General features: G+C 35.0%; 1 long non-coding RNA gene across 1 annotated transcript; it reads left to right on the top strand.

The window, feature by feature from the left end:
- Positions 1-22,329: 22,329 nt before the first annotated feature.
- LOC147584047 (uncharacterized) lies at positions 22,330-55,108 on the top strand. Its single transcript, XR_015255123.1, has 3 exons — positions 22,330-22,381; positions 50,731-50,763; positions 54,968-55,108. It is a non-coding gene; the product is annotated as an uncharacterized LOC147584047 (long non-coding RNA).
- Positions 55,109-72,089: the final 16,981 nt, after the last annotated feature.

Here is a 72,089-nt window from a genome sequence, read left to right as displayed (position 1 = left end):
GGCTGCGATTGCACCAAACTGAAGGACACTCTCCCTGTGTTGTCTCTGAGAGGCTTTTGTTGGTGGAAAGGTCCTACAGTCAGACCAGATACCTGCCCCTGGTATATCTGTTGGGGTTGCAGTGCCTGCAAATGATAGGGCTCTCTCTTCATGCTTCCTCCTGTGAGTTTTTACTCACAGGTGGGTAGAGCCAGTAGCAAGATCAGATAACTGTCTGTAGGTTTCTGTTGGGGCTCCAATCAAACTGGTGAATGTGGTCATCTTCCTCTCTCCCCAGGCAGGAGTCACTTTGGAATGGTCACTGTTGTGACTGCTTGTAGAATGAGACATGTGAGAGCCATTTTGGAGAGACCTCTGCTAAGTAGTTTAGGATAGATGGGGCGAATCCCCCAGAGAATGTGAGGGCAGGGCACTCAGTGTTAGCAAGCTAGTTGGAGAGTGTTCCCGCTGGTTCCCACAGGTGTCTGGCTACCTAGGATGGGACGCATGGGGTGGAAGGTAGAGAAATGGTGCCTAACAACTCATTTGTTTTTGGAGAATCCTCCTAAAGTTCCCTCCCCTTCAGCACATATACTGAAAATAATAAATAAGTCTCCTTTCCATATAACCCAGATGCTTTTCAAATTTCTGCTTCTACACTGTATCTCTGTGGCTGTTGGTTATGCTCTTTATGGTGGGAATTCATTTCCTATCAGCCCTTCCAGAGCTAAGTCCTAATTTTTAAAGTACCCACAGTTAAGTCCAGCTAGTTTTACAAACTCTTGAAGTTAAGCCCATTGGATTTCAAAGCCAAATGTCAAGGGGACTCATCTTCTCAGTGCAGGTCTCTCGTTTTAGGGGTTCCTAGTGTGGAGTGTTCCTCTTCCTTCTCATGCTTGTGATGTTCCTTCTATTTGTGGTTAGTCTCCATGAGAGTTTGGTTCTCTGTCCCTGGTACCCTTTTCCATATAGCCTCGCTATGATTAATCCTAGAAAGTCCATTCTGCCACTCTTTGGGTCATTTTCTGAATTAGTTGCACAGATGTGGCTCTCATCTCAGTTTATCCATGGACAAATGACGTTTAGGATGTTCCTACACCACCATCTTTCCAGGCTCTGATGAAAGCATACTCTTAACCATAAAGTCAACTTTGATATAAAATATCTAAAGTTTAAAATGCTAGAGCTCTTTTCCACTTATTTTTGAATATGTGTTTACTTCCTGATTTTATACTCTCAAGCTAGGTAAAGTTGACACCAACACAAGAATTGAAATAAAGCTGCCAAGAGTTGAATAAATTGCCATTCAATTAGTAATTATGTTTCCATTCAATTAATAATTATTTTTTTTAAATAAACACAGATAGAGGCACCGGAGTGGCTCAGTCGATTAAGCCTCTGACTTTGACTCGGGTCATGGTCTCATGGTTCCTGGGTTCGAGCCCCACTGCAGGCTCTGTGCTGACAGCTCAGAGCCTGGAGCCTGCTTCAGATTCTTTGTCTCCCTCTTTCTCTGCCCCTCCCCTGAGTGCACTCTGTCTGTCTCAAAACTAAATAATTTTTTTAATTAAAAAATAAAAATAAAAACACAGATATAGTATGGCAGAGTGGTATGGTTTGCAAATTTCAAGCTCAAATGAAGAATATCATCTCCAATATGACTGTGATTTAGTTTATTTTCCTATGGGCACAGTTTGAATCAGATGTCAAGCTAAAGAGGAAAGTCTGTCTTTTGACTAAATTAAGATGAAAAATTTTGTGCGTAGGTTTGTGTGTGGATGTGCTGGGTGTGGGGCGCCATTAATAGCCTCACTGTACTTCTTCTGTCTTCTGTCTTTACTAATCCTGGTTATTTCTAAACCTAGTATTTCCATTTGGATTTATTGTAGAAAGAAAATATGCCCCTTTCTCTAGAATTTTTTTCCCAAATTCTGACTTTTTTTTTCTTTTTGTGAATCTCCTGGAAAATGGTCTCTTTACACTCCGATCTGTGCCTTCAATGCCTTCAAAAGGCCCCTCTACCCATTCTGTAGACAAGAATTCCATCAGTGATTTAAAGGTGACTACTCTGTTAAGGAGTGACCAATATTTTGCAATCCTTTTTGTTAAAGTCTTAAAGAACATTATAATATCTGGTAGGGTATTTTATCACTACTGTTGAATAATCCGTTTCTTCCCTTAATGAACATCTCTTTGTCCAGTAGTGCTATTATTTTAATATATTTCTAAATATCATTTGGTAAAATAATATTTAGGAATTTGACTCACTAATTATAGGTATAATTGGTATGAATTTTTCTTTTCCTGCACTATTTCTGATAGATTTGAATGTCTATTGATGATGAATATGAATACACATACACATTTATATATATACCAAATAAATTTCAGATTAATACAAATACAGACACAAAATTTACTGGTCTTTAGAAAATTTTAATGTAATTCAAATAATTTTTTCCTTAATGGTCTCAGTGGACTTATCTTGCCATTTCATTGCTAGATTCCTCTTTTGTAATTTTATTACCCACCCGTCTCAACCCGCCATTTCTATTTTGCTTGTTTTTTTATATATGCTATATATTAGCTACATATTCTATTGACATAATATTGTTTCTATATAATTACATACATATAATTACATACATATTTTTATATATTTGTAGATTTTTGGACTTTTTAATAAACTCATAGTTAGCAGTTTTATGGTTATTCTATATTATTTAACTTTGTTACTTTTAATATTTTTATTGATTTATTTATTCAATGGACTCTTTTTTTAAAATCTTATGCTTAGAACTGAAACTGAATTTTTTTATAAAGCAGGTGCTAATGTTCATTCTCATTAATAATTCCTTAAAAATATTTTAGCTGTATTTGAAATACGTTACTGTATGTTTCCTGTGTCTGCTGTATCAAATTGCCACAGACTTGGTGTCTTAAAACAAGAATGTATTCTCTTATGATTCTGGGGGGCAGAAGTCAAAAATCATTATCAAGTCTGATGGAATCAAGATGACAGCAGGGTTATGCTCTCTCTGGAAGCTCTAGGGGAGAATCTCTTTATTCAGGTTTTCTCCACGAATATTGACTCCCGTTTCTTTTGTAATCTTGCTGAAGTTAAGTGCCAGCATCTATTACTATATATTCAAGTTTGATATTTTGTTTGTTTTCCTCTTTGGTTTCAAGAAATTACAAAGCAGCATTATACTCTATTTTAACATAGAGATGCAATAGAAACTGAATTTTATTTAAAAAAATTTTTTTTTCAATGTTTATTTATTTTTGGGACAGAGCATGAACGGGGGAGGGGCAGAGAGAGAGGGAGACACAGAATCGGACACAGGCTCCAGGCTCCGAGCCATCAGCCCAGAGCCTGACGCGGGGCTTGAACTCACGGACCGTGAGATCGTGACCTGGCTGAAGTCGGATGCTTAACCGACTGCGCCACCCAGGCGCCCCTAGAAACTGAATTTTAGAAACAAAAGATCACCATAAAGTTATTTATAAAGCAAAGAATGGAAATATGTGCATTTTAATACTATAGAAATTGTTTAATGTGTTGTATTAATTCCATATGATAGCTAATTCTATAATTCTAAAAATATATTTGGGGAAGAGTATTTAATTGCATTTAATTACAAAAGTGGTGACAATGTGGTGACAAAGAATAAAGTAAGCTATAAAGGAGCAAAAACACAATAATTTAATTTTTAAAAGTACGTATTTTGAGATAATTTTGGGTTATAGAAGAATTGTAATAGTCAAGTGTTACATATGTCCTTCCCACAGCTTATATTTCCTCTTACATGACCATGGTATAATTATAGCAACTAAGAAATGATCATTTACACATTCTAGGAAGTAAAAAAAAAAAAAAAAAAAAAAAAAAAAAGACAGTTTTGATATCACTGGTTTTCCCCACAACATTCTTTTTCTTTTCTAGGTCCAATCTAGGAGACCATGTTGCATTTAGCCTTGGTGTCTCCTTAGCTTTTTCCAATACATTATAATGTCTCATGTTTCCTTAGTCACAACCTTGACACTTTTGATACAATAGCAGGTATTTTTTTAAATGTTTTTTTGCTTGGTTTTTGTTTTTGTTTTTTGAGAGAGAGAGAGACAGAGCATGAGCCAAGGAGGGGGAGGGAGACACAGAATCCAGTGCAGGTTCCAGGCTCTGAGCTGTCAGCACAGAGCTCCAGCTGGGGATTGAACTCATGAGTCCTGAGAGATCATGACCTGAGCCGAAGTAGGACACTTAACAGACTGAACCACCCAGTTGCCCCTACAGTAGCAGGTATTTTAAAGAATGTTTCTTGATTTGGGTCTGTTTGATGCGTTCTCCTGAGCAGTGAGGCTGTGGCTGCTTAGGAAGAATACTACAGAAGTGATAGCCCTGATTATTGCATCATATCAAGGGGCATGAAATCAATACAATTTAGTGGTGATGCTAACTTTGAACACTTGGTTGGTTAGAGTGGTGTCTCCCAGGTTTCTGCACTCCAAAGTTATTTTTACCTTTCCACTCATTTTTTTTCAGTTAGTTATGCACATCGTGTGATTTGCATTATTTTAAATGGGTTAAAATTTGAGTTATGTCCCAGCATATGGTCCTTCTTTGTGAATGCTCCATGTACACTGAAGAAGAATGTACATTCTGTTGTTGTTGGGTGGAATGTTCTACAGATGTTAATTAGATCAAGTTGGTTGGTAGTGCTTTCCTGGTCATCTATATCTGAAGTGATTTGCTGTCTAATTGGTCTATTAATTACTAGGGAAGGAGGAGTTTTGAAGTCTCTAATTGTATTTGTGGATTTATGCATTTCTCTTTTCATTATCCATCTTTTTTTCTCATATATTTAAAAATTCTACTGCATAGTACATACATAATTAGGATTGTTATGTTCTTAAGAATTGACCATCAGGGCGCCTGGGTGGCTCAGTCGGTTAAGTGTCCGACTTCAGCTCAGGTCACGATTTCACGGTCCGTGAGTTCGAGCCCCGAGTCGGGCTCTGGGCTGATGATGGCCCAGAGCCTGGAGCCTGCTTCCGATTCTGTGTCTCCCTCTCTCTCTGACCCTCCCCCATTCATGCTCTGTCTATCTCTGTCTCAAAAATAAATAAACGTTAAAAAAAATTAAAAGAAAAAGAATTGACCATCACGCAAAGACTATCTTTAACCCTGAGAGTATATCCATATTTATTTCCCCAAGTTTTTAAATGATTATCATGGATTTAGAGCATACATTTTTAAATAATCCGTATCCACCCCTAAGTAATATTGTATGTCTTTGCTTATTGTTTAAGAGACTTATAACATTATATTCCCAATTAATCCCTCCCATCCTTTGTGCCATTATAGTCAAACATGTAACTTATTCAAATGTTATTACTTTTGCTGCAAGAGTCAGTTTTCTTTTAGAGAAATTAAAATTCAAAGATTATATTTTATCTTCACTGAGTCCATTTCTGAAGCTCACCATCTCTTTGTAGGAATCCAAGTTTGTACTAAACTTTGCTTTATCTGGCTAAATAAAGTATCTCCTTTCTTCTCTGTGGACACCTGGTGGTAATCATGTTCGGAAAACTCACAAGAGGTTGCAAACCCCATATGTTTGCAGACCTCTGAGTTTTCACACATTTATACTATCTAAGGCTTGATCTTTAGCAATCTGTTAAACATTCTTAGCTTAATCATTTTACTGGTTTATATGGCATCCACAGCATTTGTCCCAAGAAAGCAAATGCTGGGATTTTGTTTCTCCCAGCAAATTCCTGTCTCTCCCCAGATTTAGGGTTACTCGTCCTATGGTGTCTGTTTTCTTAAGGCCCCCCATAAAAGGTAATTTGCAATCTTCCCAGTACATACAAGGATGTGAACAACACATTCCATCTTTCCACCTTTCATCTGAAAGTCCAATAATTTAGTTTTGTAAGAAAATATACAGCTTGATATAAAAGAAAGTCAATTCACTTCAAAATTAACAATGTCTGTTCTGTTTGAATATAGGTTCATATTTTGAGCCTTTCTATATTTCCGAATATAGTAAAATTCCCCTGTATTATATAATCTCAAAAATATTATTAAGATCATAGAATTATGAGCACAGTATAGTGAATGTATAAGAATTAAAACGGATTTGTGAGGGAAAATACTACATTTGAGAAAAAAGTAGTTAAACAGAAAGTATAGTTAAATATGTAGTTATTTCTAGTTCTTGCTACTTCAAAATTTATTCGTATAAACTGAAAAGAGTATATTTTTCATAAATAGTATCTGCTTTTTTTTCCTTTGTTCCTGGCAGAGAAACAAGAGAAATCTGGACTTCATTGACAGCTGATTTGAATTCTGTTTATGTTGTTATTCCACAGTCCCATCTCATACTTGTGGATATGGGTCTCAAGGGAGCTTAAAACCCTTCTTGATTTTGCCAGGGACTTCATGAAATGATCTAGGGGAAAAATCACTTAGACTTCCCTTCAATTTTCTTTTTTATCTGCAAAAGGGGTGTGGCGATGACTTTTTGTGTCTTCCACGTCTATTTTGATGGCTGATGAAGTGGCATTCTGTATACCTTGGAACAAAAGTGATAGATAAAAATGTGTGTGTAATAGAGAGAGTGAGATTATAAGTAAAGTTTGGAAACAAATAAAATTGGAAATGTATAAATACATTTCAAAATGAGTGCCTCCATCCACTATTTGAATTCACTTTGATTTCATTCTGTAAATTGGCTTTCATCTTCCTCACCTATGACAATTACACTTCTTACAACCACAGCTTGTCTCACCTTAAATGTATCTCAGAGGGGCTGCTTTGGCTGGTCTATCCACTGTCACAAGCTGACTGAGCGTTGACACTCCCACCTGCTGTGGAACAGCAAGCTCCCAGGTCCAACTGCCAGGGTGAAAAAAACCTACTGACACTGAACTGCACCAAGGAGACCCTTTCTCCACCTAATTGCTTCCCAGAACTGTTGAGGAGGTCTGGGTTGGCACCTCTTCAGAGAGACAAATAGAAAATGAGGCATGTTTAATATCAATTCAATCAATTCTATCTTCCCGATGTTATAGGGAACTATACTATGCTGCATTTTATAATTTAATTATTGACTCTTGTGATATGGACTCTAACACTTTGTGCTGTGTGAAACCCCACTCTGTCTCTATTATCTAAGGGCAGTGCTTGTTCAACTCTACAGCAATTGGGGAAATCCACCTTCCTGCAATTTTTTTTTTTTAACACAGAAGGCAACTTGGGCCTAGAAAGTGGACAGAGATATATGATGACAAAAGCTGTTTTTATTTTTTTTTAATATTTAATTTTCTCTGTCTTTGTGTTGAATTTAGTCGGTAGGACCACATTGGTTGTTAATGTTTGACATCTCATGGGGAATATAAGAGTAAAGAAAAAGCAGTTAATGAAATGTAAGGAAAAGAAACTGGAAGCAATGCTAAAGTCTGACATTAAGGAAAAGTATACAGGAAAAAAAGCCATATAATAAAATCTCTGTCATGGAAGAAAAATGGTACTATGAGGAGACTATTTAAAAGATAATCATGTTTAATCATTGTACATTAATTAGAGTGTGTATAAATAGCCAATTTATTTTAAGCCAGGTCTTCAAATATCAAACATAAGAAAATTATATTTTCATATGGATCCTTTTAGGCAATGTTGATCATATACGTTATCCGCAATTACACTTTTATTTGGTAGAAAATAGCAAGAAAAGCAAATATACATGTGAGAAATGAATTTGTATAGAAAATATTTTTAAAAGGAAAGTAATAAGTTTGCATAATTTTTAAATAAAGCTTTAGGGATACACTGTTTAAAACATAAAAGATCAGTCGTATGCTAGGTTTCCACCTCCCTTCAAATCTCTTTCCCAAGAAAGGACTTGCAGATTTTTAGTTGTTTCTTCTGATAGGACACATTCCAATTTTCACTCTAACATTATATGTCCCTTCTCAAATACTTTGCTGCCTTCAACTCCTTTTAACAGCTTTTCAATGTTAGAAAGCTCTCGAGTTACCTTAATATATCTTGAAAATCCCTGTGTATTTGTTTGGGTTCTTCAGAGAAAGAGAGTCAATGGGGAAGATAATATAATGTAATATAATAATAATAATAATATAATAAATATAATATAATACAACATAATGTATAGTTATATAGCTATATAGTTATATATAGTTATAATATATATGATATATAATATATATAATACAGAGGGGATTTCATAGAAGAATTGGCCCACATGATTATGGAGGCCGAGTCCCACAATCTGCTGTCTGCAAGCTGGAGAACGAAGAAAGCCAGTGGCGTCAGAGTCCTAAGAACCAGGACAGCCAGTACTGCAAGTTTCAGTTTAAGTACAAAGGCCCAAGAACCACGAGAAGATACATATGCTAGCTCAAGCAAAAAGAGCAAATTTTTGCTTTTTCTGCACTTTTGTTCTATGCAAGCCCTCAAAAGTTTGGATGATATCTATCACATTAGTCAAGGTGATCTCCATTAGTTAGTCTACCGATTTAAATGCTATTCTCTTTTGAAAACACGCTCACCAACACACTCAAAAATGATGTTTTACCCAATATCTGGGCATCTTTTAGCCCAGTCACATTGACACATGAAAGTAACCATTCACACTCTGCATTATAGAACCAAACTCTAGGTCATTTGCCATGTGACAATGATTCCTTGTTCTGGCAAAAGAGGTTCATGATATTTTGTAACCTGTCTTTCTAGAGATTCATGGGATTCCAAGCCCTAGGACTTTCTTTTCCGTCTCTTAATGTCTGATATGCAATGTGAAATTATTTGTGCATAACATCACAGTCACTTACGTTAGCACCAAAAGCAGTAGTAAAACTATTTATCCTTGAGAAGCAAAAATCAGTTCACATTGACAAATCACTCTTTTCGTTTTCCCCCTTTCCTTGATCTAGGAAATATACAATGTTAGTATTGTTATTAAAGAGTCAGCAGGATAATATAAGATTGGAGACTGACTTCTCTGACGTGTAGCACTTTGATTTTTATATCCCTGTTTTCATAATTAAATGTGTCTTGGAAAACTCAATCGTGTAGAACACATATAACTCAACTTTGGTTGAGACACTCTGAAATCCTATTGGTTAATTTGTCTTGTGTTTTTGTATCAAATTATACAATCTGAATCTATTTCACTGACAAATGATAAGAGAAAAATACAGGCACAAAATATTGCCTACCTTCTTCTTCCAGCTGCTTAATGACCAAAGAGAATAACAATGAAAGGGGTAGGAAAAGAAAATAGATGATCGCCCTCTGGACTGATTCTATAAGATAAAGCAACTTAACAGGGAAAAAAGGGATTACATTAAGGCGAAGATGAACTTCTTCTAGCAAGTTTGATAAATTGTTATCATTCCAGACAATTTGAGATAATGCAATCTCCAAGGCTGAATGACATAATTACTAGATATGTTGTGAGTTGTCAGGAAATCCAAAGATCAATCACCGGAAGACTTGACTGGATCTGCATCTATTTATTTGCACCCAGGGCGAAAAATCACAACCACAGTAAAAAACAATGAAGATTAAACAACAGCAACAACAACAACAACAATGATAAAAAAGAAAAGAAAAGAAAAGAAAGGAGGTTAAATAATAAATATAGATGTGCAATTTCTGGCTTTTCACCAGCAAAATGTTCAAATCCATGAATATAAATAAAAATCATTGCGAGGTTTACCTTTACATAAATCTAGGATATAAAATCAGAAGGTAAAAAATATATATGCCTGCTATTTTATAACTTAAAATACAAAGTAACTTCAAGTTTTTATAATTTTTATGCAAGTTAATTTGAATATATATATATATATATATATATATACACATTATATCAAAATTAGGAATCTTTGAGAACATGGAATTTATACCTAAGGTGTGTATTTTTCTATACTCTTAGGAGGTGAATAGACAAAGATAAGGTATAAAAGATTTAGTTATCTCTGGATATAGACACTCTACGAAAGAGTGGCACAAATCACTATATTACTCGGGTTATAATGGTTAAACTAGGAAATGTACAAAGAACCACAAAGAAGTGTCATTTCACTACTCAAAGATATTTTCCATATGCGGTAAATGAAAAACAAAAACAAAACAAAACAAAAAACCATCATCCATTGCAAATGGAAACCCTAAATACTGCATTATGACTTTATTTCACATGCATAACTTTCTCTAATGGTTTAGGAAATTTTTAGAGGAAAGATACTATGCTCATAAAGAATCTGTTTCACTGGCTGAACAGACTCAATCTTCTCCTTACACAGGGCGACCAAGTTTAAATGTTTCATCAGCAATTCAATCTAATTCAACAAAAACTAAATTCATCATCATCCTCCCAGTAGTCCTGACCCATCTTCATGCTTTCTGTTTTGTTTAACGATATCATCATTCACCCAATCAACAATTTCAAAATCTTGAACTCTTCATTAATTTTCCTTCTCTCTCATCATGTCAGCAATTCTATTGGTTTCATCTTGACCAAGCATTTAACTTCCCTTCTTTTTCCAAAACGCAATGTCTCCGCCAATGTTAAAACCTGCTTTTATTGTTACAGTGTTTTCTTACAGAACCATTTATTTTAAAATACCCCTTTTTTCTTAATCTACCTGAGGCATCGCTGCCTCAGCAAAAATTTTCCATTTCATCTCTAAATGTGACTGTATTAGTTAAGATAGAAATTCAGCTGTGTGCTGTAGAACTCTATGACAATATTTATTGAATGGGTATAGGCATTTCTTTTTTCTTATCATGGTTGGTGTTTTGGCATTCCTCCATTATCCAGGGACCCTGGTTTCTCCTATCTCCTTTGTCCTCGGTCCGTTGAATCATTTGAGATGACATGCTACTGTGAACATGGTGCAAGCTGAGGGTGGAGGAAGAATGTAAAGGTAGGAATAAGAATTGCATACTTTAGCTTATATCTCATTGAATTCGATCTTAGTTATATGGACATACTTCGCATTCACAGACGACTGACTAGTTGTACCAGCCTAGACAGTACACCACTCGAATTTCCCTTCAAGGGAAAAAGGTACTTAGCTGATGGCCTCCACTTGCCACACATTTGGGAACCACCAGTGTTCAAACTGAGGCTATACTCCCTTGCAGCCGTATCCAGCTAATGACTTAGTATGAGGGTATACTGGAGCCAGGCCATTCCTTCCCAACATATGAGAACATTTCTAACCGTCTTTCTTCTGGAGCTCTCTGTAACCCTAGGTAAATATTTCTTAGAACTGCTCTGCGGTCTGAAACTTTCTCACTCGATCCTACTTCCTTCCTTCTCTCAGTTCACAGATGTCAAACCTAAGTCTCTGTCTCAAGACCATCCCTGCCTCCACATGTTTCTTCTCTCCTTTATCCTTTACAGGCATTTCCTTCAATACATGTTTTGAGTGGAAAATTCATCTTGTTATCTGCCTTCTAGAGGATCAAATTCGGCCAGCAATAGTCCAACTTAAATCAAGAGTGCTAATATTTTGATAATGAAGGAGAGATCCATGCTGGGGAGCCATCAGCTGTCTCTGCTGTAAGTAAGATGTCTGCAGTAGTTTTCTAGAACCTACAATAAAGTTTTAAAAAGTAGCTGCAGATGAATACTAATTATCAGAGTGGTAGTAGTTCGCATATAAGAAAAAATATTCTCATTAATGCTGTAAAATATTAGCATGTAAAGAGCTCTGCTTTGAGAACATCTTGAGTATGTATGGCACAAAATGTTTTTAACTTCTCTAGTGGATTCTGATATTAAATAAGCATTAGTTCAAAAGCAAATCTGCAATTGGCAACATGTGAGATGTTGAGTAGGTCACTAAATCTCCCCAAATCTCTGCTTCTGGATTCATTAAAAGTGGGTATGAATTGTTTTCCATTAATGTTATTATAATATACAGTGAGACACTGAAGAATACAAAAGACTTAGCAAAGTGCCTACACAAAGAGAGAATTTCTCCTTCCTCCTCCTCCTCTTTGCTATTACTATTGTATTATTGCTGCTATTATTATTATTATTATTATTATTATTATTTTGTCTGCAACATCCTGAGCTATTTCTTTATTTTGAAAATCCCAGTGTCTGGGGGAATTGCCTCTCATACATTTGGCCTCTATATAATTAGTGTTTACAGCATGATGGAATAAAATTATGTTTGAACCTTTGTGAGACGTTTATGAGATTTTCCAGATATACCTGGAAACACAGCTTTCTGGAGGCGACTGAAGTTGTTCATTATGAAGTGTGAACAAGAACTGACGAAATGTGAATGGCCATTTTTCATGTGCAATCACCTCTCATTTGTTTTATCGATTGTTGCAGTCTTTGAGTGCTTAAATTACTTTTTTTGATGTTGTACCTTAGGCTGCTGTGAATTTGGTTGAAACTCAGTTTTTTATCTCATTATTGGCACTCTTGAATAAAACCAGGAGGGCATGCCGCCTCAGAAGAAAACCTGCTAGTTAGATGGGACCATGGGCGGGCAGACCTGATCTTTGTAATACCAACATGAAATACAAAAGACAGGACATTATTGATTCTTTGGGAAGTGACCTAATATCTTTGTGCCCCAGTCTTCTTTTGTTAAACGAGGCTAATACTAAATCATAGATGTCATGTGATGGTTAAATTATACACAAAAACTGCTTTCACCATGCCTGTTATATAGTAAGTTGCATCTAGTGTCTGCTGCTCGGGTATTATTCTGGGCAAAATTTGCAAGACAATGAGCTCTATAAAATTTTATGTGTTGTTTAAGCTAATAAGATGATCAAAAATTCTCCTGACAATTTCTTGACAAGCAAGTGCTCTGGAAATTATCATTGAGGAATAAATCTCCCTTTCTCTCTAACCTCTGGGGGGACTAGCCATGCTTGGATTGAACAATAGTCCTTGTCTTCTTACAGGTAGCAACTTAGAAATGCCTCAACAACTAAGCTCATGCTCTGGGAAAGGCAATTCAGGGAGCAATAAAACTCATGAAAGAAGCCACATATTATCAATAAATTCAATTGTTTTCTAAATATGTGTTGCTAAACTCTGAAGAGGAGGGTTTTAATGGGGGCTAGACCAAGGCACTGTGATGTTACAACTGTGGTGGTTCCTTGAAGCAGAAAAACAGGACAGATAATAGCAATTTTCCAGGGCCTTGAATTCAATCCATCTGTGTCTTCAAACTGAAAAGAAGGGAAAGTTCATTAAAAATGGAGTTGGAAAGCCCTGGAGAGGGAGCTTTCATTCTCTACCCCTCATGGTAAGAAGGCACCTCGCCTTCCCCAACAGGAAGAAGCTTACTTTATAAACCCCAGCAGAAGGAAGGAAGAATTTCTCCCAGTCCAGCAACAGCCCAGCCAATGAGAAACTACCACACTCCAGCAATTGAGAAACTGTAACAGAACCTCACAGTTTCAGCTTTTCCCCTATAAAAGCAAGCCCCTCTCAGCTCTTCTCCAGACTTGCTGATGGTTAGGCATAGTTTGCTTGTTCTGAATTGCAATTCTTTGTTATTCTCAAGTAAGGTTTTTTTTTGTTTTGTTTTGTTTTGTTTGTAAAATAGCTGGCTCTTATTTTCTCAAAGTCAACATTATGTGGTGATCAGAGAAGGATCCAGAAATGATGAACCCTTAAGAAACTAAACCCAGTAAACTGTGAAGTACCCACCTGAGCCCTTTGTGCTCTCTGCTTTTGCAAGTTGTTTTTCCTTTAGGTTTGGGAAGTCTCTCAGATCTGAGCTCCCTCCTTTTGTTGGAACTCTGACTTTACTTGGGATCTGTTTAAAAGTTTTTGTCTTTACTGGTGAGTATTCCATTGTTTTTGTTTTTAACGAAACTCTGATTTGTAATACTGGGATTTCAATCTGCCAGACTCTCTTAGGAGTATCGTTTTTGGGGACCCCAGCCAGTTTTGTGTTTAAAAACTGTGGTCTCTCCTCATGTGAATTCTTAACTAATTGTATTAACTTAACCAAGTTACTTTCATAATTTCAGTGGCCATTAGGGGAACTTCCTTCCCAAACTTACTCTTCTCAGAACTATATTAGAAGACCATACCTCTACAATAAAACTGAATGGCACACTTATTTCAATTGGTATTTGTGAGGTTTCCAAGTATATTCAGAACTCTAAAATTTCTTTTTTACAAAATACCCTTTCTAAATTGACCAAAGCAAAAAAAAAAAAAAAAGTAAAAAGGCATCAAAGTCCTCTTTGCTCCCTCCTCCCATGCTTCATTCTCTTCCCCTGTGGCACCTCTGAATACCCTTCACCTCTTCATGTAACCCTCTCAATGAACTTAGAAACTGCACCTTTAAAATCAGACCCACTGAGGATTCTTATACTAAGGCCCTAATTCTTTATGTCCCTTGGACTGAGGCTTAATTGTGAACCATTCTTCCCAAAGTAACTGAGGATCCCCACAAATTTGCTGAGGAATTTAATATAGTCTTTCAAATTTAGTTTTCTCCAATGTGTACCAATTAGTTCACATGCTCACTGGCGAAGGCCAGGCCAGACACTGAATGACAACAACTAATTGGGATCCTGAAAATCTCTAGAACTTCAGGTAAGAGACCAACTCCCTGACATGTTATATGATTGGACCTTGTTATGTGATCTGGCAGTCGCTAAGTAATGTCACCTGGCAATCTTTAGGGTTTTCCCAAAACTTGTCGACTGGAATAAATTTCAGGCTTGTACTTAGAAACTCAGGAAACCTGTGCATGGTTCCAAATTGTTTTTTAGGAAAATTCTGGCCTTCCTCTGGATGTTGAATCCACTCATGTGGCCTTTAACTCTATAGTAATTAATAGACTGAACTGGGATCTTTCTCTACTATTTAAGAGGATCAGGGTAGAATAAAAAATCTATGTCTGCTCCTCTTTAGTTACCAAATAAGTTCCCCCATACCATAGATGATTGAACTAAAAAGACTGCTAAAATCCTCCAATTCTTTTTTTTTTTTTTTTTCAACGTTTATTTATTTTTGGGACAGAGAGAGACAGAGCATGAACGGGGGAGGGGCAGAGAGAGAGGGAGACACAGAATCAGAAACAGGCTCCAGGCTCTGAGCCATCAGCCCAGAGCCCGACGCGGGGCTCGAACTCACGGACCGCGAGATCGTGACCTGGCTGAAGTCGGACGCTTGACCGACTGCACCACCCAGGCGCCCCAAAAATCCTCCAATTCTTAACTCCAACAAATGGAGGCCCTTAAGCAAAACACTCCCCACCCAACCCGTTCTCTGCCACCATTGCAAAAGCCAGGACACTGGGTCATAGATTGTTGCAAACTTAGTGCTGTAGGAATCTTCAGTCCTCTAAACCAGCCTTAGCTTAGTTACTGGCTTCAAAGACCTACAGGGGCTGTTTCCACTACTCCCTCTTCTCTGGCTCTGAAAAGCAATTCTCCACCCTGGGAATGAATAGCTAAACAGCTCTTGCCTCAGAGCACTGCAAGTCTTAGTTCCTCCACTCCTGTTTGTTTATCAGGTAGAGATTTCTTGGAGAAATATGCCAGAATTCCTTTCTCCCAAAAGGGAGCGATAACTCTAGAATCTAACAGCAGAACCAAAGTAGCCAACCAGAATCAAGTGACCCTTCGAAATCTTTTATTTGCTTCATCTCGGATGACATTAAGGCTAATTTTAAGGATATTGACCATTTGTCCCTATTGGATGAGCTGTAAGGTATCCAACCATAATATAAGATTGTAAGGCTCTGGGCCTCACTATCTCTTGGATAGCATCCTTCATCACCCATAGGTGCTTTTGTCCCCAGTTACCCAAAATTCAGTGCTAAAGAGCAATTGGATATACCTATTTGGTAACATGGAGAGTAAAAAGAAATAACATCCATTTAAAAACATCAGAAAATGATTAACATTTTTTACGTTAGTAAAATTAGTGGCAGTACAAAAATTGTCAGTGTGCAGCTCAATGAATGTTCACTGAATAAATGAAATTTCACTGAGTGAAATTCGAATATCTCAAACACTATTCAGATGAAGAGAGAGAACATTACTAAAGCCCCTGAGGTATAATGTCTCTTTTGTGATCACTGTCTCTGATAGGCAATGCCATCCTGCCTCTAATTCTAGAATTACCTCAGCCTGACTCTAATTCTAAAATTACCTCAAACAGTTAAAATAGTACCTGGCGGGGGCACCTGGGTGGCTCAGTCGGTTGAGGATCCGTCTTCAGCTCAGGTCATGATCTCGCAGTCTGTGAGTTCGGGCCCTGCGTCGGGCTCTGCACTGACAGCTTGGATTCTGGAGCCTGCTTCAAATTCTGGGTCTCCCTCTCTCTCTCTGCCCTTACCCCACTCATGCTCTGTCTTTCTCTCTCTCTGTGTCAAAAATAAATAAACATTAAAAAAAATTTTAATGTTGTACTTGTCAGGTAATTTAAAAAGAAGAAAAATATTATAAACAACAACAACAACAACAACAACCCTCAAACCTGAAGTCAGATATTAGTGATGAAGTAGATTGTGACCTACTAACAGAGCAGTTTATCAGGGCAATCAAATAAAATAGTAATCTACATATGCCTGACTATATAACATCAAAATAAATAACAAATTTTGATATAATCATCAATAAATTGACAAAGCCACAACTATATAATTTCTTGTATTTAACTTCCTATTTTGGAAGTAAATGATATTTGATCATTTATTTCACACACACATACACTTATACTCTTATTTTTTATTTATTTAGTTTTTTTCTGGTAAGGGGAAGCACTCTGGCTCCTAAACTACTAGCATAAAATGTATATGACTTGAAGATAGACAGTTCAACTGTAAAAGTTGTGATTTGATATTTTTACGGAGCATTTTTAAAAAATTATTTTAGAGAGTACACATGCAGGGGAGAGAAAGAGACTCTTTTTTTCTTTTTTAAGTTTAATATGAGAGAGACAGAACATAAGCAGGGGAGGGGCAGAGAGAGAGAATCCCAAGCAGGCTCTATAGGGGCTGCACAGGAGCCAGAAGTGGGGCTTGAACTCAATGAAACTGTGAGATCATGACCTGAGCTGAAATCAAGAGTCCAATACTTAACTGACTGAGCCACCCAGGCTCCCTTGGGAGAGAGAATCTTAAGCAGGCTCCATGCTCAGTGCAGAGCCTGACACAGGACTCGATCCCATGACCCTTGGATCATGACACTTGGATCAAAGTCAAGAGTCAGAGGCTCAACTGACTGAGCCACTCAGGTGCCCCTTATAGAGCATTTTAAATAATTAAACTTTACTAATATTAATTCATCATGAGTAGGAAAAATAAACATCTCTCATTCTACATAACCTATTGTCTATAGTTATGGTTCAAGAACAGATTATTCTGAATATCACAGCCATGGAAACAATACCTATCCAGACACAATTCAGTAAGACTGTTCCTCAGCAAATGTGTGACCTAGTCAATTCCCATAAGTTTTCTTAAAACCCTTCAAAGATATTCCTGTAATGTGGAACTTTATAAAGAACTGCATATAATTTGAGAATTTTGGAACACATTTTAATTAGATTACCTTGTCCTGTGTCTATCATCAATCTATCTTTAATCTATCATTATTCTGTTTAGTTATTTAATCTCCTAAAGCCTCAATAACTGCAACTATAGCTACGGCTTGGTATTTATTCATTCATCCATCAAATATTTATTGATGTTACTATGTGTATGGAATTCTAGGCACTGATGAGAAATAGTGGGCTTACATTTTCATGTTACAGGTTTCTGATAAAATATAAAATTTTGAGTTTATTTTGGTTCATGTATAGATTCTTTTGGTTCAGAATATGTTTTATGGTTCTCCATGTTTTTATGTGGCTTGCTGATCTATTACCAAGTATGGCCTGGAGTTTTTCTTGATGCACTTATGCCTGGAAAATTTCCCTTGAGTATATTATGGTAAATAATTGTCAGAAAGTTTCTGGCACTTGACAAAAATAACACACCAGTATATACAAAATGAAAATTGGGCCCAAACCATAACATTTTTATTATTCCTTTTTTTCTGTTGTTATATTTATTATTGCTGAAAATCATTTATTTACTATCAAACACCTTTTATTTCCATTGCTATATATGAAAATGAAAGCTCAGAATTTTGCTGTCTACCTATAAACGCCATATTTATTCAATCAGTACACTGGAGATTCAGTGCCATATTAACACAGTCAACATAAGATATTTTTACAAATTTACTGAGAAGTGTTTACTAAATATATTGAAAGGAAAGAGACAAAAATCGCTAAACAGGTCTATGAAGAAATTATTTTGATTAAACGTTATATTTTATGTATTTTCCATTTTAATTGAGCATTTTTTTTAGTAGTAAACTACACCTTATTTAATAAAACTTAAGATAAACAAAGGTGTCTGGACTGTTATGTCTCCTTGGGGAATAATTTTGTTACTTTGCACAATTTCCAACTTTTGTAAATATTATCAAGACACTTAGATTTTACAAATCTAACTACATATAGGATTTTATGAATAAAATAAATTTGTGCATTATTAAAACTAATTCTTAAAAGCATTTCATAATAAGGAAGGCTAGATTTTAATTCTTAATGGAGAGAGAGGGGCAGCAACTATTTTCATTAGACATGAGAATATAATTTGATATATTCTACATAGCTTCTAAATTATGAATAGATTTAAATAAAATTATGTATAAAATAAGTATAGAGTGAGGACAGTAATGTTTATTATGGAATATGCTGAAATATAAAATGATTGTGAAACAGAATGAAATAATTTTTCTGTAAACACTCAAAATACATGTAAAATTATATTTATTTTCCCATTTTCCCATTTTTCCATTTCAAATTATTTACACTAACTTCCACAATTTCACAAGTTAGTAAGATATAATAAATATGCAACAAGAGTGGAGTTAGAATTCAGAATGGGAAATTAGAAAGGTGCCAGAATATAGTTAAAACTTTAAAAGTTTAAAAAGAATTGATAACCCCAGGGGAAAAAGGACAAACAATATACAAAAGTAAATCAAATGAATTAGAAACAGGAATTTTGATAAATACATATAAAATAAAGCTGAAACTGGCAAATACAATCAAAAAATTTAAAAAAGGAGGCAGAGCGGGGCATCTGGGTGGCTCAGTTGGTTAAGCGTGCGACTTCAGCTCAGGTCATGATCTAAAGGTTCGTGGGTTCGAGCCCCAGTCTGGCTCTGTGCTGTCAGTTCAGAGCCTGGGGTTTGCTTCGGATTCTCTCTCTCTCTCTCTCTCTCTCTCTCTCTCTCTCTCTCTGTCTCTCCCCCACTCATGCTCTGTCTCTATCAAAAAATGAATAAACGTTAAAAAATTAAAAAGAAATTAAAAAAAAAGAAAAAGGCAGAGGGACACAAAAAGAAGTAATGAGTTCAAGGATATCACAATCTTGTACTCAAAACCCTTGGCTCCAGATATATTTTGATATCAGAACTTTAGAGAATTTAGAACTGTAGTGAGGACATATATTATTACATTTCCAACAAGAATAAAATGATTTGTATTATAAAATGTTGTCCATATTCTTCCATTTCAAGGACCTGTTATAATTTTGACACAAATGATGCACATAAAGAAAACTCTTGCCAAATCCCACCGCTAAAAGTAAAATTCAAAATAACAATCAATTTCAGTTCCGTATAGTGTAATTACACTCATGGTTAAGTAAATATATTTTAGGAGTGCAAATACACTTCAATATTAGAACGTACAACAGATTCAGTAAGAAAAAATTTGGCAATCAGTCTATGACAAAATATTTCTTACAAAGTCACTAAGTTTATAAAAATCTTGTTAATGACATCGTTGGTATGGTGGGGAGTATAAAACTGAAGTTTCTACAAGAGAGGGACACAGGAGAGGCTCTCTCATTAAAGAACAAAGCGGTATGACCTGTGACTCTCCGGCTTTCCTTAAAGACTGTTTGAATATTTAAGCCATAGTGGTAACAGGAATAGAAATAGAAGTGCTAAGGAAAGAGAAGTCAAGTATTATTTCCTACATTTTTTGGTGGTATCTAAAAACTTGAGATGATCAGTTAGGAGAAAAGAATGCAGTTATTCTTACAAATCAGAGTTCAGGGAATTGCTTATTATAATCGTCAAGAGCTTCTTTAATACCACCGTGACCAGTTAAAGAATATATCAGATAAACCTAATCCATTCATAAGCTTAACAAAAATATAAAACCCTTAAGAATTAGCAACGAGCATAAAGGATATTTAATGCTTTTTCATCAAATTGATTGATGTTTTGAAGCTTGATTTTTAAACTTCATGAAGATGTAGTTTAAATTATTCACATTATAGCCTTATTTGAAACTGTGAAAAATCCCATTCACTTCATCTTTTTTTAACTTATTTATTTTTTAACAATTATTTTTTGAGAGACAGAGACAGACCATGAATGGGGGAGGGGCAGAGAGCGAGGGAGTCACAGATTCCGAAGCAGACTCCAGGCTCTGAATTGTCAGCACAGAGCCCAATGGTGGCTTGAACTCAGGAACTGCTCTATCATGACCTGAGCCGAAGTCGGATGCTTAACCAACTGAGCCACCCAGGCACCCCTCCATTTACTTTATTTATTTATTTATTTTTTTAACGTTTATTTATTATTTTTGGGACAGAGAGAAACAGAGCATGAACGGGGGAGGGGCAGAGAGAGAGGGAGACACAGAATCGGAAACAGGCTCCAGGCGCTGAGCCATCAGCCCAGAGCCCGACGCGGGGCTCGAACTCACGGACTGCGAGATCGTGACCTGGCTGAAGTCGGACGCTTAACCGACTGTGCCACCCAGGCGCCCCCCCTCCATTTACTTTAAGTACACAATAACTCAGGAGGAATTATACCAAACTTATAATAGTAAAAAAATATGTTAGTGGAAACAAGAAAAAAGTTAATTGCAAAGTTAAAAAAAGAACAAAACCTCAGGGTACACAAAAAATATATGTAATGATAGCAACTTTCTGAAAATGTGTATGTTTTTATGTTTCTTATATATGTTTGTGTATATGCAACATATGAATGTGATATTTAGTAGGCTTGTGGATATACACATTTAATAGTAAATATACACTACCCAAATTAAAGGCAAATAAAACAACATATCAATATACTTGCCTTTGTTAGGATTATACATTTCAAACTTTTTTCTTACTCTTGATAGAATACAAATTTTTCTATAATAATCATAATTGCTTATGTAATTAAAGTACATAAAAGTTAATGCACAAAGTCAGGGCCATGAAAAAACGCATACTAAAATCTTTCATCTTATTAAATATTATTCTTCTGCATAACTCTAACATTTATAAAAAATATGTGAGTAAGTAATAATAACCAGTTGCTAGTAACCACATCCATAAGGTTTTATTCAGGAGAAATCTATCTATCAGTGATGTTCAAATTAGAAAAATGTTTCTTCCTAGTAAACTCCTAGAAAGATTTCCATTAATTTCATTAATAGCATTCTTGCAAATCTTTATGTTAAAAAGTGACAATTTCCGTGTGAGTTTTAAAAATACTGTTCCAGGGGCGCCTGGGTGGCTCAGTTGGTTGAGCGTCCGACTTCAGCTCAGGTCACGATCTCGCGGTCCGTGAGTTCAAGCCCTGCGTCAGGCTCTGGGCTGATGGCTCAGAGCCTGGAGCCTCCTTCCGATTCTGTGTCTCCCTCTCTCTCTGCTCCTCCCCCGTTCATGCTCTGTCTATCTCTGTCTCAAAAATAAATAAATGTTAAAAAAAATTAAAAAAAATACTGTTCCAATAATTATTGTCCAAAATAGTGCACTGTCATCTTCCAATGTTAATTCAGGAAGCTTGGCCAATCGAGCTAGGTCCAAATCCTAGTTAATTGATGGTTAGAGTTAATCCAAGGATAGATTCATAACAAAACAAAATCCAGATTCACAGACACAGAGATTAGAGCAGTGGTTGTTAGAGAGGAAGGGGAGTGACAGGTGGGCAAAATGGATGAATGTGATCAAGAAGGTACACATCTCCAGTTATAAAATAAATAAATCATGATGACGGAAGTACAGTCAATAATATTGTATTTCCTTTGTATGGTGATAGATGGTAACTACACTTAGGTGGTGAGCAGTTCTCATGACATACAAATGTCGAATCACTGCACTGCACACATGAAACCAATAGAATATTGCAGGTCAATTATACATCAATAAAATGTAATTAGTGTATAAATATCGCTTTATTGTAAATATACTGATAATGCAAAAGTAGATAAATTAGAATATCCTGCATACTTTTTTCCAGGGGTAACCCGTCTTCATGGTTTGCTTGGTGTCATTCCTGACATTTTCTATGGTAAGGACACTAAATATATATGACATATATAGTCCACTTGTTACATTAATATAATTAAATTATATGGAATGTTTTTTTTATTTCAAACTTGCTCTTATGTCTTGAAGATATCATATCAGAATATATGAAACTATTACTGTATTTTCAACCATATTTAACTGTTCCCATATTCATAGATAAGGTTGATTCTCCTTTTGGTCTTTGGAAAAACAATTTTTTTAATGTTTATTTCTTTTTGAGAGAGAGACAGAGTGCAAGCAGGAGGAGGGGCAAAGAGAGAGGGAGGTACAGAATCTAAAGCAGGCTCCAGACCCTGAGCTGTCAGCACAGAGCCTGACGCGGGGCTGGAACTCATGAACTGCGAGATCATATCTGAGCCGAAGTCAGAGGTTTAATTGACTATGCCACCCAGGTGTGCCCCTTCTTTTAGTCATTTTAAAATAAAACTGCATGACCCAGCAATAACACTGCTAGGAATTTACCCAAGGGATAGAGGAGTGCTGATGCATAGGGCCACTTGTACCCCAATGTTTATAGCAGCACTTTCAACAATAGCCAAATTATAAAAGCCTAAATGTCCATCAACTGATAAATAGATAAAGAAGATGTGGTTTATATATATAATGGAATACTACTTGGCAATGAGAAAGAATGAAATCTGGCCATTTGCAGCAACGTGGATAGAACTGGAGGGTATTATGCTAAGTGAAATAAGTCAGTCAGAGAAAGACAGATACCACATGTTTTCACTCATATGTAGATCTTGAGTAACTTAACAGAAGACCATGGAGGAAGGGAAGCAGAAAAAAAAAGTTACAGAGACGGAGAGGGAGGGAGGCAAACCATTAGAGACTCTTAAATACTGAGAACAAACTTAGGGTTGATAGATGGTGGAGGAAAGGGGAAAGTGAGTGATGGGCATTGAGGAGGGTGCTTGTTGGGATGAGCACTGGGTGTTGCATGGAAGCCAATTTGACAATAAATTATATTAAAAAATAAATAAAATTGCAATAGACATACTGTTTATATCTTTTTTCATATGCATACTCATGTAACAGGTTTTTAGCACTGAAATTATACTGAACGATAAATGCATTTTAAATTTCAGAAAATATAATTATTCCACATCAAGAGTTTGTGCCTATTTATAACATTATCTGTTGATAACCATTCCCTCATATATTCTGCCCTATCCCACTCCTCTTGGGGAAAATTATTTTTATTTACTCTGCATTTCTTTTGACCTTATCATTTGTTCATTTTAATGGGAGAGTTTACTCAACAATAGCCAAATTATGGAAAGAGCCTAAATGTCCATCAACTGATGAATGGATAAAGAAATTGTGGTTTATATACACAATGGAATACTACGTGGCAATGAGAAAAAATGAAATATGGCCTTTTGTAGCAACGTGGATGGAACTGGAGAGTGTGACGCTAAGTGAAATAAGCCATACAGAGAAAGACAGATACCATATGGTTTCACTCTTATGTGGACCCTGAGAAACTTAACAGAAACCCATGGGGGAGGGGAAGGAAAAAAAAAAAAAAGAGGTTAGAGTGGGAGAGAGCCAAAGCATAAGAGACTGTTGAGAACTGAGAACAAACTAAGGGTTGATGGGGGGTGGGAGGGAGGAGAGGGTGGGTGATGGGTATTGAGGAGGGCACCTTTTGGGATGAGCACTGGGTGTTGTATGGAAACCAATTTGACAATAAATTTCATATATAAAAAAAAAATGGGAGAGTTTAATCTTTTGTATTAATATTCTAAAATACTTTATTCTAGTTTTTAAGATTATGCCTATTATACATTGTCTTATCTATTTTCAATACTTTATGGTATCATATATATTAATTAATAACATGGATTTTCTGTTTTGCTTTGGAAAGACTTCCTTACCCTGACTCAAAATATATGGTGCCAATTGATGTTTACCTTTACATGATGCTACTTACTTGAATTGTATTATCCATGTAAAATTAGTTTTTCTGATTCTTATTGACATATTACATCGAAAATTATTTCTGTTTTGTTTTTTCAATGGTTAGCCATTGTTTTTAAATATTTTATTGACTATTACATCTTTCCCTATTCTTCTGAATTCCAAATATTCATTAAATGTGTCTAGACTATATACTGTTCTAACAAGTACTGTATTATTCACATCAATTTACCTTACTACTTTATTTTTCATCTAATGTTGAAATTTTCAACATTTTCTTTTATTTTTGTCATATTTTTAGTTTTTTAAATGTCTATTTGTTTTGAGACAGAGCAAGAGCGAGTGAGTGGGGTAGGGAGAAAGGGAGAGGGACAGTCACAAGCAGGCTGCATGCTGTCAGCTCAGTCTCAGTCTTATGAACAGTGAGATCATGACCTGAGCCAAATCAAGAATCAAATCAAGAGAAATGACTGAGCCACCCAAGTGCCCCAATTTTTGTCATGTTTTTAATAAAGAATATTTCCTCATCATTTTTGCCTCCAAAGGAAATTTATTATCCAGTTGATTAATTACAAAATCTTTAACAATTTCAATTATATTGAATATTTTTCTAAAACTTTTTGTTACCTGGGGTGCCTGGGTGGCTCAGTCATTTGGGCATCTGACTTTAGCTCAGGTCATGATCTCATGGCTCATGAGTTCAAGCCGCATGTCAGGTTCTGTTCTGACAGTTTAGAGCCTGGACCCTGCTTCAAATTCTTTCTCCTTCTCTCTCTGCCCTTTCCCCACTCATGCTCTGTCTCTGTCTCTGTCTCTCTCTCAAAAATAAACAAACACACACACAAAATAAAACTTTTTGTTATTTGTATAATTGTTATTTGTTTAATATTGATTTGTTCAATACAGGAACATTTTATGTCTCTGTGTATTTTTATGTGTGTCTTTTGGTATTTAATGCACCAATACTATTTTATTATTCCTATTTTATAATTGTTGATCACATGCAATATGCACTTTAAAAATATTTTCATTGGAATAGATTTTGCTGGTATATAGGCAAACTAAGAATTCTAAATTTTCATCTTGAATATGTTATCATGATGAACTTTAAATCTAATTTGGTGTAGTTTTTTTTTTTTTTTTCTTTTTTCTTTTTTGGTAGTTGATAACATAGGACAAGCATAACTCTGCAAGTAATATCATTAAATGTCTCTATATATTGTACTATTTTTGTTGTTACTTTTCTTATTCTTCCAACTAGGACTTTAAATTTAAAAAAAGTTTTAACTGTTAAGTGCAATGTTTCTACTGGAAATAGATACATTTTATTAAAATTAATATATACTTCAAGCCCTATTTACTGATTTTATTTTGTAAAGAATTGCTAGCATATTTTGCAAATGTTTTTGTGTTATCTTTTAAGGTTGCTTGGTGATTTTATGTTTTAATCTGTTAATCTGTAGAATTGTATTAATACTAATTAGCCTCAGATTCCTAAGATTAACCCTACTTAGTTCTATTGAATTAATTTTTTTAAATACTGTTGGAATTTATTTTTTAATGTTTTATGTAGACTCTTTCAATCTGTTTTTACAAGAGAAATTGACCTGCAAGATGTGTGTGTAATTTTGTCTTGTTTGGGTATCATGCATATGATATCCTCATAAGATGAGCTGGCAAACATATTGTATTTCCCATGTTCTGAAATAGTTTATATGATATGCACTTATTTTTTCTCTAAATATTTGTTAAAACCTCTTTCATATGTAAATTTTTAAAGGGTGATGATTTTATTAATATTTATCATAATTATTATAATATAATAAGAAAAAAAGAGGCTTTGAGTCCCGAAATGATTGACTTTCTGTAATCTTTCTGCCCTATACATACAAACCATCTTAACTCTTTTTTTTTTTTTTTTAATTTTTTTTTTTTTCAACGTTTATTTATTTTTGGGACAGAGAGAGACAGAGCATGAACGGGGGAGGGGCAGAGAGAGAGGGAGACACAGAATCGGAAACAGGCTCCAGGCTCTGAGCCATCAGCCCAGAGCCCGATGCGGGGCTCGAACTCACGGACCGCGAGATCGTGACCTGGCTGAAGTCGGACGCTTAACCGACTGCGCCACCCAGGCGCCCCCCATCTTAACTCCTTAAGAAGACAGAAAGAGGGGCATCTGGGTGGCTCAGTCAGTTAAGCATCTGACTCTTGATCTCGGTTCAGGTCACGATCTCATGGTTTGTGTGTTTGAGCCCCGTGTCCATCATTGGGTTCTGCGCTGACAGCATGGAGCTTGCTTGGGATTCTGGCTCTCCCTCTCTCTGCCCCTCCCCTGCTCACTCTATCATTCTCTATCTCAAAAATCAACAAATAAAAAATAAGAGGTTAAAAGGCAAAATATTACACACACACACACACACACACACACACACACACACACTAAGGTAAGACTAGTAAGGGATAGTATTTTTACCTCAGGGCTGCATTATATTTAAAAGTAAATAAAAGTAACCATTTTCATGACTTAGATATCAGCTGTTTAGACCTGTCTTACTATATTCCAGCTATCACTGCCTGTCAGGCTTTCATTGGTCCAGGAACTATCTATAACTATTTATTCATGTATTTGTTATGCACTAAGTAACTGAAGATAAACATTTGACATGATTTCTTTTTTTATGGATGCATTCTTGTTTAATAAAAAAAAATAGGAGATTCTTGAGCATTCATGGACTAAATCCAAATGATAGTTTGATCAACCATGAAAACTTTATTAAATCAAGGGGAACATTTGCTTCATTATTTCCTTTCTATAAAATGTTCACAAATGTAAAGAAAGGGCAAAACTAAAACTTGATCAATGAACAAAGGCTTTATCAATTTCACAATATCTATTTATGTATCTATCATGACCGTAGATAAATTCTCATAAAACTTCACATTCTGATTATTGCCAATACCGTAATTAAAGAGACAAAGGAGTCTTTTGTTTTCCCCTGAATTCCATAGTCAACGACAACACTAATAGCTTAGTTGATTATAGCACACTTTGTATTTTGTAAAAGCTCAAATCATGGCTGTTCTTTCTCCATTTGTTTTATCAAATTATTTATAAAGATAGTTTTAAGCAAGTATATATTTTACTCAATATATGCAGGAAAGAAAATTCAGGTCCCTCAGTCTTCCAAAGCTGATATTTTATATATTTAAATCTTTGTCAAAAGTACTTATTGTCAATGATATATGTTACAAGTAATGCTGTGACCTAACTTGATGATGTTTGACTAACATTAAATTTATAATCAGAATCTTTTTGTATTATAAACAAAAACGATGACTCATACTTGATTTTAGCACATTGCTCTACAGTTGGTATGTTGGTTATTAGTGGAAAATATGCTTGGGCAATTGTTTAGTTGAAAGGTGCATTTGTATTTTGTTTAATTAGAAAATAAGACATTTCTGTAAAATTATAAAAAAAAGTATACATTCAGTATTATATGAATAATTTGGAGGCTCACTGACATGCAGAAGTCATTGGATATAGTGGATTTCAAACTTCTAGAGAAACACAAAATTTCTCTTACATTATAATATGCAATGAGCATTTATAATCCAAATCCCATGCTGGAATTGTGGAAATAACACATTGGCATTAAAACTTGATATCAGATATTATAGAAGGGAATAAAGAAAAATTTATGGGTTTTTAAAAGTTTATTGATTATTTATTTTTTTAGTAATTTTTACACCCATGTGGGGCTCAAACTCCTGACCCGACCCCAAAATCAAGAGTCACATGCTCTTCTGACTGAGCCAGCCAGGTACCCCTTCATATTCTTAACAGAATTCTGCGTTTACTTCATCTGAATATGTTATCAAATAACTAAAAGAAACAGAAATACAACTGTTTCACCCAACAGGGAATTGTATTCTGAATAGTTTAAACATAATTCTAACCAACCTATGTCTTAATATAGGGGTAAATATTATCAAATACCATTCTATTTTATAATGGTCAATGTAGGCTTATTCATATACCAATGCATGCAAAATTCAGTGGGGAAAATTGTTAATTTAAGACACCCAAACTTCCAAATATAAACAGAAAACAATGCTAAAGGACTTGAATTTTACTTAAATTGACTAGCATTGCCGATAGTATAAAATTAGTAATAATTGGTTATTAACCTTGAAGACTGGGTGAATAGAGGATTGACTGAACAAAACATAGTGCTACTGAACTGCAAAGTGTTACTGATGACCTTTGTTCTTCTTAGTGAAATTTAAAGTATAGATTTTTATTTCTAAACTCTGATATGGTTTGGGATTTAGTTACCTTGGAGACTGCCTCTCTACCCTTGCCAGAAAAAGGATCATTTGAAGGTTCCTGTTGTTTCCAGCTCAAAACAATTGAGAAAATAACAGTTTCTTTTGAAATATACTCATAGTTCAAAATTTCTACAGTAAAATGCATCAGGAATATAAATTTCACGTTATCAATAGCTGTGTACCACTGTTAATATAATAACCTACCTTTCTTGAATGCACATTTTGTGACCAGCACTATCATAAGACTTTATAGATAATACCACTTGAAACTCATAAGAAAAACAAACCTGTATGTTAAGACTATGCCCCTCCCCCCTTAAATAGGAAAACATTGAGCTTGTTGAACATATATGTTCAGGGTAGAGCTTCCAGGCTATTCCAGAGCATGTGTTCTCCTTACTCTCTTTCCTGATTCTCATGTCTGTGTACTTCAAAAAGAGTTTACCTTAGTTGTTATAAAATACAGTGTGATTGAGCACAAGTGTAACAGGGACACTATTTCTACAATCACCTGAATTTATTGGGGAATATGCAAAAGGCTGTCTTCAGTCACATCCTGATCAGGAGTGAAGTTTTGCATGCCATTACCCTCCAAACACACCCCTAAAGATTTCGAAATGTTTTACCCACAGTTCAGAGTCTTAGGACCATCCAGGACTGTTAAATAAGTACATAAATAGGCCATTGTGAAGTGGAGATATGAATGACATTTCAAGAATACTGAATGTTCAAGAAATTTTACACTTTATCCACTAAATGTTAACAGTGCTAATGGAAACAAAAATTCTATAGCATTAATATGTCCATATATTAAAAATGTAAGTCTTACATTACATTTAACTCTCACATTTGTTTGCAATTTTTTGAAATTATCTAGGGTGAGGCATTTAAGCAAAAGGCATTCTATTATTTTTTTGAAAGGTTTTCCATTAAATGAGTATGAGATGAAGTATTGTAGACTGTAAATATTTATAATTAGGATACTCAGCAAGAAATGATCTATAATAAATTCTCTTTCCTTTTCTTTCCCTTTCCTTGCTCCATTTCTTCCATCCTTCCTTTCTTCCTACCTTCCTTTTTAGCTTTCTTCCTCCCTTCCTCTACTATCCCATTTCTTTTTCCTTAACTTTCTCCTCCTTCTCTCCCTTTCTCCTTCTTCCTTTTCTCTCATTCTTTTCTCCCTCCCTCTATCTCCCCCCTTCCTTTTTTCCTTTCTCCCTTTCTCCCCATTTCTTTTTCTATCATCTGTCCGTCTGTAATCACTATCTATCTACTACACGAGCTGTAATTGTGATTTAAAATGTAGCCTTTAAAAATGAGATAAACTAGCACAAAGAAAAAAATAGTTCCCTAAGTTATTGTGTAACTGTACTGCTTTACCCCTAGACATAGACTTTCAGGTCTTATGAAAAATATGAAAACTCAAATTTACATCATTTATTGATGAATGATCACAGTGTTGTTCTGTCTTCAAAAGAAAAAAAATGCACTATATTGTACACCTGGAGCTACTATTACACTGTATGTTAACTGGAATTTAAATAAAAACTTAAATGAAAATAAAAAACAAAAAAGTACATCCATATCATAAAAAATATTTAAATAGTATTTTAATTAATCTCAGAATAAATAATAAACCTGGTATTCACTATGAAATATGTCAATCCATCAGTAAGTTTCATGTCATACATTTTATTTTAATAAAGGTATAAAAAATACCTTGATGTAAGAGCTATTTGTTGGGGTTTCTGGGTGGCTCGGTCAGTTAAGTGTCTGAATCTTGATTTTAGCTCAGGTTATGATCTCAAGATCATAACCTGTGAGATTGAGCCCCTCATTAGGCTCCACACTGACCATGGAGCCTGTTTGAGATTCTCTCTCTCCCTCTGCCCCTCCTCCACTCTTTTTTGCTCACTCTCTTAAAAAAAAAGATGTTTAATAATTTATTATTATTATTTATAATTTAGAGAGAGTGTGTGAGTGGATGAGAGGGGCAGAGAGAGAGAGAGAGAGAGAGAGAGAGAGAGAGAATCCCAAGCAGGCTCCATGCTCAATGCAGAGCCCAATGTGGGGCTTCATCCCACGACCCTTGGATCATGACCTGAGCCCAGAAGGATTGTAATAACAAATAATACTCTAGGAGAAGACTCCAAATGAAGAGGATATTAAAAAGACTAGGCTGAATTGCTCTAAGAAGATGAAGGAAAAAAGGTGATAAAATAGAAGCATATTAAGTAAAGAATAGAATAAGAAAGATATGCAGAAATTCAAGGTCAGTGGATAAAACCAAAGTGCCTGAAAGATGAAAGCAGAGGACTTCTCTTTTGGAATAAATTGTCAAGAAATAGTTTTAGCATTTTCTGTCTGCCCCATTCCGAACTGGAAAACTAAATTGACATTCCCATGCCTCCATTCCCCAATATTTATATAATAGAATGTTAGATATTAAAAGGACTATCAAGAACCTAAATTAGACTAGAATCTAACAGCTTCAAAGAAAGAAAGAAAGAAAGAGAAGGAAAGAGAAGAAAATAAAAAGTAAAAGAAAACCACTCCTGTGACAAATCAGGAACTTTCTGTATCCCTGTCTAAAAAGGAAAGTATATTGTAGACAACCACACATTTTTCCATTGCCCACCATAGCAAAAGATAGTTTTCTATTAAGTGTTTTGTTTTAATTCTAATATAGTTAACGTGCAGTGCTATATTAGTTCCAGGTGCACAAGATAGTGATTTAACAATTCTGTACATTACTCAGTGCTCATCCTGATAAGTGTATTCTTAATCCTCGCCATTTCACACCCCCCCCACCACCACCCATTTACCCTGGTAACCATCCTTTTGTTCTCTATAGACGAGTCTGGTTTTGGTTTATTTTTTCCTTGTTCATTTGTTTTGTTTCTTAAATTTCACATATGAGTGAAATCAAATGGTATTACTCTTTCTCTGACTTATTTTGCTTTGCATTATACTCTCTAGCTCCATCCATGTTGTAGCAAATGGTATGAATTTATTTTTTAAGGCTGAATAATATTCTATTATATATCTATATCTATATCTATATATCTATATATATGTATATATATATTACATCATATTGTATTAGCTGTGGCTAATATATATATATATATATATATATATATATATATATATATATATTACACATTCTTTATCCATTCATCAATGGATGCATGGGCTGCTTCCATAATTTGACTATGGTAAATACTACTGCAATAAACATAAGGGTGAATATAATCCTTTTGAATTTGTATTTTCATATTTTTGGATAAATCCCCAATAGTGTGGTTACTAAATTGTATGTAAATTCTATTTTGATTTTTTGAAGAGCCTCCACACTATTTTCCAAAGTGACTGAACCAATTTGCATTTTCACCAAAAGTCCATGAGGGTTCTTTATCCTCCACATCCTCACTAACATTTGTTTTGTATGTTTTTGATTTTAGCCATTCATACAGGTGTGAGGTGATATCTTATTGAAGTTTTGATTTGCATTTACTTAATGCTGAGTGATGAGCGTCTTTTCATGTGCTTATTGGCCATTTTATGTCCTCTTTGGAGAGATGTCTGTTCATCTCTCATGCCTTCTGCCCATTTTTTAGATTATTTGTTTTGTGTGTGTGTGTTGAGTTGTATCAGTTATTTATATATTTTAGATACTAATCCTTTATTGGATATGGCATTTGTAAATATCTTCTCCCATTCAGTAGGTTTTCTTTTAGTTTTGCTGATTTTTTCCTTTGATTTTTATTTTGATGTAGTCCCAAAAGTTTGTTTTTGCTTTTATTTCTCTTGGCTTAGGAGATATATCTAGAAAAATGTTGTTATGGTTGATGTCATAGCAATTACCAATTGTGATCTTCTAGGATTTTTATGGTTTCTGGTCTCACATTTGAGTTCTTAATCCATTTTGAGTTTGTTTTTGTTTATGGTATAAGAAAGAGTTCTAGTTTCATTCTTTTGCACATAGCTGTCTAGTTTACCCAACACAATTTGTTGAAGAGACTCTCTTTTCCCATTGCATATTCTTCCCTATTTTGTCAAAGATTAATAGACCACACAGTTTTGGGGTTTTTTTTCTGTGCTATCTATCCTGTTTCATTAATCTCTGTGTCTATATTTGTGCCAGTACCATACTGTTTTGATTACTATAGCTTTTTATTGTAACTTGAAACCTGAAATTGTGATAGCTCTAGTTTTGTTTTTTCTTTTCAAGATTGTTTTGGCTATTCAGGGTCTTTGGTGCTTCTATGCAAATTTTAGGATGGCTTGTTCTAGTTCTGTGAAGAATGCTATTGGTATTTTGATAGAGATTGCATTAAATCTATAGATTGCTTTGGGTAGTATGAGCATTTTAACAATATTTGTTCTTCCAATCCAGGAGCATGGAGTATCTTTCCATTTTTTTGTGTTGTCTTCAATTTCTTTCATCAACTTTTATAGTTTTCAGAGAACAGGTCTTTCACCTCCTTGGTTAAGTTTATTCCTAGGTATTTTATTGTTTTTGGTGCAGTTATAAATGAGATTGTTTTCTTAATTTTTCTTTCTGTTGCTTCATTATTGGTTTATAGAAATTCAATAGATTTCTTTACATTGATTTTATACCCTGCTGCCTTACTGAATTCATTTTATTAGTTCTAGTAGTTTTTTGGTGGAGTCTTTAGGGTTTTCTATATATAGTATCATGTCATCTGCAAATAGTGAAAGTTTTACTTCTTCCTTACCAATTTGGATGCCTTTTATTTCTTTCTGTTTTCTGATTGCTGTGGCTAATATTTCCAGTACTATGTTGAATACAAGTGGTGAAAGCAGACATTCTTGTCTTGTTCCTGATCTTAGTGAGAAAAGTTTCAATTTTTCACCAGTTAATATGATATTAGCTGTGGGCTTTTTATATAAGGCCTTTATTATGTTGAGGTATGTTTCCTGTAAACCTACTTTGTTAAGGATTTTCATCATGAATGGATGTTGTACTTTGTTACATGCTTCTTCTGAGTCTATTGAAATTATCATATGGTTTTAATCCTTTCTCTTATTGATGTGATGCATCATATTGATTAATTTGTGAATACTGAACCATGCTTGCATCTCTGGAATAAATCCCCCTTGATTGTGAATGATCTTTTTAAAATGTATTGTTGGATTGAGTTTGCTCATTTTTTTAAGAATTTTGCATCTATGGACATCAGAGTTATTGGCCCATTGTTGTGTGTGTGTGTGTGTGTGTGTGTGTGTGTGTGTGTGTCTGTGTCTGTGTGTGTCTGTGTGTCTGTGTGTCTATCTATCTTTATTAGATTTTGGTATCAGGGTAATACTAGCCTTATAGAACAAATTTGGAAGTTTTCTTTCCTCTTCTATTTTTTGGAATAATTTGAAAGGAATAGGTATTAACTTTTCTTTAAATGTTTGGTGGAATTCACCTGTGAAGCCATCTGGTCTTGGAGTTTTGTTTGTTGGGAGGTTGTTGATTACTGATTCAATTTCACCTCTGTTAATTGGTCTGTTCAATTTTTCTATTTCTTCCTCATTTAGTTTTAGGAGGTTATATGTTTCTAGGAATGTATCCATTTCTTCTTGGTAGTCCAATTTGTTAGCATGTAATTTTTAATAATATTCTCTTACAATTCTTTTAATTGCAGTGACATCATTTATGATTTCTCCTCATTCATTTCCGTTATGTTTGTTCTCTCTCTCCCTCTCTCTTTTTATTTTGATGAGTCTGACTAAAGGTTTATTGATTTTGTTGATGTTTTCAAAGAATCAGCTCCTGTTTTCATTGATCATTTCTGTTGTGTTTTTTGTTTGTTTTTAGTTTCTATTTTATTTATTTCTGTTCCAATTTTTATTATCTCCTTCCTTCCACTGGAATATCCTTCCTTCTACTGTTTGATTAAGATTTTTCTTGCTTTGAAGTAGGTCTGTAGTGCTATAAACTTCCCTCTTAAAACAGCTTTTGCTGCATCCTGAATATTTTAGACTGTTGTGTTTTTATTTTCATGTGTCTCTGTGTATTTTTTTATTTCTGCTTTGATTTCTTGGTTGACCCATTCATTTTTTACTAGCATGTTATTTAACCTCCATGTATTTATGCTATTTCTGGAGTTTTTCTTCTGGTTAATTTCTAGTTTCATAGTATTGTAGTTCAGAAAAGATGCATGGTATGACTTTGATCTTTTTAAATTGGTTAAAACTTATTTTGTGGCCTAATATGTGGTCTGTTCTTAAGAATCTCCTATGTAGACTTGAAAAAAATGCATATTATGCTGTTTTAATATAGAATATTTTGAATATATCTATTAAATCTGTCTGGTTCAACGTGTCATTTATTTTATTTTTTTTTTCAACGTTTATTTATTTTTGGGACAGAGAGAGACAGAGCATGAACGGGGGAGGGGCAGAGAGAGAGGGAGACACAGAATCGGAAACAGGCTCCAGGCTCTGAGCCATCAGCCCAGAGCCTGACGTGGGGCTCGAACTCACGGACCGCGAGATCGTGACCTGGTTGAAGTCGGACGCTTAACCGACTGCGCCACCCAGGTGCCCCCAACGTGTCATTTAAAGACACTGTTTCTTTGTTGATTTTCTGTTTGGATGATATATCCATTGAGGTAAGTTGGGTGTTAAAATCCTAAGCTATTATGGCATTGCTATTGATTACTTCCTTTATGATTGTTATTAACTGCTTTAAGTATTTGGGTGTTCTCATATTGCTGAATAAATATTTACAACGATTTTATCTTCTTGTTGGATTTTTCCCCTATTATTATATAGTGTCCTTCTTTATCTCTTGTTATCATCTTTGTTTTAAAGTATTTTGTGCCTTATAAGTATTGCTATCCTGGCTTTCTTTTCACATCCATTTCCATGGTAAATATTCTCTATTCCTTCACTTTCAATCTGTATGCTTCTTTAGGTCTGAAATGAGTCTTTTGTAGGCAGCATATAGATGGGTCATGTTTTTTAATCAATTCCTTCACCTTATGTCTTTTGATTGGAACATTTTTTTCCATTTACATCCATAGTAATTGTTGATAGGTATGTATTTATTGCCATTTTTAAAATCTGGTTTGTGGTGATTTTTGAAGTTTTTCTCTGTTTTTTTCTCTTGTTCTCTTCTCTCATGATTAGTTGGCTTTGCTTAGTGATTTAATTGGATTCCTTTCTCAAATTATATTTGCATATCTATTACTGATTTCTGAATTATGGTTACCATTCTGTTTGTATATAACATCTTTTTCACATAGCAGTCTATATTAAGTTGATGGTTGCTTAAGTTTTTACTCCTCTCATCCCCAAGTTTTAGGTATACTATATATCCTTAATTTTGTGGGTCACTTGACTGATTTTTACAGATATACTTATGTTTACTGCTTTTGTGCTTCCTACTTTCCTTACTCTTAGTCTTTCCTTTCCACTCAAAAAGTCCCCTAAAAAAGGAAGTTTTGATAGTAATTATCATTTTATCCACTTTGCATTTGTGTGCTTTTAAGGAAAACAATTCATCCTGTAGTATGATATCATTGAACCATTTGGAGCTACATCTAGACATGATGAAGAGGACTGAACACCAACCAAAGATGTTATACTAGAGGTTAAATAGAGTAATTAACTTTTGATTCTATCTATTTGAGGAGGAATTGATACATATTTTATGTGAGCATGAATATTTTAAAAATATATTTGTAAAATAAGTTCTTGGATAGCCAAAGAGCTTGTAATATGGGATAGTTGTTCGTCTATCCATATTCCATATCCCCCCTTTCCATTTCCCTACTAAAAACTGAACCCATTTACCCCAAATATCCAATGCTTTCTATGAAGCTTATATAACTCAGTAGAGACTTAATAGGCTGAATTTAGCCTAAATCAGTCACAATATGTATCTTCCTACTTGTCAGTGATTGGTTGGAATACAGACATGGGATTTATTCAGAATTACAATTGAGAAATCTGCTGAGGACTTCTGAGAAAGTTCTTTCTTGCTCTTCTGGAAAGAACCTAAGAATAGGAGTTAGCCTGTAACAGTGATTGCTACTGACAGTCACCTTATAACCCTGGGGGCAACCAGTCTTAGCATGAAGCCAACCCTGAGGACAAGAGTCAAAAGGCAGATAAAATTAATGACTCTGATGACCTCATTAAGTCATGTATTCAATAAGTTTAGAAATCTGCTATAACTTCCAGTACTGAGACAATAAATGTTCTCATTATTTTAGGAAGTTTATACAAGACTTCCATTAATTAAGCCCAAAACACCCTAAATAATGTAATCATGTTCCCCATTTATTCCCATCAGGAAAGCTAGAGGGTGCTTGTAAAGAGATTCTACCTAGAACAATTTTCCAGTAGTATCCACAGTTATGCCACACATCAAGCTCTCTGTGGTCCATTATTCCAGAAAAACAGGTGGTTTTACTTTATTCTATTCTCTTTGCTGATGATCCCCAATGAACAGGATTGTATGTACATGTCTAAATCCATTTCGAAACTATTCAAATACTTAGCCATGTGACTTTAGGTTTCCTTGGAGAGCAAAACATTACACTGGGAATTTATTTCATTGACTGGACAACTTATGAGAGAATTTCTCATTTATTTTGGTTTTGTCAATAGGGAGGGCAGTGTACTCAGCAAAAAAGAACCAAAACAATATAACATTTTCACTTGGTTGATAATAGTAATGTTTTTAAATATTTCCTCTAAAACATTATACGTAATGAATAACTGGAATTCAACCCTATGTGTGAACTTTACCTTTCCCTAATTTTTCACTTGGGTTTTATAATTGGCTTTTGCTATTGTAAGCAATGCCTCTGTGATTATTTTACACAAAATAAGTATTATTTAATAAAAATATTATTCAAATGACTATTTTGAGCAACATGCTTATGTAGTTCAGGTTTAGTATTGGGTATTCATTAAGGAATTTGTCTTCTGTCCTCATGGAGACTACACAATAGTGAGAAGAGAAACATGAAATGAAATCTCACAATGACATATTTTTGTGATAAAAAACAGTATTTAACAAGAGAACAAAAGCTGGAGAGTAAATGTATTTTGCATTAAGAAGAAAAACTCATTTCTGATGAACTAATGCTTATACTGAAGTTTGACTGAATTGTAGAGGAGACTGGGCCTTTGAGGGAGAAGATACATCTTCCATGAATGTCTAAATGTGGAAAAGAGCTTTCTGTACTAGTGAAACTGAAAGAAAACTATTGTTCTTAGAAGAAGCAAGAAAACACACAAGATGAAGAAGTAAGGAGGAACTGGAATGTGCAAAATCTTGGATTATATAATGAATGTAATGGTGTGCCGGTTAGAGTTTGGCTAGGAATATAATAACCATTTAACCTACTGAAAAATATTTGATATAAAGAATTAGAGTTTTACACAATATTATTCTTAGTCACCAAAATATACTGTGACTCAATGTAATTTGTTTAATAAATTCATAAGTAATAGACTGGCTGGAATATGTAGAAGGAGAATGTACCCAGAAGGGCATCGAGGTTTCTGATGTATGTAATTGGATTGGAAAGATGAAGGGATAGTTTTAATAAAGAAATCAAGTGTTTAATTTAGAAAAAAAAACTGAAATAAGGTATAATAGAGAATGAAATAAATAATCATATGTAGTGATACAATTACTTGTTCAGATTACCAGACAATTTCAAGCTAAGATAAATGCAATAAACTAATAATAATTGAATTTTCTATGTATTCCTTTATAACAGAGGTCATCAAACATTTTCTGTAAATGGCCAGACAGTAAATATTTTAGGCTTTGGGGCCATGTGGTCTCTATCACAACTGGCAGAAATCTGCCATTGTAGAATGAAAATAGGCATAATTCATAGGTAAATGTATGAGGTGAAACTCCACAGATTAATTAAACTTTTATTATAAAGTATTTTCTGTTACTCAATTTCAATAAATTAGAAAACATAATAAATAATTTCCTTGAAAATTAATAATCTTGATTTATTGATTGATATACAACCAGGAAGCTTGAATAAATAAATCATCATAGCAAAGAAATAAAATATCTACTATCAAAAGTAACACCACGAAATTAATTTATGAAATCATATCACCATGATAATAAAGCCAGACAGATACCACAAGAAAAAAAAAAGCCTATAGACCAATATACCTGATTAATATAGATTAAAAAAAAAATCTCTCAATAAAATACTAGCAAATTGAATTCAACAGCACACTAAAAGTATCTTACATAATGACCAAATGGAATTTATTCTCGGGATGAAAAGATTGTTCAATGTAAACAAATCAGTCAATGATCAGTCAACACATTAACAGAACAAGAGAAAATATTATCATCTCAATAGATAGAGAAAAAAGATTTGCATATTTTCCAACATTCATCCATAATAACTCTCAATAAAGTAAGTATAAAAGAAACTTGTCTCAACACAATAAAGGTTATATATGAGAAGCCCATAGCTAAAATCATAACCAATGGAGGAAAACAGAAGTCTTTACTCTAAGATCTGGTACTGGGCAAGGATGCACATTCTTGACTATTCCATTCAACATAGTACTGAGATTTTAGCCAGAGAAAATAAATAAGAAAAAGAAAGAAAAAACATTTAAATAAGAAAGAAAAAAGTAAATCATATCTGTTTTCAGATGATTATATCTGCTTTCAGATGATATAATCACATACATAGAAAAATTTAAAGATTAAAAAAAAAACAGTACTAATGAACGAATTCAGTAAAGTTGCAGGTACAAAATCAACATACAAAAGTTTGTTGTATTTCCTGTAGTTAATAAGACTGTATTGCATTATTGAAGCATTGAGCCCATTGATGTTTAGAGTAAGTACTGAAAGATATGAATTTATTGCCATTATGATGCTTGTAGAGTTGGAGTTTCTGGTGGTGTTCTCTGGTCCTTTCTAATCTTTGTTGCTTTTGGTATTTCTTTACATATGCATATAATAATAATGCACACACACACACACACACACACACATATATATATTCATCTTTTCTCCCCTCAGAGAGAGTCCCCCTTAAAATTTCTTGCAGGGCTGGTTTAGTGGTCACAAGCTCCTTTAATTTTTGTTTGTCTGGGAAACTGTTTATCTCTCCTTCTATTTTGAATGACAGCTTTGCTGAATAAAGAATTCTTGGCTGCATATTTTTCTAATTAAGCACATTGAATATATCCTGCCATTCCTTTCTGGCCTGCCAAGTTTCTGTGGATAGGTCTGCTGCAAACCTGATCTGTCTTCCCTTGTAGTTTAGGGACTTTTTTTCCATTGATGCTTTAATGATTCCCTCCTTGCCTGAGTATTTTGTGAATTTGACTATGTTATGCCTTTTTGATGGTCGGTGTTTGTTGACTCTAATGGGGGTTCTCTGTGCTTCCTGGATTTTGATGTCTGTGTCTTTCCCCAAGTTAGAAAACTTTTCCACTATGATTTTCTCACATAACCCTTCTACCCCTATTTCTCTCTCTTCCTCTTCTGGGACCCCTATGATTCTGATGTTGTTCCTTTTTAATGACCTGATTTCTCTAATTCCTAAGTCGTGCTCTTTTGCCTTAATCTCCCTCTTTTTTTCTGCTTCGTTATTCTGTATAAGTTTGTCCTCTATATTGCTGATTCTCTGTTCTGCCTCATCCGTCCTTGCCACTGCTGCATCCATCCGTGATTGCAGCTCAGTTATAACGTTTCTAATTTCATTATGACTATTTTTTACTTCTTTTATCTCTGCAGAAAGAGATTCTAATCTATTTTCAACTCCAGCTAGTATTCTTATTATCATGATTCTAAATTCTGGTTCAGACATCTTGCTTGTATCTCTGTTGGTTAAATGCCTGACTGTCATTTCTTTGTGCTTTTTTTTTTTTTTTTTTTTTTTTTTTTTTTGCTTGTATCTATGTTGGTTAAATCCCTGGCTGTCATCTCTTCGTGCTCTTTTTTGGAGGGTGAATTCCTTCATTTTGTCATTTTGAAGGGATAAAAGGAATTAATGAGGTAGAAAAATTAAAATTAAAAAAAATGTTTTAAATATTAAAATTAAAAAATTAAACACACACACACACACACACACACAAACTAATAAATTATGCTAGATCCTAGGTGTGTTTTTTTCTGGGTGTTGAAAGTGGTTTGACATATTAGAGAAAAAAAAAGGGGGGGAAGAAAAGGAAATCGTTTGGGAATTTGAAAAAATGAATACACTGAAGCAGACTAAAATGAGATGATGGGGCTAAAATAGAATTTGAAAAAAAATACACAAAATTAAAGAATATAGTAGAAAAAAATAAATAAAAATAGTTTTAATAAAAATTAAAAATAAAAGTGATTTTTTTCTTGCTGTATTCAAGAAAAAGAAATGAAAAAGAGAAAAAAATCATTTGAAAAGTTGAAAAAGTGAATGAACTTTAGTAGACTAAAATAAAATGATGGAAGTAAAATAGAATTTGAAAAAATTTACATAAAAGCAAAAAAATAGTAAAAAAAATTAAACAAAAATATTTTTTATAGAAATGGAATGTAAAAAATGAAGTTTTTCTCTTTCTGCATTCAAGAAAAAGAAAAGAATCAAACGAGAAAAAAGAAAAAGAAATAAGAAAAAAAGGTAATCGCTTGAACATTTGAAAAGGTGAATACACTGAAGTAGACTAAAATAAAATGATGGAAGTAAGATAGAATTTTTAAAAAAATTACACAAAAGTAAAGAATATACTAAAAACTAAAAATATTTTTAATAAAAATTGAAAATAAAAATGATTTTTTTTCTCTTTCTGTATTCAAGAAAAAGAAAAGTAGTGTAAAAGAGAAAAAAAGAAAGGAAAAAGAAAGAAAATTGAATAGATGGACCAGCTAATAGATTGAAATAGGACTGAAATTACTTCGTTTTCCTCTATAAGTCATACTATGTAGGTCTTTATAGTCCATAAACTAAGTAGGCAGTGAGACTGTGTTCTTGAAGAGTGAGGTTGGCCCAGTTGGGCAGGGCTCAGTGTAACGGCTCTGTTCTCCACTAGATGGCACTGCTAGCCTACTGGGGTGGATTGTAGCGGAGCTTGTAGGTGCCTATGCGCATGCGTGGGGGCAGCGAAAATGGCATCACACAGCTACCCAGTCTGCAGTATCAGAACTCTGTTCTCCCTGATCAGCAATTGCACACCCGTCCTCTGTCTTCAGCTTTCATCCACCTCCCACTTTCCCACTGTCCATGACCAAGCCCCAGGCAGTACCTCTCTCCCGAGTTTTGTCACAGATGCGGCTGCCTCCCCCGGCCCCTTACCTCTGAAGGACCGCAGGCTTGACCCTCTCCACCCCTCTGCGGGAGAGTCTCACCAAGCAATGGCGTATGAGCAATGGCTGAATATCAGCTGCACCCAGGAATGCTTGCTGGACCCCGCTGCTGCCAGTGCCCTGAGACTACGGCCAGGTGCCAGCCTGCCCCAGAAAAAGTTTGAGAGATACTGTAGCAGCACCTTTGAGGGATTTTGGAAAATTACAACACACATCTGACACCAGGCTTCACTCTTAACGACCTTGTTCCAGCAACAGCGAATGTTGTCATTTTCAGGGGTCTGCTGGGACCAGGTGGCTTCAACAGTCTCTACCAAATGTCCTTCCAGCAGTGGAACCGCTTTTCCCCATGTGGCCCGAGAACCTCCCGGACCCCACTCTTTTCCTGGGGATTCGCCCTTCCCACCAGAGGACCGCCAGTTATCAAGCTGCGGAGTTGCAGACTTTGCACTCCCCCTGTTTACAGTCTTAGTGGAATTTAAACCCTTTCCTTTCTCCTTTCTCCTTTCTTTTTAGTTTAGTACCTGCGGCTGCTTCCAATTTAAAACGTTCTCTCCAGCTGCTTTTGGGGAGGGGTGCTTTTCCCGCATCTGCCCCCCCCCCAGTCTCCATCCTCTCTTCTCCTGAAAAAGTGGCTCCCAGCCCACTGCTGGCTTCTCTCTCCCCAAGTTCACCTCTCCGCACCACATACCTGCTGAATTCTGTGGTTCAGGTTGTGCACATTGTTGTGTTAATCCTCCAATCAGTTTTCTAGGTGTGTAGGATGGTTTCGTGTTGGTCTGGCTATATTTCATGGGCCAGACTGTATTGCATTATTAAAAGAGTACACCTTAAAAGTTCTCATCACAAGAAAAAACATTTGTAAATACGTATTGTGATAGAAGTTAACTACACTTATTGTAGTGATCATTTTACAATGTATAAATATCAAATTGTTGCCTTGTATATTGGAAACTAATATAATGATATATGTAAATTATACCTCTATTTAAATAAAAGAAAAAACCCAAATGAGTCACATTTCTTTTCACAAAACTGAACTCTCTGAAAAAGAAATTAAGAGAGCAGTCCCATTCACAATAACAACAAAAATAAAATACTAAGGAATAAATATAACCAAAGAAGTGAGGACTTGTACATTAAAAATTACAAAATATAGGGGCGCCTGGGTGGCGCAGTTGGTTAGGCTTCTGACTTCAGCCAGGTCACAATCTTGCAGTCCGTGAGTTCAAGCCCTGTGTCAGGCTCTGGGCTGATGGCTCGGAGCCTGGAGCCTGTTTCCGATTCTGTGTCTCCCTCTGTCTCTGCCCCTCCCCCGTTCATGCTCTGTCTCTCTCTGTCCCAAAAATAAATAAAAAAACGTTGAAAAAAAATTAAAAAAAATAAAAAATTACAAAATATTGATGAAATAAATTATATACAGACAAATGGAAAGGCATTCAGTTTTCATGGATTAGAAGAATTAATAAAGTGATCACTACCCAAAGAGATCTACAGATTCCATTCAATCCCTATTAAAATCTCAATGGCATTCTTCAAATAAATAGAAAAAAAATCTAAAATTCATATGGATCCATAAATGGCTTTGAATAGCCAAATCAGTCTTGAGCAAGAAGAATAAAGCTGGAGGGATCACACTTCTTGATTTGAAAATATATTATAAAGCTTCAGTAATCAAAACAAGTATAGTACTGCCCTAAAAACAAACGCATAGACCAGTGAAAAGAACAGAGAGCCCAAAAATGAATTCACAATTCTAAGGTAAACTGCTCTTAACAAAGGTGCCAAGAACACACAGTAGGGACAGGAAATTTCTTTCATAAATGGTGTTGATAAAACTGAATATCAACATGAAAAAGAATGAAATTGGATACTTAGCTTACACCATGTACAAAAATCAACTCAAAATGGATTAAAGTCTTAAATGTAGATCTGAATCTATATTATTACTTTAATAAAACATAAGTAAAAAGTGTCCTGACATCAGTCCTGGCAATGCATTTTGAATATGACATCGAAATCACAGGAAACAAAAGCAAACAAGTGGGACTTTGTCAAACTAAACAGCTTCTGCACAGCAAATAATCAACAAAGTGAGACAGCAACCTAAGTATGGAAAAAAGTATTTGCAAATCATATATCTGGTAAGAAGTTAATACCCAAAATACATAAGGGACTCATATAACTCAACAGCAAAGTAGTAATAACAAGAATTCAATTTAAAAATGGACAAAGGCCCTCAATACAAATTTCTCAAAGTCATCAACATGTCCAAAAGGGGCATAAAAGGGTGTTCAACATCACTAATCTTCAAGAAATTCAAATTAAAACCACAATCAGGCACGCCTGGGTGGCTCAGTCGGTCGAGCATCTGATTCTTGATTTTGGCTCAGGTCATGATCTCACAGTGGGTTCTGCTGTCAGTGTAAAGCCGGCTTGGGTTTCTCTTTCCCTCTCTTCCTGCCCCCCCTCTTCCCCATTCTCTCTCTCTCAAAATAAACAAATACACTTAAGAAGAAAACTACAATGAGATATCACCTCGTACCTATTACAGTGAAAAAAATGTCAAGAGATAAAAAGTGTTGACAAGGCTATGGAGAAAAGGGAACCCTTGCACACTATTGGTAGGAATGTACTTTTATGTGACGATTGTGGAAAAGAGTGTGGGGGTTCTGCAAAAATATTAAAAATAGAGGTATCTTATGATCCAACAATCCCACTTTTGAATATATATCCAAAGAAATGAAATCAGTGCCTTAAAGAGATATCTTCACTCTTCTGTTCATTGCAGTATTATTCATAATAGCCAAGATATGCAAGCAACCTAAATGTCCATCAACAGTTGAATGAATAAATAAAATGTGGTTTTTATAATGTGAGTATATAATGGAATATCATTCGGCTTTACAAAAGAAGGGGACTCTGCCATTTGTGACAACATGGATGAACCTGGAGGACATTATGCTAAGTGAAATAAGCCAGACGCAGGACACAGAAAGGTGATCTACCTTATGTATGGAATCTAAAATAGCCAAAATCATGGAAGCAGAGACTAGAATGCTAGTTTCCGGGGGTAGATCTGGATAAGGAAGCAGGGAGCTGTTGACCAAAGAGTACACAATTTCAGTTATGCAAGATGAACAATTTTTGGAGATCTAATGTAGAGCAGAGTGACTATAGTTAACAATACTTATTGGGTACTTGAAATTTGCTGACAGAATAAATCTTGTGTTCTTACCATGTGCACACTCACACACACACACACACACACACACACAAGCAAATGGTAACTGTGTGAGGAGGTAGATCTGTTCATTAGCTTGATTATGGTGATTATTCTCCAATGTTTACATATATCAAAACATCACGTTATGTGCATTTAAATATATATAATTTTATTTGTCAATTATGCCTCAATAAATGAGCTGGGAAAAATAAGACCAAACACACACACACACACACACACACACACACACAGGTAAAGATATTTGTATAGTTAATTTTCCTATAAACTTTAAAGTAATTTTAGTGATATTTAACTCACCCCTACCATGGAATAAGACATAAAACTTTTTGATTAATTTTGCAAAATAAAAATAGAGCAGAGTGAAAATATTATGGTTAAAGCCTAATCCTATATAATATATAACTGATATATCTGTATATACCATACTATATGGTACTGTAGCAATGTATTGAGAGCATGGTATATTATAACAATGTAGGATTTACCTCGAGATTGAAAAGTTAGCTCAATACCTGGAATGCCATCAGTACATCTCATTATATCCATTAAATAATATATCAGTACCTGTTTCTCATGTGCAAACAAATTTCTTGGTAGCATTTAAAAATAATTTATAATAAAATGTCTAAGCAAAATGGTAATTGCAATCAAAATCATTTATCAAATTTTAATAGCAAGCACCACTTTAGGTAAGGGAACTTTAAAGTCTTCACCAAGGAAAATTAGGATAAAGACAGAGAAGAATGACATCCACATTATCATGCAGTATTCTAAGTTTTGTCGCAATTAATAAGGTACATTGAAATAGTTTTTATAAATATAAAAAAATGAAGAGAGAGAATATATATCATTTTGAAGACATGATTTTTATGCCTAAAAAACTAAGAGACTCAAATAAATTCTTAGCAAATATAATAATGGGAAAAAAAGAAAATGTAATAATGGATATAGAGCGATCGAACAGATGCAAAAAATAATTTATTACTTGGTCTCTCCTATTAGAAGTAGTAACAGAATTTTAAAAAATCCATTAACACAGTGGAAAAGCTGTAAGATACTTTGGAATAAACTTAGAGGAAAAGTACCTAACTTTTATGAATAAACCAATACAGTTTTATTGAAGGATATAAAACAAGACCAAAGCAAAAAGAAGGAACATACGATATTGTTTGATGGAAACATACATGTTTATAAAGATGTTGATATTTCCATAATTATATTAAAACTTCAACGTGATTCTAATTTGAAATCACTTTTTAGAGTTATGCTATAACCTTAAGCCAATGCAAAAGTTTTTCTTTGCTTATTTTGTGTTTTGTTTGTAAACTGGGAACCGTTTATTGTGTGTGATAAGAAGCTTATGTACAAAAAATACAAGAGGAGTGGGGGGGAACTTTCCAGTCCACCATGTGTGGTGAGGGGCTGGAAAGTGAGCCTGATAGAGAGTCAGGAGAAGTTTTTTGAAATTGACTCAACTTTTACAATGTGTCTCATGGCAACTAGCCTCTGGGACACATGGGCAAACCAGCAGACAAGATTGACTGTAAAAGCCAAGAATTTTTCCTGCAGTGGACTCTGACCACATTTGGCAGGGACATAGCATATCTCCTGTGACCTATATCCAAGCCCTGCTTTCTCTGTGATCTTGTACAGGTCCTCCAGTTCCTTGTCTGAGACCAGGAGGTTGGTGGTGGGTCATATTGCCTAACTGCTCACAAAATTATTTTAAAAGAATGGTTGGGAATTTTCTAGATTTTAACATGGAATATAGCTTAAAATAACTAAGAGACCCCAGAAAGCTATAGACAAAGTGTCCAGTCATAACAAGGACAAATGACACATTCAGAAAAATGGAAACTGAGAGAATTTTTTGCCAGTGGAACTGTATTAAAAGAAATACTAAATGGTGTTTTTCAGGCTGAGGAGAAACACCACCCACTGGAACTCCCATGTAAAGGGAGGAATGAGAAAAATAGAAGTTTTAATTATTTAAATAAACACGAAAAAGAATCCAGCATTTTTTCCTGCTCTTAATTTAGATGAAAACAGCTGACTATGTTAAGCCAAAACAATTCAAAACAATTACAGTGTACTATATGATATAACTCTCCCTAGGCAACAAACAAATAATAAATAATAAGAGTATAAGTCAATGAAATAAAAATATTCAATATGAATATAATTAACAGAGACAAATTTTTTTGCTTGTGAAAAACAATTAACAAGATTGGTAGAATTTTAACATGAGGAAGACAAAGGGAGAGAAAGAGTGTGGCTGCATGAGTGTGAGAACACCATCACTAAGGAGTAAAAAGATTTATTACTACAATCCTGTTTATTTTTAGAAGGAAGCCCAGAGTGGGCTGATGCACTAGAATCCAGAGGAGTGTAGTTTGAGAAAAGTCAAGCAGGGAGATTTCCGGTAAGATATCCGGCAGTGACATACGTGACCCTTAGATTTGGCAATGGAAGGTTTTCTGGGGTCCCAAACTTTTAGGAGAAGAAGACGAGCCATGCCAGATTGTAGTTAAATTAACTGTAGTGTTTGGATGATGGTTTGAAAAAATTTTATATGCAGACAGCTTATTCAAGAAATTTGTGGAGAAGAAGGCAAGAGTACAGTCTAGCAGGAGAGGGATATATACAGTCAATACAAATTGTTTCCTTCTTTCTTCTTTTAATCTTTTTAATTGAAAAATTGAATATGTTTACACATCTGCAAAGAAATTGGCCCACAGGACAATTGAATGTTATTTCCCAGCTCTGTAAAAAAAATACATGGGGATAAATAATATGACATCAGTTGTTTTTATCATCTGAAAACCTTACTGCAAAGGGACAATAATCTTGGTTAAATGTAAAATATAGTGTTATTTTGTTTGCGTTCACCTTCCTTTCAATAATAAGAGCTCTATTAAGGATTTATAATTGTGGCTTATTGAATATAGCATTCACAATGAAACTGACAGCCAATTAGTCAAGGATCTGTTGAATTAAGTAAAACTGCAATTTACATGCTATAAACAAAATGAAAGGGGAAAAAACAGCATTAGTTAAGAGATAAAAAGATTAGAAAATCTTGTAGGCAACTGACCTTTGTTTCAGATGAATGCATTTCTGTACATACAGATACATTTAAGAGTAGTAAATGTATCTTGAATTCAATAGATAAAATGGCCAAAAGTCTATAATTATATTGTTCATTGTGTTAGGCAATTATTGTCAGTTTTGATGCTTCAGCACTGTATCATGCCTTAGGCAAATACTCTCTGTGTTCATGAATATTGGAGAGAGCAAGTCATAAATCTGTAAACTGAACATAAGCATCTTTCAAGCTGTCTGGCCTCTTGCAGTGTTTGCAAAGCTTAACATATATTTTAATCTGTGCTCTGCTGTTTTTATTTGCTGCTTTCCATCTTTCTGTCCATCTTCTTGCCTCCTGTCTTTCCATCGATCCATCATTTTTTCCAATTAAGGGCAAGCTAGATGACAGACATGACAGGCACTCACTGTCCAATGCCACAGATTCTAAGTAGAAGTAATTACTGTGTATAAAGCTGAAGCAGTGCACCAATGCTGCCACCATAGGTCCCCACGACAGTAGCCCACTTGTTTGAGTAATAGGCATACGGATGACATGAAAGGTGGGGAATACTGAACACAGTCTCAGAAATGATCTTTTAAGATTAATCCCTTTTCCTTTTGACCCACTGAAAGTAAAACTTATGTTTCTCCAAACTTATAATTGAAGAAATTATTTCATAATGCATACTGGTATACTCTGAACAATTCAGCCCTGGAGGGAAAGATTTTTGGAAAAATGCTATAGGCTTTATGTGCAGAAATATCCTTGATTTTCTCTTGTTATAGGACTTGTCATTAGAAATAAGGAAACAGTACCTTGCAGCTGAGCTATAATAATGATATCTATTTATTCAGCCATGCGTACAGAGTGAATTGTGTATAAAATGTTGGACAGAGGCACATACATACACATAATTTGTATGTATCACCATATATGATTTATATATATTTAGTAAGCTCAGAAGATATTTTTGGTTTGTGACTCTGTAATAAAAGATGTATCAGTTTTTAAACCAATGTATTAATCCTTGGTCCTTTTAGATGAAAACAGTGAGTTAGGGGTCCTGTTAGAAATGCAAGATTTGTGAGATTCAAAAGAAAAATACATCCAAATTGTGTTTAATAAAATAATGATATCAGAGTAGACTGTAAGCAATCATTTTACTTGTTATAGTGTGGTATAACTTGAGATGTAATTTTTGTAAAGAAGCAGGAGACACCACTCTCTACAAATGATATAAAAGCTGTCCCAATGTCAAAATTGTTGTCTTTAATACAGTTCATCCAATTAAGGGGGGCTGAATTTGCCTTGGGGAGATAACTGTTTCTGTGTTTGGAGTAGAAAATTCACAAGATAGATCTGGTGCCTACTACTACACCAGAAAAAAACATGGCTATTCAAAATTAAGAGAGTCATGTCAGGAGGACCCAAGAGTTAGTTTTAATAGAAACTTATAGGCTGATATAAGATAGTTTGAATTTTTTTTTAAATGACTATACAATTGATTAAATCTCTTTAAGTATAGAAAATGAGTTCATAAAGACATTCATGAAAAGAAAAAAGTAGCATATGAAAATGACAAAAATCATTAGCGTTCACTAAAGCATCAACTCATTACTCTGAAAATAGATTAATGGTAAAGAAATACACATTTTACTATCTTTCTGGTAGGAACTTCATTTTAGGATCATTGCATAACTTCGAAAGTCACTTTTCTTAAAAATGAAATCTAGCTCATAAAGAAGAAATTATCAAATTTAAGTAACTTTCTTTTGCAATTTATATTGAAATACATGATTTAATCAACAGTCATGATGGCTGATACCATTGTGCTAAGGTAGAATGTTAGTGGGAAGTATTATAATAAAGGAGTTAGGTCTCTACTGGAAAGCATTACAATCTTAGCATCAGAGAGAGGTTAGTTACTATAAAGGAAATAGCCTTAGCTTCAAGTTTCCTTATTTGCATTTGCCACTTCCAAGCTCTGAGAGACCAGAGCAATGTGTGAAGTTCGCAGTAACTAGTTAGGGTTTTGTTTTGTTTTGTTTTGTTTTGTTTTCTTTTTTAATTTTAATTGTGTGTGTGTGTGTGTGTGTGTGTGTATGATTTCCTTATTATTTTTTTCTTTCAAAAATTTTTTAATGTTTATTTTTGAGAAAGACACAGTCTGAGCAGAGGAGGGGCAGAGAGAGAGGGAGACACAGAATTCAGAGCAAGCTCCATCCAGGTTCTGAGCTGTCAGCACAGAGCCCAATGCAGGGCTCAAACTCATAAACCACAAGATCATGACCTGAGCGGAAGTCAGATGCTTAACGGACTGAGCCACCCAGGTGCCCCATTTCCTTATTATTTCTAACTAAATACTTATACTAGTAATTTTTTTTGGTAATTTTAAATTTTTTAATGTGTTTGTTTGTTACACAGGAGACTTCCAGTTGTAAGAGCTCCAGGCTTCAGGTAATTTGGACTCATTCGTTATTAGAATCACTAGATTTGAGACAAACATTACGTGTTTCCCCATGTTATGCAATGCAACCATCCAAAACTACTCCAAAATTCTTGCCAACAGTTTTGAAACTTAATGTATTCAAACCTTTATATCTATTGTTCAGAAACATTCAGAAAATATGAAGAAGGAAAAAGTTAAACTATCCCATAAGGAAACAATTCATAAAATTCAAAATATGGAGTATACTATAAAATAATTTAATACATTTTTAAAAACTATTAGTGGATAGAATAACAAAAAATCAGAATGTTGGATTGCATGCTTTTTATCCTGAAGTAACAAGAAATATTTTTTATAAGGAATAGTGTAAGTTGATTATGGATTATTATATAATATTCATAAATCATAAAATGTATGATATGAAAATATGATTGTATTTATGTAAGAAATATTTTTATTATTATTTTTGAAATTCATGCTAATTTTAAAATTGTTCGGTTTAAAGAACAAATATTTGGGGATAGCTTTGAAACATGTGGAAAAACATGTTTTGTTAAAGCTTGTTAATGAATTCCTAAGAGTAACTGACCTTTCTGCTGAATAGTTGAAAATATTGAAAATTTGTGAATATTTGGAAATTTTATAATTCAAAAATATTTAAAGCTTTTCTCACAAGCTTTCTATCTACTTACACCATCACTGAGTGGTATTTATTTCTGGCATGCCAGGATGGGTAAGCATATTAACAAATATAGGCAAAAAGGGAAAAATACAGATAAATTGGACCACATCAAAATTAAAAGCATTTGTGCATCAGAGGATACTATCAGGGTGAAATGTAATCGACAGAGTGGAAGAAAATATTGGCAAATTATATATCCTATAAGGGCTAGATATCCATGATATATAAACATCTTCTACATCTCAACAATAAACATACAGGAAACCCAATCAAAGTATAAAGGACTTGAGTGGACATTTCTCCAGGGAGATTATAGAAGTAGCCCCTGAGCACATGAGAACATGTTAGACATCACTAGCCTTGGGTGAAATTTGGATCAAGACTATGATGGCATGCCACTTCACGCCCAAAACAAAACGAAATAAACAAAACAAAACAAACAAAACAAAATACCAGGTGTAGGTAAAGATATGGAGAGGTTGGAATCCTTGTGCATTACTGATGGGAACATAAAATTTTGCAGTGGCTCTGGAGGAAAGTACGTGTGTTCCTCAGAAGTTGCACATGTAATTACCTTGGGATACAGCATTTCCACTTCTGGGTATATACCCATAAGAGGTGGAGTGAGGACTTGAAAAGATGCTGGTATGGCCATGTTCGTGGCAGTATTTATCACAGCAGCCAAGGAGTAGAAGCAACCCAGGCGTGCATCCAAGACTAAGAGGATAAAATGCAGCCTACACATACTTTAGACTATTGCTCAGACCTGAAAGAGAAGGGAATCCTGGCATATGCTACAGTTTAGATGCACCTTGCAGATGTTACACTGGATGAAGTAGGCCAGTCTCAGAAGGATAAGTATTGTATGATTCCACTTGTGTGGAAGTGCCTAGGATGGTGAGTTTCATAGAGACAGACAGACAGATGGTGGGATAGTAGTTACCAGGGGCTGCAGGGAGGGGAAAATGAGGAGTTGGTATTTAATGGGTACAGAATTTCGGTTGAGGAGGATGGAGAGGTTCTGGGAAAGGATGGTGGTGATGGTTACGCTGAAGTGTGGGTGTGCTTGAGGTACAGCTTGATGCTGGAAATGATGAGAATTGTGGATTTTCCATTGTGTGTATTTTGTCACAACAGACAAAAAAAGAAAACAATTTAACAAAATAAATTCGAAAAAAATCAGAAATACACCACGTACATATAAAAATACTATGCTTACAAAACCACATTAGCTTTATATTTATGGGCTCATATTTATCATTTCACAGGAATTTTTGGTGGTAAGTGTGGATTGCTCCTTTTCACACTCATTAATAAATAGCATAGACTCCTTTGGGGACCTCTCTGAATTTTCACATGTCCAATATCACATCAGAAACAAAGGCCCACCACTAAAAGAAAAAATCTAAAAAGAAAAAAAATATATATCATCTGTTATATATGCACTTATATCAATAGTCAGCAAACTTTTTCTTTAAAATGCAAAAATAAGTATTTTAGACTTTGCAGGCCATACATAATTTGTTGCAACTATATAAATCTTCTGTTGTAATACAAAAGCAATCATAAACAATACATCAATGAATAGGCATAGCTGACTCCATTAAAACTTGATTTATAGAAACAGTCATTGCCCGGCCCTAGATAATTTGCTGGCCATAATCTTTACCATGTGGTATATTTGATTTTTAAGAGATTCAGCTTTCCTTTCGGCACTCAGCTGAAGCTAATAGCTGGACTAAATGTAACCTAGGTAGGCCTATGAAGTGCACTGGGGTGGAGTCCTCAGTAGCTGCAGCAGTCATGATTAGTGTTGGCAATCACTCCAGGCCTTTTCCTCTTTCATTCTGATCTTTAAAAAAAAAAAATAACATTTATTTATTCTTGAGAGACATAGTGCGAATAGAGGAGGGGCAGAGAGAGACAGCGACAGGATCTGAAGCAGGCTCCAGGCTCTGAGCTGTCAGCACAGAGCCGGATGTGGGGCTCAAACCCGCAAATCGTGAGATCATGACCTGAGTGGAAGTCGGAGACTCAACTGACTGAGCCACCCAGGCGTCCCTCAGTATCTTATCTTTAAATTAAGTATTGTCAGGGTGCCTGGCTCGCTCTGTCAGAAGAGTGAGCAACTCTTGATTTTGGGGTCGTGAGTTTGAGCCCCATGTTGGGTGGAGAGCTTAGTTAAATAAATAAAACTTAAATTAAGCATTGTCATGTGACTTGCTTTGGCCAGTAAAATGTGACCAGAAGTATTATATGAATTTCCAGTTGGAGAATTTTGAAATCTAGGTGCGACCTGCCATTTAGTCTTCTCCTGACTCTAATGATTGTGGAAATACATGTTAAGATTGAGTCTCTATCATCTTAGATATCTGAGTGACAATCATAAACAGAAAGTCCCTGCAGTACCACAATAGAGATGTTTAATTGGCAAGGAATAAATTTTGTTTGTGTTAAACCAATGAGATTTTGTGATTTTAAATTATCACAACATAATTTTATCTATCATGTGTGATATTACACTATTAGATTAATAATTATATAATTTAAAAATTTTTATCAATCATAAATCGTGGTTTGCCAATATCTGAAGCACTGATTGAAGGGGTGACCTATTGAAGGGTATCGAGGTTTGCATCGACATAGTTATGCATTGACATAACTATGCATAATATTGCATCGACAATGTTAGTGATGAAACATTTTGGAAATGCACTAAGTCCTCATGAAGCAGACCATAAGCAGTATTGGCACAGGCTTTCTTAGCTCACACAGCCCAAACTTGATTTTTATCTGGAGCACCATAAATCTATATCAATGTAACTCCTGTAATTGCTACTTCCATGTCAACCATCGACTATGAAAATTAGGAATTGCAAAGCATATTTTATAATGCTGATTTTAATACCGAGGCATGTAAAAACAACATGATTTTCTTACATGTATGTAAAAAAATTAAAGATGAGTCAAAGTCACTTTCCTTCCCTTTGCCTATTGAGAAAGCTCATCTTGATTTTAAAACATAGTCCTTTTTATTATAGCTCTATTTAATTTTAACTTTATTCTGATAGAAAGGACCCAAACTAATGAATAATCTATACATATGACATGAATTCTAAAATAAAATAAAATAGAATAAAGACAAAAAATAAATTGTATTGTGCATATTGCTAATTCAGGTTACCCATTTCATCGTAACACATACTTGACTTTCTAATATTTAACTTATAACCCTTTATCATTAACCTTGAAAAAAATAAAATCCAAACCTACCATTGAATATCCACAGCATGTCAGTTGGGTCTCTGAATTTTATGAATCTGATCATTCTGTGAAACACAGCATTCATCATTTTAGTCTATGTATGAAAAATGCTGAGAGTATTTCATTACGTATTCCTTGACACAGGTGTAGACAAATGATGATGACAAGCTGTGAACCCAAAAACTGTATTTAACGGTCTATTAGAATAGGTTGAACATTGACAGTGAAAACATTTATTGATAAAATTTCTAACTCATGCTGCGCAGGGAATGGATGACAGAGGGAACCGACTCCTGACTATCAGCGCGCACCAGGGAAAACACAAGCAATGAATGTGTTCGCAACCTCTGTCACCTCCTATTTGCTTTACATTTACCATTGGTTTTAATAAATAGGAGCCGGGTTCCAACAAATCTCTGCAGGGTTCTTCAACTTCTGTCTGCTCTGCACTTCTGCAGCTAACACATCTGCTTGAACACATCAGCTATGAGAAGTGCACATTTTGAGTCTTCCCAGGATCTGCAACTTGGGCAAGGGAAGCAGTAACATAGAGACCCTCCACAGTTTTAAGACATTTTTCAAATCCCATTTTAGGGCAATTTGTCCCCGAGAGCAGCGTATGCAGTCTTTAGAAAAGCCTTGAACATCTGCTTGAGACACCGATGTTTCACAGACTTCAAAGGCAACAGATGTGACAATGCACAGGGATTCATTGAGCCTTAGGTTAGACTGGGGAGATCAATGACCCTGGGCTTTAACTTAAGCAACTATATTATCTGAGTTAGTTTTTTTCTCCACAAAATATCTGTTTAGTAATTTTTATAGTGCTTATTATGGTTAATTTTGGCTTTCAGTTTACAGCCTCTTCTCATTTCCAGAATTACTGAGGTCAACACCTATTTTTCCCCAAACCCCCTTAAGTGAGATTGTTTTATACATTTGTACTAAGTTCGATCGGTCACATACTGCATGCCATTGCAGGATTCTCCTGACATTTTAAATGATTTTTTTTTAATTTGCAGATATTATGGTTCACCCTTTGTGCTATGAATTTCTATGGGTTTTAACAAATGAATAGTATCAGATGTCCATCAGTACAATATTATACAGAATAATTTCACTGCCTTAAAAAATTTCCCTGTACTTCTATTTAACACTTGTCTGACCCCAGACACCTGGCAATCACTGTTTTTTACAAATCATTTTTATAGTTTCACCTTTTCCAGAACATCATATTTTTCATTATTTATTCTTTTCAGACCAGTGTCTCTCACTGACCAATATACATTTATAATTCATCCATATATTTCTGTGACTTAGTACCTCATTTATTTTTATCATTGAATAACATCCCTTTGTTTGGATATACCATAGTTGTTTATTCACACCTCCTGAAGGACATCTTGGTCACTTCTGGGTTTTGACAATTGTGAGGAAAGCTGGCATGTTTATTGGCACGTAGTTTTGTTTTTTTTTTTTCAGAACTTTATCTTTGATTTTTCTATACTTTCTTTGTCTTTGATTTTCTATAGTTTCTATGACATGCCTGCATATAGTCTTTTGGCATTTATTCTGCTTAATGTCTCTGAGCTTCCTGCATCTCTGATTTGGTGTCTGACATTAATTTGGGGGGAATTGTCAGTAATTATCATTGAAAATATTTCTTCTGCTCCTTTCTCTCTTTCTTCTCCTGGCATTCTCATACATATATATTACCTTTTGTGGTTCTCCCACACTCCTTAGATATTCTCTTTTCTTTTTCTTTTCTTTTCTTTTCTTTTCTTTTCTTTTCTTTTCTTTTCTTTTCTTTTCTTTTCTCTTCTCTTCTCTTCTCTTCTCTTCTCTTCTCTTCTCTTTTCTTTCTTTTCTCTTCTCTTCTCTTCTCTTTTCTTTTCTTTTCTTTTCTTTTCTTTTCTTTTCTTTTCTTTTCTTTTCTTTTTAAATTCAGTCTTTGCCCTCTTTGCTTCTCCGTCTTGAAGGTTTATATCGAAATTATCTCAAGCACAGAGATTCTTTCCTCAGCTGCATCTAGTCCACTCATTATCCCATCAAGGCAATCTTCATTTTTGTTAGTGCTTTTGATCTCTAGTACTGCCTTTTGTTTTTTTCTTAGGACTTCTCTCTCTCTTGTTATATTGCCCATCTGTTTTTGAATGTTAATTACTCTATCCGTTATGGCCCTTAGCATATTAATGTTCTTTTAAAAGTCCTGGTATGATAATTCCTACTTTGAGGCTTCCTCTGTCCCTTCAAATTGTTGTATTTTTTCCCCACATTTTAGAATGCCTTGTATTTTTTTTTTTCTTGATAGCCAGACGTGAACAAGGAACTGCTGTACATAGGTTTTTAGTATGTGGTGTCAAGGTATTGGGAAAAGGGAAGTGTTCTCTGGCCCTACTATGATTAGATCTCTGTTTTTTAGTGAGCTTAGACTGTGAACTTTCCAAGTATTTCTCTCTTTTTTTCCTCTCTCCTTAGGTAGCTGAGGATGGCTAAGTGGGTTGGAGTTGATACTTTCCTCCTCCTTTATGGAAAGCTATACTTGACTGAGGTTGGGTTTTCACCTTCTCCCAGGTGAGTTAGGGAGGGACTGATAACAACCAGCACATTAGTTTCTGGTTAATTTGTTTCTTCTGAGGGCAGGCCTCCTTAAGAACAGAGTGCTCTGGCGTTTTTCAAAATGGTTCCTTTTCCCTTGCTGCCACTGGAAGCCAGAGGGGATTCTTCTCTCCTACTTACTGTGAGAATCTTGTTGGGCTCTTAGAGGTAAAATTCATGAAAATGTGAGAGCCCCTGTAACTGGGTCCCCCTGTAGTTTTTAACTGTCTGGAGATGTCCACACTGAGCCTCTAGCACTTAATCAGCTACAGTTCATGTTTTCCTCCTCCAGCACTGGCTCCCTTCGCATCTTCTGCTGCTGAGTCTCTGCTCAGGTAAGTACTGATACCTGTATGCACTTGGGTGACTCTCTCCAATCTTGGGGGCGGTGGTTTGTGCCGTGTCCTCTTTTATGGATTTAAGAGGAGTTGTTGGTTTTTGAAGTCTGTTCAGCTTTTTTCTTGTTAGTATGGGGTGGTGACTTCCAAACTCCTCATATGTAGAATCAGAAACCTGAAGCCTGCAGGGTTTCTGTGAATGTAAGTTTTCAGTAAGTTGGGTAACTTGCCTAGGGGTATGACTGCTAGATTGTATGGTTAAGTGTATGTATAACGTTGTAAGAAATTGCCAAACTATCTTCCAAAACCTTTTGCTTTCCCATCATCAGTGAACGGGAGTCCCTGTTTCTCTGCATCCATGCCAGCTATTATTATTACATTTTTGGATTTTAGTCATTGTAATGTTGTGTAGTCCTATCTTTTCTTGTTTTAATTTTCAGTTTTCTAATGATAAATGATTTTCAGCATATTTTCATATGATTTGCCATTTGTATGTCCTTTATGGTAAGGTATTCAGATATTTTGCCTATTAATACTTTTATTGTTGAGTCTTTAAATCCTTCTCTGTATTTTGCATACAAGACCTTTGTCAGGTATGTGGTTTTTTTTTTTTTTAAATAGTTTATTCCAGTCAATAGCTTGTCTTTCTATTCTTTTAAAAGTTTCTTTTACAGCATGTATATTTTTAGTTTTAATAAAGCCCAACTTAAGTTTTTCTCCTATGGAATGTGCTTTTGATATTGTATCTAAAAACCTATCGTCAAATTCAAGGCCACTTAGATTTTCCCTTTCTTCACTTTTGTGGTGATACATTTATGCATCTTGTTGTTTGCAAACCTTTTTAACCATTGCAATTCAGTAAAAGCTCTAAAATCGGAATATTTAGCTTCCTAATTTTCTCTTTAACTATTGATTTATTAGTCTGAAAAAGATGCAGTCTAAAAAATTTTAGTCCTTTAGAAATTTAAAGGACTTTCTAGCAAGTTCCATGCATTCTAATGGCACTTCAGTCGTTTTACAGAGTTTTCTTCAAAGGCTTAAATATTTGAAGAGTGGTAACAGAAATTTATACTGCCACATGGAAGCTCTTTCTTTTGTCTTCTGTTTTATTTTCACATTAGTTTAGTGGCAAAATTTTACAGTCAGTTGTAGTGTGTATATAAAATATTTTCAGATCTCTGTTTCTTTTTTCCGCGTCTTATTGAGTAATAATTGAGAAACATCACTGTAGACTTAAGGTGTATAGTGGCTTGATTTCTATGTATTGTGAAATAATTCCCACAAAAGATTCAGCTAAAGTCCATTTTCTCATGTAGATACAATTAAAAAAAGGAAAAAAGAAGAAGGTTGTTTTTTGTGATGAAGATTCCGTATTTACTTAATATTTAGTATTTAGTATTTAATTTCCTATATGCCATGCAGCAGTGTTAACTGTTGTTTTTTTAATATGCATTTCTGTCAATTGAGATAAAATTTAACAATTTCCTGGAAACAAGATGTTGACATAACTTGGAATTGAGGTGTATTTTACATGACCTCCGATTGCCAAAGGGGTTTAGGATATGAACGCACTCATACATTTTGGTTTTGATCTATATTTTTTTCAGGAGAGCTGACACACAATGTTACATTAATTTCAGCTATATAAGATAGTGATTCAACAAGTCTATACATTATACTATGCTGCCCACAACTGTAGCTACCATCTGTCACCATGCAATCCCGTTACAATGCCACTGACTATATTCCCTACGATGTACTTTTTATTCTCCTGACTTATTCCATACTGGAAGCCTGTATCTCCCACTCCCCTCCACCCATTTTGCCCATTCCTCCACTTCCTCCCCTCTGGCAACCATCAGTGTGTTCTCTGTATTTATAGGTATGATTCTGCTTTTTGCTTGTTTATTCATTCGTGTGTGTGTGTATTTAAGATTCTGCATATCATTCAAATCATATGATATTTGGGTTTCTCTGTATAACTTACTTCACTTAGCATAAAACCTGTCTAGGTCCATCTATGTTGTCTCAAATGACAAGATCTCATTCTTCTTTATGGCGAGTAATCTTCCATTACACGCAAACACACACACACACACACACACACACACACACACACACACACACACAGTGTCTTCTTTATTCATCTATCGATGGACACTTAAGTTGCTTCCATATCTTGGTTATTGTAAATAATGATGCAAGAAACAGAGGGGTGCATATGTTTTGTTTTGTTTTTTTTTGAATTAGTGTTTTCATTTTTTTTTAAATACCCGGTAGTGGAATTATTGAATCCTATAGTATATTTATTTTTAATTTTTCGAGGAACCTCCATACTTTTTTCCACAGTGGTTGCACTAATTTACATTCACACTAACAGTTACACGAGAGTTCCTTTTTCTCCACATTCTTGCCAATACTTGTTGTTTCTTGTGTTTTTGATTTTAGTCATTTTGATAGATGTTAGGTGATATTTCACTGTGGTTTTGATTTGCATTTCCCTGAGGATTATTGATGTTGAACACCTTTTCATGTGTCAGATGGCCATCTGTATGTTTTCTTTGGAAAAATGTCTATTCATGTCCTCTGCCTATTTTAATCAGATTATTTGTAGTGCTGTGTTTGTGGAGTTGTATAAGTTCTTATATTTTGTATATTAACCCCTTATTGGATGGTTTGGATATTTTTTTTTTTGGTTTGGATATTTTTTAATAAATAAATTATAGGTAAACAGCTGTAATATATTTCTGATAATAAATTTCTGTAATAAATTTCTGATAAAAATTGAAGGATCAAAAAGAAATCAGTTCATTCAAAATGCTAGAAATCTCAAACTAAAAGAAGATAGTGAACCTGATCACAAAAAGAGTTAATATGAAAGGAAAAATAGGCATTTGTCAATGACCCTAGAATCATCTCCTTTTATACCTTCAATGATTTTAATAGCATTTTATCTATCTATGTCAACTTTTTTTCAGTGATGATAGAAAAATGTCATAGGAGCACCTGGGTGGCTCAGTTAAGTGGCTGACTTTGGCTCAGGTCATGATCTCACGGCTTGTGAGTTCAAGCCCCACATCAGGCTCTGTACTGACAGCTGGGAGCCTGGACCCTGCTTCGGATTCTGTGTCTCCCTCTCTCTCTGTTCCTTCCTGCTCATTCTCTCTCTCTCTCTCTCTCTCTCTCTCTCTCAAAAATGAATAACTATTAAAAATGCCATAAATGATTTATGATTCAAATTTACTAATCAGGGCAAGAAGTTTTCTTTATATGATAGGAAAGTTCCATGTGAAATACTCTATTTAAATAAAGAGGAGAAAATGTGGAAAGATTCCACCATGTAGTAACCTGACATAGCGAAGGTGCTCAAAGTGCTTGCTGAATAAGTTCTAAAATGATTATGAAAAGTTGGTCCAGCAAAAGTTGAAGAAATTGTATCAATATTTTTGAGTCTAGTTCACCAGGAATATTAATATTTGCTAAGTACCGTTACGTATTTTGCAATCCTTATCCTACACATTTTACATACACTAATTTATTTACCCCCAATTGTCTTGTGAGTGGCTGTGCCTTACAAGCAATTTACCACTTGTGATTCATCTTTGGTTCATATAAAATTGGTATCTAGATCTAAGTGTGATTATGAGCTTATGTGTGATTAAGACACTCATACCCACTGCATTGAATTGAAGGCCGTGGAGGCCTGGTCTAGGCAAAGGCATATGCCATGAGGTGGAAGTAGCATACAAAGACTTCATTGGAGCAGCACTTGCCCGCCACTGAGGAGAAAATCCCCCTCAAAAGGAGACATTTTGGACACTGGGGCAGGACCGTCATCCAGAAAGGGAGCCCGCCAAAGGAATTACTTGGGAGGAAAATTGAAGAGGAGGCTTAGTGTCAGGAGGTGTTACTCAGTAGCAAGATAGGGACTTTCTGGGTTTGAGAGACGTGGCTTGGGATCGGGGATGGCCCCAGGGTTATCTTATTTACCACTAGGAGATGCCGGGTGCAGTTTCACGGAGTATGGGAAGCAGGCCAGCTTCTAAATAGCTAAATATATGCTAATTTGGACTATATTTAAGGCAATTGGATGTGTAAGAATAGGAGTTTTGTACCAGCAGGCTTTTGAGCTAATAGTCTTAGACTGCTGTAAAGAAGCAAACCATACTAGGGCCTTATGGGGCTCATTTGTATAACATCTCTCAAGACACAATAAATAAGCATACATTTTGCTGATTTTTAAATTACTTGGTATAAATACATGTAACATCACGAGCTGTACCTTTTTTGAAATGTTTATTTGTATTTGAGAAAGAGAAAGAGAGCGCATAAGCGAGTCAGGGAGGGGTCAGAAAGAGATGAAGATAGAAATGGAAGCAGGATCCAGGCTCTGAGCTGCTAGCACAGAGCCTGATGCGGGACTTGAAATCAGGAGCCAGGAGATCATGACCGAGCCAAAGTCTGACGCTTACCCAACAGAGCCACCCAGGCACCCCTGAGCTGTACTTTCAAACACACACACACACACACACACACACACACACACACACGCACGCACAAGCTCTAAAACTATTAAATATTAGGAAAAAAGTTTTCTACATAGGCTATCATCCAACAAGCTTTGCTTAGGGAATTTCTTTGTTGTGCTTTTTTCCTTTAAGCAATTGTTAGTCAGCTAAGGCTGCCATAATAAGACACCGTGGGCACATTGGGTGATTTAAACAATAGAAATTGATTTTCTCATTGCTTTAGAGGCTGAAAGTCCACAGTCAAGGTGTTTGGCAAGTTTGGTCTTTCCCTAAGACTTCTCTCCTTGGCTTGCTGACTTCTTGTTGTGTCTTCATGTGAACTTTTAATGGTGTCTCTTCTAATAAGGACACCAATTTTATTGGATTAGGGTTCCAAACTTACTGACCTCATTTAACCTCCTCAAAGGCTCTATTTTCAAATATAGTCCTTTGAGGGTTAGGATTTCAACATATGAGTTGGGGGGGGGGCATAATTCAGTCTATAATATTTAATCTCTGGCTTGTTTTTGTACATATGTAATATACATAAATGTTAACATATTTGTATATAATACATATATTTACATACACATAAATGTTTTCATTTACATATAATACATGCCCCCAAATTTCACCATTTTAATTGGGTGTGTGTTGTATACCAAGTATCTACTTCACTTGAACAAGAATTGCAGATTCATTTGGCTTATGAAATTCAGTTCATTTATAATCACAGTTTCACACAGCACTTCAGAGAACAGGAAATTAACTTTTCTAGCTGAATAAAACCAAACATGGAAACAAGTTTGTAGTTCCTAAAAGAGCTTTGTAAATGATTTTGTATCACACATTGCATTTAATTTATTCCAGCAGACATTAAAATATCTGTTAAATACTCTTTTTTCATGAAGATGTTCACAACCGCCAAATGGAATAGCCATCATATTCTTAAGAGTTCAACATAATTGTCAAGAATAGACTTTATTGAAATCAACCAATTCCATTAAAATGAATACATTGAAAGGATTCTCAGAAATGAGAAGGAATGGTTATGAGTTACTGACATTTGAGCTCTATAAGGCAATTTGAGTTCCATGGTTTTTGTTTATATGTGCAAATGGACAAAAGCTGGTAGCATTTCAGTTTAAAATGATTCAATATTAAGTTTATGCATCCCTACAAATATTTGGTAATTTTCAAAACTGTATCTGCACGCAAGACACTTTTCTAGGGTTTAGGACTAGATCTCTGAATAAAACAAATACCCTGCCCTCATGGAACTTCCTTCCAGCATAGAGGCAGATAATAATCAAATTCCTCCTTTAATTTGGTTTTCTCCTTTGGGACTAGCTCTTGATTGACCTTGACAGAAGCTTATTGGTATTCACATAAATATATATCTGTAATTTCTAAACTATAAAATGTTCATATAATAGTGGTACCTATAACCATTTCAGGGGACTAGCATGGCCTACCTAATCTAAATGGCTAAAATAGTCAGTAAAGACAATTCAGCTTTAATTTCTAAATTACTCTAAAAAGTAGATGGAAATGCAAGAGCCATATAAACAAATGGTTAAGAAATTAATTTTTTGCTCTCCTTGACTCAGTTCTTTGCTATGTAATAACTCTATGAAATGAGGTAATCTATCTCCACAAAATTCAGATGTTTTCTGGGTAAAATGAAGGAAATAGTAACTATATTAAAGGCAACTCTCAGTATGATGGAAGTTAATATGTACATTGTATTTAGCATGATGCCTATCATGTAAGATTCATTCAGATTTGTAGTAGCTATTGCTGAAATGTAGATGTGTTAAAGAGGTGTAAAAGTTTCTATCTGGGGCAAATTTCTTTCATATAGATTTTTTAAAATAAAACTCATTCCATAGTGTATGGGAAACATTCCATAAATGGTTATTATAATAGCACTGCCCTAGAAAACAGAATTATTTCCTGGCTGTATATGTTCAAAATTCAAGAAAATTTTGATGTGTTTGTGAGAAAATTTTCAGTAATCTCAAATTTATTTTTGATACATTTGTATTCTCCAGGTTTTATATGTAAAATATATATATTATATATATATATATATATAAAATCAAATTTTCTCACTACTAGAGTGTCAATTTACAGATAAGCATATATTTTATATATGTATATATGTATGTATTTATGTATGTATAATATGTATTTTATTTATGTATACTTTAATATATATACACATGTACACATTTTGTTATACACACATATTTTACCTTGTCTTTCATCTGAGAGGGCTCAGGAGTAAGAACTCTCCAGTAGCAACAGGTACACTTAGTAATGTTATTTTGGTTTCTAATTCCTCATTATTCAATAAAAGGAACCGGTGCTTCCTGAAGAAATGGCTGCCTCTAGCATCAGAGGAGGAAATTCACCATATGAGCCTAGAGGATCATCTAGTGCCAGGAAGCAAGGAAGGGCAACAAAACACCTATAATGATGAGAGTAGGTTGAAGAGACAGAGAACCAACTGAAAAAGGTCCCAATGGCCAAAGCTGGAAAAATTTGAGCATCAAAATAAATTAAGTGTATTGAGTTGTAGCATAAAGTATAAAATTAACATCAATGAGGCCATATTAATATAAATAAATGATTATTGAATTGCAAATAATTTAGATACTCCACCCTCAAGGACATGGAACATAACTCTCATTTCTGAAATGTGGCCTGTACACAGTCATTTCCTTCCAATGAGTAGAGAATGAGAGACAGGGTACAGGAAAAATTAAAACAAAAACAAAAAACTTTATAGTGGAAAAAAATTAAAATGCTATCTCAGCCAGGTGGTCAAGGTCAACATCAACATTGCTAAATTATGTTGATAGTATATACACTTGATATGATGAAAATGTCATGTCTCTTCTGTGCACTTTCTTCTCCAAATCTCAGAATCCCATGTAATAATAAGAAAACATCAGGCAACACTCAATTTAGGGACATTTTGAAAAGATACCTGAACAGTTAGTACTCAAACTGTCAAAATCATCAAAATCAATAAAGGCATGAGAATCTGTCAACAGCCAAGAGGACCCTAAGGTGACATGACAACTAAACAGTGTGTTATCCTCGATGAGTTTCTGGAAAAGAAGACATTAGGTAAAAACTAAACAAATCTGAATAAAGTATGGACCTTAGCTAATAATTAGTTAATAATATAGCAATTTTGGTTCATTAACTGTGACAAATGGACCATAACTAATACATGATGTTATGACAGAGGCTACTGGATATAAAATACATGAGAACTTTCTGAACTATCTTCACATTTTTTCCTATAAATCGAAAACTATTCTAAAAACTACATTTACTAATATATAATCAGAAATTTTAAAAATTCACCTGGTTTGGATGGTTCAGTAATAAAATGGTGTTCAAAGGGAAGTCATGGAAATAAATACACTCAAAATTAAAAGTTTATGTACAGAGTGAATATAACTATACCTGTTTTATTTTTCTTTAAAATTATCTAAATGTTTTAAATACTTACATAATGAGTCAAAATAAAGGCAAAGGAAAATAAAGGTAATAGAATCTTTTAAAAAGTGATTCATCTGGGTGCCTGCATGGCTCAGTTGGTCAAGTGTCTGACTTTGGCTCAGGTCATTGTCTTGCAGTTCATGAATTTGAGCCCTGTGTTGGGCTCTATGATGACAGCTCAGAGCCTGAATCCTACTTTGGATTCTGTGTCTCCTTTTCTCTGCCTCTCCCACACTCACACTGTCTCTCTTTCTCTTAGAAAGAAATTAAAAAACATTTTTACAGTAACTCATTTGATTCATGTCAAATTCATATCAAATGAATACTATTATTTACACTTGACCAAAAGTTTGCAAAAAAATGACTATTTACTTTGTGGTAAATATGTAATCTTAAAATACAACTTTTAAAATATGTCATGACTGGTAGAGTATAGAACTGACAAATCAGAGCAGATATTGGTAGTGAATAGCAATCATACCTACATAACATGTAAATATTAAACTAGCACTCCTAAATATAGAATGTCAATCCATCCCAAAGATAAGATGTTTAGACTGAGTACCTGAAGTTGCTATCTTTCATAGTGAAAGAAAATTAATTACAAAAACAGGGGAAATGACAAATTTCCACAACCAGCACACTCCAAGCCCCAAATCTGGGGCACAGATCTAAAGGAAGCAAGGAGGAACCATTACTCATCTTCCTGACCTCAGTTTTCCACTTCCTGTCATTTGGGAGCTCCATTGCTCTTTGACTATGACATTTGGTACATATCTCCTCCCTTGGACAGATTCCTATTCATCCTTCAAGAACTGGATCAAAAATCAGTTTCTTCAAGAAGTCTTCCATGAAACCACCAGAGTTAACTGCCCCTCATCAGTATTTTTATATAGTATTGTGTTTATTTTTTTCATTCCTTCAACAAATATTTACCAAGTAGATACTATATTCTAGGCCCATATTTGTATCTCTGTACCATCATTCCTTGAACTGTATGACAGCCACATCTGATTATCCTACTGGACTCAGACCAGGTGATCTTGGTGTAAAATGAAGGAGAGAAAGGAGTCATCACCTACTTCTCACAGCCAGCTGTTTGCATGCAGTACATCCTTTATTAACCAGATTTTACAGATGTGAAAAATGAGACACTAGAACGTAGGTAACGTGACTGGGGTAAAATTTTCTTCTTTATTCTTTTGATGTAATTGAATATTGATGTTTAGCCATCAGAATAAATCCTACTTGGTCTAGTATGAAAATTCTTTTTACAAAGTTTTGGGTTTAGTGTCCTATAACTCTTTAGGATTTTTCATCTCCTTAAGAGGGATGTTGGCTTGTAGTTTTATTGTAATGTCTGTATCTGGTTTTGGTATTGGGATAATTCTGGTATCATAGAATGAGTGAGGAAATGTTCAACCGGCTTCTCTTTTATAGAGTATATTAAAGACATTTAATTCATTTCTTTCTTAAATGTTTGGTAGAGATCACCAAAGAAAAAATCTGGGCCTGGTGCTTTCTCTTCTTGAAGGATTATTGTTTGAATTTCTATAATACGCGTGGTCTTATTCAGATTACCATTTCTCCTTGTATAAATTTTGGTGGGTTGTGTCAGGTATTAGTTCATTTCATTCAAAGTATCAAATTTATGATCATAACACTTTACATAATCTGTTAGCTTTTAAAATGATGGTACTCTTGGGGTGCCTGGGTGACTCAGTAGGTTGAGTGGCTGACTCCTGATACCAGCTCAGGTTGTGATCTCAGGGTCACGAGATCAAATTCCTCATTGGGCTCCGTGCTGAGCATGGAGCCTGCTTGGGATTCTCTCTTGGCCCTTCCCCAGCTCGCTCATGTGTGCTCGCTCTTTCTCTCAAAATAAACTTTTTTTTTTTTTAATGATGGTACTGTTTCATTTCCGATACTAGTCACTGTGTCTTCTCTCCATTTTTGTTCCTAGTCTGTATAGAAGTTTATCAATTACATTACTGTTTTCAAAGAGCCCTGATTTTTGGTTTCATAGATCCTCTCATTTTATCTATTGATTTTTCTCTACTTCTTATTTTAAACTTCATTGATTTCTACTTTAAGGTTGTTATTTCTTTTCTGCTTTTTGGAGGTTTATATTGCTCTTCTTTGTCTAGTATCCTAAGATGGAAGCTAACGTTTCTAGCTTTAGAGCTTTCTCCTGCTATACTATAGGCATTCAATGTTCTCCATTTCCCTCTAAGCCCTGTTTTCACTACATACCACCAATTTTGATAATTTGTGTTTTCATTCAATTTAAGTTATTTTAAATATCTTTTGGAATTTACCACTTTCTGTTATTGACTTCTAGTTCAGTTCCATTGTGTTCTGAGATCATGCTTTGGATGGCTTCAACTCTTCAATTTGCTAAAGTCTGATTCATTTACTTGAATGTGATCTATCTTGCTGCATGTTCCATGTGAGCTTGAGAATTATGTATATTCTCCTGTTGTTGGGTAACTATTCTATAAATGTCAATTAGAGGCACTTGATTGATAGCCCTTCAGTTCAACTATACCCTAACTAATACTCTGCCAGCAAGATCTGTCAATTACTGATAGAGGTCTGTTGAACTCTCCAGCTATAATTATAGAGTTACTTACTTAATCTTGCTATTCTACCAGTTTTTGCCTTATTTATTTTGGTGTGTTGCTGTTAAGCACATACACATTAAGGACTGTTAAATCCTCTTAGGAAATTGACCCCTTTATCACTATGTAATGCCTCTCTTTGTCCCTGATAATTTTCCTTGCCTGAAGTCTGCTTTGCCTAGCATTAATATAGTTACTCTAGCTTTCTCTTCATTAGTGTTAGCATGGTATATTTTTCTTCATCCTTTTCTACATAATCTATCTGTGTCTATGCATTTAAAGTGGGTTTCCTGTAGACAACATAGAGTTTGTTCTTTTATAAAAATCTATTCTTTTTGTTTTGTTTTTAAATAGTTGAATTTTTTTAATGTTTGGGGTGTTTAAATCTTTCTTAATGTTTATTCATTTTTGAAAGACAGAGAGAGAGCACAAGCAGGGGTGAGGCGGAGAGAGAGGGGGTCACAGAATCCGAGCAGGGTCCAGGCTCTGAGCCATCAGCACAGAGCCCAACACGGGGTTCAAACTCACAAACCTGGGCTGAAGTCAGACGCTCAACCAACTGAGCCACCCAGACGTCCCAATGTTTGTTTATTTTTGGGAGACAGAGAAAGAGAGGGAGCACACAAGAGAGGGGGAGGGGCAGAGAGAGAGGGACAGAGAATCCCAAGCAGGCTCTGCACTGACAGCAGAGAGCCCAGTGTAGAAGTCAGATGCTTAACTAACTGAGCCACCCAAGCACCCCCTAATAGTTGCATTCAATCCATTCATATTTAAAGCAATTATCTATATACTTGGATAATTCTCACCTCTTTCAGTACTGTTTTTTATTCATTGTGTTGTTTTTCTTTTAATCTTCCATACTTCTGCCTTCTCTGACTTGATTAGTCAATTTTTGTGATTCTGTTTTCTCTCATTATTTATTGATATTTTATTTTTATTTTAAAATTTTTATTTTAGAGAAAGTGTGTGAGTGGGGAGAGAGGGGCAGAGGGAGAGAAAGACTCTTAAGCAGGCTCCACACTTAGCATGGGTCCTGACGTCAGGCTCAGTCCCACAAGTCTAGGATCATGACCTGAGCCAAAATCCAGGGTCGGACCCTCAACCGACTGAGCCACCCAGGTGTCCCTGTTTTCTCCCATTTTTCAGTAGAATTATTAATACTTCTTTTTAAAAATTATTCTACTGGTTGCCTGGAAGTTTTCAACATATATTTATAACTAATTGAAGTCCACTTTCAAATAAGACTACACCATTTTATGAGTAGTGCAGGGATTTCATAACAGAACGTTTCAAATTTATCCCTCCATCTGTTCTAGTATTGCTATCATGCATTTCACTTATTAATAAGCTATTATTGTCTGCCATGTCTTGCTGTTATTCGGGGCACCTGGGTGGTTCAGTCCGTCGAGCGTCTAATTCGGCTCAGGTCAGGATCTCGCAGTTTGTGAGTTCAAGCCCCGTTTCCAGCTCTGTGCTGAGAGCTCAGAACCTGGAGCCTGCTTTGAAGTCTGTGTCTCCCTCTATCTTTGCCCCCCCCCCCCCCCCGTGCTCTTTCTCTCTGAAAAATAAACATTAAAAAAATTTAAAGTTTCTGAATCAACTATATGTAAAAAAATTATCTTTCCTTTATTTCCTTTCTAATGCCCTCTTTTGTGTAGATTTCAGTTTCTGATCTTCATCAATTCTTTCTGTAAACACTTTTTTAACATTATACTTTAAATATTTTTTATTTATTTTTTAAATTTTTTAAATTTTTTTTTATTTATTTTTGAGACAGAGAGAGACAGAGCATGAACGGGGAAGGGGCAGAGACAGAGGGAGACACAGAATCGGAAACAGGCTCCAGGCTCTGAGCCGTCAGCCCAGAGCCCGATGGGGCTCGAACTCACAGACCGCGAGATCGTGACCTGAGCGAAGTCTGATGCTTAACCGACTGCGCCACCCAGGCGCCCCTAAATATTTTTGTAAAGGGAGGTCTATTGGTGACAAATACTCTTGTTGTTTTACTAGTTTCAGAAAATCTTTATTTCTCCCTCACTTTTGAAGAATAATTTTCCTTGATATAGAATTCTAGGTTGGTGATTTCTTTCACTCCTTTCTCTCGTTGTTTGCATTGCTTATAGAAGTCTGCTAGGAATCTTCTACTTCTTTCTTCCTAGGTAAGATGTCGTTTTTCTGTCTATGTGTGTGTTTTAAGATTTCTCTTTAATTTTTTGTAGTTGAAGCATGAAATGCATAGGTAAAGGGTTTTTGTTATTCTACATGGAATTCTCTGAGTCTTTAATCTCTGGTTTGGTGCCTGCCATTTTAGGAAAATTCTTAGCCATTTTCACCTCTTACATGATTTTCCCTCCTTTTTATTTTTCTTCTTGCATTTCCAACATGCATATATTATGCCTTTTGTACTTGCCCTATAGTACCTAGATTTATTTTTCAGTTTTTTTTTCATATTTTTTCTCTATGCATTTCAATTTAGAAAGTTTCTGTTAAGGTGTCTTCAAGCTCAGTGATTCTTTCCTCTGCTCTGTCCAGTTTGTTCATAAGATCATGAAAAGCAGTCTTCATTTCTGTTACAGTGATTTTGATTTTTAGCATTTACTTTGATTCTTTTTTTTTTTTTTTTAATTTTTTTTTTAATGTTTTTATTTATTTTTGAGACAGAGAGAGACAGAGCATGAGCAGGGGAGGGGAAGAGAGAGAGGGAGGCATAGAATCTGAAGCAGGCTCCAGGCTCTGAGCTGTCAGCACAGAGCCCGACGCGGGGCTTGAACTCACAGACTGTGAGATCATGACCTGAGCTGAAGTTGAACACTCAGCCAACTGAGCCACCCAGGTGCCCCTGATTCTTAGAGTTTCCATATAACTGCTTACATTACCCATTTGATGTTGCACACTGTCCACTTTTCCATTAGTTCTCTTCACATATTAATCATACTCATTTTTAATTCCCAACCTGATAAACTCAAAATGTCTGCCATTTCTGAGTTTGGTTCTGTTACCTGATTTGGCTCAGACTATGGTTTTACTTACCTTTTAGTATTCCTTGTAATTTTTGTTACTTGCTAGACATATTGTATTTGGATAAGAACTACAGCAAATAGGTTTTTAGTGTGAAGTTGTATGTTTATCTAGCTATGGGTCTGTTTTTATTGTCTGGCGTAACTATAGGTGTCAGAGCTTTAATTTCCTCTGGTGTCCTTGATTTTTTGTTTGTTTCCTGTGTTTTCTTTTGATTTTTGGATTAAGCTTCTCCAGAGAAAAAGAACACATGAGAGAGAAATAAAAGGACAGCAGAGACAGAGAAACAGAGACAGAAACCGAGAGAAAGAGATGTTCAGGGAATGTATTTCGGAGACTTGGGTTTATTTGCTCATGTAGTTGTGAGGACTGGCAAATCCAAAATCTCCAGGGCATGCCTGAAGGCTGGAAATTCCAGCAGGAACTGATGTTGTAACCTTGATTCCAAAGGCTTTGACTCTGTGTCAGCTCTGGAAATTATTTTCCTCCTTCATCCAATTTTGTTATTGTTGCTATTTGCTGTTTTTTTAATATATGTATTTTAAAATTTTAGTTGAAATATAGTTGACCTACAATATTAGTTTCATGTGTACAACATAACGATTTGATAATCAAATAATTACGAAATGTTCACTGTGGTAAATGTAGTTATTGTCACTATATAAAATTATTACAAAGTTATTGATTGTATTACCCATTCTGTCCTTTTCATCAACATGACTTATTTGTAAATATCAACTTCCTATATCCCTTCAGCTCTCCCAGAGTTAAGCTCTACTGACTTTC

The sequence above is a fragment of the Puma concolor genome, chromosome A1, assembly GCF_028749965.1.
Source record: "Puma concolor isolate L17-30 chromosome A1, mPumCon1.1.hap2, whole genome shotgun sequence".
NCBI lineage: Eukaryota > Metazoa > Chordata > Mammalia > Carnivora > Felidae > Puma > Puma concolor.
Note: the sequence above shows the minus strand (reverse complement) of the source record. Positions and strands in the feature narration are given on the sequence as shown.